The sequence below is a fragment of the Sorghum bicolor genome, chromosome 1 (assembly GCF_000003195.3).
Source record: "Sorghum bicolor cultivar BTx623 chromosome 1, Sorghum_bicolor_NCBIv3, whole genome shotgun sequence".
Taxonomy (NCBI): Eukaryota; Viridiplantae; Streptophyta; class Magnoliopsida; order Poales; family Poaceae; genus Sorghum; species Sorghum bicolor.
In genome coordinates this window covers 21299102-21368906 of record NC_012870.2, presented here as the reverse complement: position 1 = coordinate 21368906, position 69805 = coordinate 21299102, and the positions used below count along the sequence as shown (strand labels likewise).

At 48.0% G+C, this 69805-nt stretch overlaps 5 protein-coding genes and 1 long non-coding RNA gene across 7 annotated transcripts; 5 read left to right on the top strand and 1 right to left on the bottom strand.

Annotated features, from left to right (window-relative positions):
* On the top strand, nt 28539–34822 carry LOC8067439 (protein NRT1/ PTR FAMILY 5.2). 2 transcript variants are annotated; one of them, XM_021451589.1, is made up of 4 exons: nt 28539–28792; nt 31695–31763; nt 32742–32959; nt 33074–34822. In XM_021451589.1, the coding sequence occupies exons 1-4, from the start codon at nt 28660–28662 to the stop codon at nt 34562–34564; spliced, it is 1911 nt and encodes a 636-aa protein (XP_021307264.1). In that variant the 5' UTR covers nt 28539–28659; the 3' UTR covers nt 34565–34822. The 2 variants fall into 2 exon arrangements, with proteins under 2 accessions (XP_021307264.1, XP_002467101.1); XM_002467056.2 differs by lacking the exon at nt 31695–31763.
* LOC8067438 (putative cyclin-dependent kinase F-2) lies at nt 45275–46564 on the top strand. The gene is made up of 2 exons (XM_002467055.1): nt 45275–45382; nt 45503–46564. Exons 1-2 carry the CDS (start codon nt 45275–45277, stop codon nt 46562–46564), a joined length of 1170 nt encoding a protein of 389 aa, XP_002467100.1.
* Nucleotides 48236–50372, top strand: LOC110436984 (heterogeneous nuclear ribonucleoprotein 1-like). Its single transcript, XM_021464894.1, has 2 exons — nt 48236–48584; nt 48738–50372. Exons 1-2 carry the CDS (start codon nt 48363–48365, stop codon nt 49875–49877), a joined length of 1362 nt encoding a protein of 453 aa, XP_021320569.1. The 5' UTR covers nt 48236–48362; the 3' UTR covers nt 49878–50372.
* LOC8070499 lies at nt 57582–61277 on the top strand. The gene is made up of 5 exons (XM_002467054.2): nt 57582–58199; nt 58282–59151; nt 59234–59698; nt 59786–59972; nt 60070–61277. Exons 1-5 carry the CDS (start codon nt 57681–57683, stop codon nt 61014–61016), a joined length of 2988 nt encoding a protein of 995 aa, XP_002467099.1. The 5' UTR covers nt 57582–57680; the 3' UTR covers nt 61017–61277.
* On the bottom strand, nt 62500–68542 carry LOC8067437 (protein ECERIFERUM 1). The gene is made up of 9 exons (XM_002464456.2): nt 68295–68542; nt 67452–67908; nt 64904–65123; nt 64376–64751; nt 64143–64250; nt 63508–63708; nt 63319–63417; nt 63028–63204; nt 62500–62943 (listed from the first exon to the last, which is right to left on the bottom strand). Exons 1-9 carry the CDS (start codon nt 68352–68354, stop codon nt 62782–62784), a joined length of 1860 nt encoding a protein of 619 aa, XP_002464501.1. The 5' UTR covers nt 68355–68542; the 3' UTR covers nt 62500–62781.
* LOC110431653 lies at nt 65117–66802 on the top strand. Its single transcript, XR_002449081.1, has 2 exons — nt 65117–65336; nt 65878–66802. It is a non-coding gene; the product is annotated as an uncharacterized LOC110431653 (long non-coding RNA).

Below are 69805 nucleotides of genomic sequence, written 5' to 3'. Positions count from 1 at the left end.
ACTCCATTTGGGTCATAGTAGATCGTCTCACCAAAACAGCACATTTTCTGCCAGTAAAGCTATTGTATACTGCCTCCACCTATGCTAAGATTTATTTTGACCGTATCCTAAGTCTGCATGGAGTGCCCAAGACAATAGTGTCAGATAGAGGCACACAATTTGTCTCCCAATTCTGGAAATGTTTACATGAGTCCTTGGGCACTAAGCTTTTATACAGCACAGCCTACCACCCTCAAACTGGTGGGCAAACGGAAAGGGTAAATCAAACCCTAGAAGATCTATTAAGATCTTGTGCCCTGAATTTTCCAGATAAGTGGGATGACTGCTTGCCTCTAGCAGAATTTTCCTACAATAATAGCTATCAAGAGAGTATCAAAATGGCTCCCTTTGAGGCACTGTATGGTCGCCGATGTCGAACTCCGTTACACTGGTCGGAACCTGGAGAAAGATGGTTCTTCGGAGTTGACTTAGTGAAAGAGACTGAGAACAAAGTGAAACAAATCCAAAATAACTTGAAAGTTGCTCAGTCCCGACAGAAAAGTTACGCTGATAAAAGACGTCGACCATTAAAGTTCGCCAAAGGTGATCATGTGTATTTGAAAGTATCCCCAATGAAAGGAGTAAATCGTTTTGGTGTTAAAGGCAAGTTAGCGCCTCGTTACATTGGTCCATTTCCAATTATTGACCGATGTGGGCAAGTCGCTTACCGCCTTAAACTGCCCGAACGATTATCCGGGATACATAATGTGTTCCATGTGTCTCAACTGAAAAAGTGTCTTCGGTTACCAGACCGAGTTCAAGATATTGAAGATGTAAAGCTTGAACCAGATTTAACTTATTCGGAATATCCTATCCGAGTACTGGATCAAAAAGATAGAGTTACTCGGAGAACAACCACCAAATGGTATAAGGTACAATGGAGCCAGCACTCTGAAGAAGAAGCCACCTGGGAATCTGAAGATTACTTGCTAGAGAATTTTCCGGAATTTCATGCTTCTCTTCAGGAGAACATGTGATAAATAAAGAGTGTACTCTAGTAAAGGAAAAGAGTCGCCAGAGCCATGTACTTAATGTACATATATGCTTATAATGAAGTATTTTTCCCCAACACCTTGCCTTATGGAAAAGCTGAAGATGAAAGAGTTTTGACAAATTTCCTTTTCCATTACTTACCCTAAGGTTTTAAATCTCGGGGACGAGATTTCTTTAAGGGGGAAGGGCTGTAACATCCCTGATGTTACGGTTACTAAAAATGGATCATGTCATCATGAGCATTGCAAATCATATTGGTTAAAGCACCTTAGTATGCATCAACTTAAAATAAGTTTATTTTGAATGCTTGAGCTTAGGGAAGTAGAGTGTGCTTCTGTGATGTGTTGTTGCTTGTGTGATTGCTAAAACCCTAGGGTGGAAGTTTTCCGATAGGCTAAGGGGGGAAAACCCTGATTTTGAACCCTAGAACTGCCCCCTTTTGTGCAATTCAAAAACTAAGCAAAATTTGAGGTTGAGTTCAAAAGCAAAGTTGTAGATCTTGGCAAGATGTACAACTTTGGTGTTTTGAGTTTTTGAAGTTTCAATACAAAATTCAAAGTAATTTTGAAAATGCAGATTTCCAGAAAGTGTCCCCTTTTCCAACTTAAACCCCCAATTCAAAATCCATTTGGAATTTTGAAAAGTGGTCAACATGAAAGTTGTAGAGCACAAAAAGTTGAACAACTTTCATGTTGGGAGTTTTTCAAGTTGTTATACAAAATCAAAAGTAATTTTGGAATCTCTGATTTATCCCCAATTCAAAAATTTGAATTTCAGCAATTTGAGTTTGATTTTCAAACTGTCTGGCCAAATTGACCTCTTCCCACTTAGAATCAGCTTGGGTCACCTAAATAAGTTTTGTAGCTTATAAAATTTGGAACAACTTTTGTTTTGACACAAATTTGGTCCCAGTTCAAATTTCGGCTGAATTTTGCAAAAGACAGAGGAGAGGGGATAGAGGTCGCTACAGTGATCCGATATGGATCACCGGCGCCCTGTCCAGCGCACCCGCCGTGCGAGCAGCGCCGCGCGCATGCGTGCGTGCACGCAGCTGCTTGCTGTCAGGGTCGCCAGGCGACGTGGATGCCGCGGGCTCGCCTTCCTCTCCACTTGCGCACCGACGTGGACGACACCGTGCATCCCCTCCGTCCTGAGCCAAGGAAACCGACGACCTCTCTCTTCCAAATTCGTCACAACCACTCCTTCCCGAGCCAAATTGAGCCACCCAGTGTCTTCGTCACCTTCCTGCGAATCCAGTGCGCCCCCAAGCTCCCTCTCTAACCCCCTCAAACGCCAATGCTTCTTCTTCTTCCCTGAGTCCGGCCGGCATCGCCGCCGTGGAACCCTTCGCGTGGGTACGTTGCTCCACTCGGTACCACGCCTTACCAGTGATCGTTTCGCACTCCTCTTGTTTCCCTGATGCTCATGCGCTCACTTTTTCTCACGGGACACGAACAGGATTGCCGGAACAGCCTTGCCGGAGCCGGAGCACCCGCCCGATTCCTCGGCCAACGACGCCAGCGCTTCCTACTGCTTCTCCCGCCGTGGTGACGTGAGCACCGTACTCCCTAACCCTCCCTGAAGCTCCCGGTTCCGTCCTTTTGCACTCTACCGGTCTCTAGCGGCCGGCCGAGGGTCGGCCATGGCGGCCGCCCGCCTCTTGCGTGACCAAGGGGGTAGCGGGAGAGTAGAGCGTGTTCAGAGGGTGTCCGTGGGATCGCGAAGTTGACGCGGTGCCGGTGCGCACGCGCGCGGGGGCCGGGGAACTCCATAACAGTCGCCGGAGCGGCGGCAGCGCCGCCGTGAGTGAGCAAGGCGGAGCTGACAAGCGGGTCCCGCCTGTCAGCGTCTCGCAGCGCGTGAAGAGGGGGCGGCGCGCGCGGTCCGCGCGGGAGGACACCGCAGGCCAACTTGGGCCGGATCCGAGCGGGCCGCCGGTAGCACAGTGCCTTTTTCCTTTTTCCCTTTTGTTTAAACATGCTGAAAGTTTGAATTTGTGTAAAAATTTGTGTGTTGATCCAAAAATCAGGGCAAATTTTGGGTAGACTCCCTGAAATACTTAGAAACCAGGAAAAATATTAGGCTCTAGTTTCTGATACTTTGTAAGAATATAAAAATTGGCTCCTTTAATTACTAAATGAAACTTGTATGATTTTTAATAACTTAATGGTATGTCCAAAAATCACCAAAATTGGTGGAGAGCCTCTGAATATTATTCCCTGGCCCCCCACAAATTTTGATGATATTTGGATGATGTTTGATTAAAATATTAATAAACCCCTAGTTAGCACTTAAATAATAATTCCAAAATAATTAGAAGGTGATTAGTTAAATCATCATACTTAGGATTGAGTGATTTTGGAATTTAGTGATGACCTGAGGTCATTAACCCTAATGACCCCTGGCACTTAATTATTGTCTGATTTTAATACTTAATTAATGTCATTAGTAATTAATTAAGAATTAATTAAGATAAATAGAGTTAATAATTAATTAATTTAAGATAATTGAGAAGTAAGTAAAGTCTTAGTTTACTGTTGTAACCTCTTGAATAAAGATGCTAAGGTGTTAAACAACTTTATTTATAATTTATTCTGTATTGCACCGAGAAGGCAAACTGTGCTCGATCTAGTCCTTCTTGCATATGTGTCATACGCATATCATGAGCATTCATCATTTTGCGTATAGTGTCCGTGACCGAAGGAGCGCCCGTTGAACCGAACCCCGAGGACGGTGCTCCGTTCGAGGAAGTCGGATCCGAGACTTGGGAAGTCTCCGAGGGTCCCTCTCTGCCCTGCAACCAAGGCAAGCCCCGGATGCATTAACCCCTCCTTGGATGTTTTAAATCTTTTATCACTTATGAATTGAAAATGCTGCATTAGATAGTTGAGAATTGGGTTAACCTACTTGCTGCATTTACTACCTTGATGCCTGTTATCCTGTCCTTGACACCTGTTTTATTTTAAAACTGCGTAGCAATGCTTAGCCCTGCTACTAGATAGGTTTTCAAACAAGAAAGTTTGAAGGGTTGTTGTGGGATACACTTATGATCAATGATGTTGCAATTTGAAACCGGTCAGTGGACTTGCTTTAAGAATGGAGTCTTAAAGTAGTGTCTCCGACTGTGTTGATTAAGGACCGTTCCGTTGATGGCCTGCTGGGTTGAGAATTTGTAGTACTAGCCACTTGCCCTCGGTAAGCCCGGTCTTGTGATCCCTCGACGCGAACAGCTACTCGCGCACTGGGAGTGGAAAGATGGCGAGAGTAACGTGTGCCCACCTTACGGATCTGAGATGACCGGGAAACATCTAGATCGGCTGTAGGATGGTGGAGTACTGTGCTCTCGGGTGCCGCGAACCTGGTCAAATTTGGGGAGAGCTTGATTTGGGTTGATATATGCAAGATTTGGTTCTACATATGTCGGGTGGTTAGGAACTCCAGCTGGATTGCTAAGCGATTCGAATCGTCGTTGCTCCCCGATTGGGAGACTCAATTCCTTCGACCCTCATCGTAGTTAAATATGCAACTAAGTGATAAAATGAGAAAGGGGAAAATGTCTCATGAGGTTCGGATCCCAATTCCCGGACTCATAGCGACATGAAGCTATGACCATCGATAAATAATACTTAATGATAGGATTAGGAACTCACGGATTCATCTGTGGGAAACAACTAGTTAGACTATCCTCGAATTCGTCTGCCTCTGCGAGGGAGGAATTCAGGGTAAAACTTGAAAATAAGGATGCACTACTAGTAAGCTTTTCCGCAAAACACTTGGCTCCTTGCTCAGCCACCCCTTGCCTACCCTAAGCCTGCATCCCTAAATTCTCCTCTTTTCCCGTCGGATAAGTCTTGTTGAGTACTCCCGTACTCAGGGTTTCAATACCCCTGTTGCAGGTGATGCTCAGGAGCCGACTTGTTTCGGACCCTGTTGTGTGACCGTCGTCGAGGTTGACGACGAAGAAGAGTGAGCGTGGCCCATGGGCAGGGTCTGTAAATTTGTTTTGTCTGTACTAAAGTTTAAGTTGCTCCGCTGGACCAGGCTTGTAATAACACTCTATTATTTGGAAGAACTACTTTTGTAAATTATGTTATGTAATACTTCCGCTGTTTCACTCTGAAATACTATTTTGGTCTTGTGTCGTTGAGTTACTGCTTTATCTTCGCAACGAATGATCCTGGAGTTAAGGTGGCCACTTGCTATCCTGTAAGGGCGAGAAGAAACAGTTCTCGTTGTTTGACCATTGTGAGTGGTCAGGACGAGTCCGATCGATACGCCACAGGTAGCAGTGGAATGAGCACACAGTAAGGCTCATCGGACTTCTAAAGTGGGAGGACTCCCGGCATCACTGTCAGAGGTCCTTAGGACAATGGCAGGTGCCGGTGGGCCCAAACACTTAGGGGGTTCTGCCACAGCTAGTGTCGTATCTACACGTCAAAGTCAGTAGGGGGACGGTTACAAGCTGTCCTTGTCGCCCTTTCCCTAGTGTTACTGCCGGTGTCATTTCACTGACTTTTCGCTCACTAGGCCCTGTTTAGATTGGAGATGAAAATTTTTTGAATATCACATCGGATATGTCGGAAGGATGTTGGGAGAGGTTTTTAGAAACTAATAAAAAAACAAATTACATAGCTCGTCAAGAAACTGCAAGACAAATTTATTAAGTATAATTAATCTGTCATTAGCATATGTGGGTTACTGTAGCACTTAAGGCTAATCATGGAGTAACTAGGCTTAAAAGATTCGTCTCGCGATTTTCAACCAAACTGTGTAATTAGTTTATTTTTTTATGTACATTCAATGTTCCATACATGTGTCCAAAGATTCGATGGGATGGATGAAAAAATTTTGGGTGGAAAACTAAACAGGGCCTAATGACCTTCCGATAAAAAGCGAATATAAATACTAGGCCTTGTTTAGTTCCAAAAAAAATTGCAATTTTTTTCTAATTCTCCGTCACATCAAATCTTGTGGCACATACATAAAGCATTAAATATAGATAAAAAAATAACTAATTGCACAGCTATAATTTACGAGATGAATCTTTTGAGCTTAATTAGTCTATGATTGGATAATATTTGTTAAATACAAATAAAAATGTTTGTCGGTGTTTTCCCCCGGGGGGTCACACCAACGAGTAAATTTGTATGCGTGCTCCCTTTCCCGGATGGTGATGCAAGAAGACACAGAGATTTATCCTGGTTCGGGCAAGAGAAGGCCCTACGTCCAGCGGGGGGAGAGAGTTTGTATTATCTTGCACCTAAGTGCTTTTACAGGGGCGAATACAAGCGTGGTATGAAGTGTGGAGCTCTACTACGTATGAGCGTGGTCTTGTGTCGTGATCCCCCTGTTCTATTCCTGAGTCCCTCCTTTTATAGTTCCAAGGAAGGACCTAGGGTACATGTATAGGTGTAGGAATTGGAGTTGATAGCAGCATGGAGCGCTGACCTACTCGAGGTTTCCGTACCGGCATGACCTCGAGCCGTCCCGTCTTAATAGCCTGGTGATGATCACGCGTGCCCCTGCATTCTGCTCTGCGCGCCGTCTTGGATTGGTTCGGCGGATGCACGCTTATATGGCTCGGCGGCAAATCCGGCGGAGCGGTTACGGCGTGGTCAGTCGACGCCCGACTCGTCTCCAGGAAGGAGCCTGGTGAAGTCGAGGGTCGGACGCCGTACGAGGTGTCGATATCTGGAGCGCTGACCTTGGGTGTCTCGAGGGGGTCCCGATTAGACGTTCCATCCTTGTTTCCCGCGTCCTGACACGCCCTGGGTCGTTCGGTGGGAAGGCTGCAAAAAGAACGATGGGACAGAAGCTTGTTCCCTATCACGCCTCCCGTGACCCGTGTGTTAGGTGGGGAAGCGTCAGGTGCATTAAATGCCCTGGCTCTCGTGCGCGCGTCAGGCGGCGGACAGTGTCCTTGCGCTCGACGCCTCTCGGTTCGCTCGAGCCCGCTTCCGTATTCGACGGCAGTTGCCGCTCGAGCCCTGACCGATTCGCTCGACGCTATTTCCGTCTTCGAGGCTGCGGCCGTCGATGGCTGCGCGTGTGTACGGATGGTCTCGTTATACGCATTGGTGAGGGTACCCCTTGTTGATACCCACGACAGTAGCCCCCGAGTCTTCATTCGAGCGCTGGCGCTCGAGTGGAGACTTTCGTTTTTACGGTCGAGCTTCCACGGGGGCGCGCGAGCGACCCCGCGGGGGTAGCCCCCGAGCCCTCGAGGGAGTATTTAACTCCTTCGAGGGTTATTTTGCCAAATTTGCAGAAACGCTGTCAACACCCGTGGTGGAAGGTTCTGTTCGGCTTTGCCTTGCGTGGAGGTTTCGACGTACTCTCGATAGAGCGAGCGTCTTCCACCCCAGATTGAGTTCCTAGCGGGTAGTCCAAGTGAGAACCTGTGCCCCTTTCGAGGGGGTCAGCTGTAGCCCGGAGGCGTCCTCATAAAGCAGGGTCGACGTGGTCGGGGATACCGGTCTCATTCGATAGAGTCCAGCGGCTCGATGCCTCCCTTCGGGGGGATTCCTCTCGACTGTCTCGACCCTACCTTGGACATCGCCAGCGAGTCCTCGAGGCGGGCCTCGATTTTCGACCACTCGCTGGGGATCCCTGACTCTTGGAGCTCGAGATCGGCTGTCGAACCCTTTCGACGGGCCAGCCATCGACCTCTCGAGACTATCGTGGGCGCATACCTTGGCTTACGAAGTAAGGAAGCTGCCGTGCCGGTTCGTCTTTCTGCCCGTTGGGCGCACCTTTTGAGGTAAGTGACGTTGCGACACTGTATCGGCGGGGAATTCGGAGCGTCCGGCCTGTGAGGAGAGAAAGGACCGTTAGACGGCGCATTTATGGGGGGAGTTACCTCATTTATCGGATCTATCCGTCGGTTGGCCGCTATCTATAAATACGCCGTGGCGTTGCTCCATTCTTTCTTTCCCCTTCCGTCCTCTCGCCTTCGTCTTCTCGCTGCCTTTGCTCTCTTGCTTCTTCCACGCGCGCGTGCACCCCCTCGAGCGGTAGTGAATCCACCATCCTTCCAACCAAGATGCCTGTGAGGCTTGTTGCCGCCGACGACTGGCGTCCGTCGTTGATGACGGACCGCCGTCTGCTAGAGCTCGAGAACGAAGGGCTCTTGCGCCGCCGCACTTCGCAGTCTTCGCCGGAGTGGATCGCGCCGCCGGCGAGTCACAGGGAGCCCCAGCCACCCGAGGGCTATGTGGTGTCATTCGCCAAGTTCCACCGCCATGGCTTGGGTGCTCCCCCGAGTCGCTTTATGCGGGCCCTCTGCTTCCACTATGGAGTGGAGCTCCAGCATTTTTCCCCGAACGCCATCACCGTCGCGGCGGTCTTCGTCGCGGTGTGTGAGGGCTATTTGGGGATGATGCCCCATTGGGATCTATGGCTCCACCTCTACAGGGGCGAACTTTTCAACGCCCCCACCGGAACCACCGGCGTGAGGAAACCCGTGCGGGCCGGATGCCTCAACCTGGTGTTGAAGACGAAGAAGACGGAAAGGCCGCGCGAGTACATCCCGGTGGGGCTGTCGTCGAACCATGCTGGGTGGGACTCCCAGTGGTTCTATCTGAGAAACGACGACGGTCTCTTCCCCGCCTACACGGGCCATCTGATCTCGGAGCGCCCCGACAACTGGACGTATGGCGTCGTCCAAGAGCACCAGTCGCGGCTCGACCCCCTCCTCGACGCCATGAAGAAGCTGCGCCTGGAGGGCTTGTCCGCCGCTCTCGTCCTCTCTGCCGTCCATCGTCGGAGGGTCCTTCCCCTGATGTCTCGGCCGTTGAGGATGGACGAAATGGGGCCGGGCGTCTCGTCCCGGGATCTCGAAGCTTGCCGGATGTCCAACGTGGCTCTGGCGGACGATGAAGTCGCCGCCCGGGTCAGGGCGGCCATCGCCGGCGACTTCAAGTCGCAGCACGTCAACGGCTTCCCCATGAGGCCTGATGAAGGCTCGGTCGATCTGGTATGTTTTCTTCCTCGTGGGTAGCCTTGACTCTGGGTTCCTTTTCCTCCCCCTTTTTCTAAGTCTACTTTTTACGGTGGCAGGGGCGGATCGACGTTCGATCCTCGAGGCCCCCGGTGAGGGAGGACGAAGTCGACCGCGACGCGCGGCGCCGGCCCGCCGAGAAGTCGAAGTCCGTCAAGGACTCTAAGAAGAAGGGGGAGAAGAAGAAAAACCTCGACCGGCAAGCCTTAGAGGCGCGCCGGTCCAAGTCCAGGCAGAGGGGAGAGCCTGAGGAAGAGTCCCCCAGCGAGAAAGATGACGATGATGACGAGGACAGTGAGGACTCCGAGGGGATGGCGTCTCGTCTTGACCGGATCCTCAGGGGTCCATCTCAAGGCGACGTCGACACTCCTCGGGCGGAAGCTCCGACGGGGGACCCAGGCGGATCGTACCGTCCTCGCGCCGATACCCCTCCCGCGCCCAAGGTCAGCCAAGTCGTGCCACGCCCTCCCCCGGCGCTCAGGGAGAGCGGTCATGCCAGGCCCCAAGCGACGGGGCCACTGACCCGCGGTCGCGCAGCGGCCTCCGAGAAAGGAGAGGTCGGCCGCAGGAGCGCCAGTCCCGGCGCCCGTCAGGCGGGAACTGACGCACCTAGGCCAGCGCCTGCCCTCGAGGGGCCTGGAGCCCTGACGCGGGGTGGCTCGAGGCCCACCGGTCGGGGCGGAGGGAGGCGAGCTGTTCTCCCCGTGGGGTAAGCCTTCTCGATGCTGTGGCTTTTGTCTTCCTGTTCCTCTGCGTTTGCTCATATACCGATCTTTTCTCAGGCTAAAGCGGACCCTCGAGCAGGCCCAGCCATCCATGGCAAAGAGGCTCAAAACGGGCGCCGCCTCCAAGGAACCAGGTTCGTAGTTTATTTCTGGGCCTTGCGATGTTCTTGTGTCGGTTATTATAACGTCTGACCTTTTTACCCTTTGTTTTGTAGGCTCCTCCAGTTCCCAACCTCCAGCCGGCGTCGAGAGGGCTCCATCTCGTCCCGCGCCTACTCCGTCGCTGCCGACTTGTGATGAGGCGCCCCAGACGCAGGCGTCAGAGGGAGCCCCCGATCCCCCTAGATTGGGGGTCGAGGGGGAACCCATCACCATCAGCGACACGTCTGATGGTGACAGAGCGTCTGGGGGCGCCCGCCCCATGGAGGAGGAAACGTCGACCCCTCATGTCGAGGGATCAACTCCCTGGCCCGCCGGCCTCCGCACCCTCGAGGAGCAGAAAAAGATGAGGGAGGGGGATGAAAAGCGGGAGCGCGAGGCGGCGCGGCAGCCACAGGAGCATGAGGCACAGCAACAGCAGCAACAACAACAGCAGCAGCAGCAACAGCAACAGCAGCAGCTGCAACAGCAACAACCGCGGGAGCAACCGCAGCAGCAGCAGCCGCAACCACCGCAGCAGCAACTGCAGCAGCAGCAGGCGGGCCAAGAGGAGGGACCGCTCGAGCCTCCGCCCCAAGGTCCGGCCCAGCCAGTGCCACCGGAGCCGCAAGAGCTCGGCGAGGAGGAGGACCTGCCGGTGTACGGCCCCCCAACCCCGGCGTGGCTCCTCCCGGGGGCACCTGCCGCGATCCGGGCAGAGCCGGGGCGAGCGGATGGAGTGGTGGCGCTCGCCTGCCTGAAGCGCACGCCCCCCGACCCCGAGTCCGATATCAAGAGGACAATTTACGGCATGGACGGGATCGCCCCAGGGTTCCTCCGGGAACGTCGGGCGTGGGAGGACCGCTTTCCTTCCGAGGAGGATGAAATTCGGGCATCGGGGACCAAGGATGGAACCTGGAAGACGGTGGACGACGATGGACGGTTCCCATGCCTCGTCGACCTGTTCCTGCGCCATGGGGGCTCCCTCGAGACCGTCGAGGGCCTCATCCGCGGCGTTAAGGCGTGGGCTGACCGGGAGATGGAGCACTGGTGCCCCGACCGCATCCGTATCCGGGCCTCCCACGACCCGTCTGAGCCCGACATCTTCCTCGACGATCGGAAGGAGGCGGAGAAGTGGGAACACGTCGAGGAGCTCCGCCTTTGGATGAAGCATGTGGTGGGGCTCCTCTCGGACGTTATCAACAACGGGCTCGGCCCGACTTATTTCGTAAGTGTTTCTCGAACTCCAATCCTCATGGTGCTTTCTGGTTTCTGTATTCTAATCCATCCGACCCTTGATTCGCAGGATATGAAAGAGACCTCCCGCATCAAGTCCAGCTTCATACACGCCACGAGGGGCGGTTGGGAGCAGCTCCCCCTCCTCAAGGATCAACTCCTCGAGTCGCAGGAAAAGCTCCTTAAAGCTTACAAAGATCTCATAGCACTCGAGGAGGAGAAGAAGGCGAGGGAGGCTGCCTTGGCTGAGGCCCAAGAGGCCTCGAAGAAGGCGGAGGAGGAGACGATGCAGCTACGGGAGCGGGCTCTTACGGTCGAGGAGGCCGCGTCCAGAGCCCGGGAGGAGGCCCTGTCCTACAAGAGCGTTATCGCGGGTCTGGACAAGGAGAAGGGCCTCCTTAAATCCAACCTGGACTCTCTCCGAGAGTCCTTCCGAAAGATGAAGGTGGAGCATGTGAACGGCGAGGTCGCCAGGGGCGCCGCGGAGGAAGCCAAGAAGAAGGCCCTCGAAGATCTCGAGGCAGAGCGGGCTCGATCCCGCAGTCTCTCTAACGACGTCGAGCGTCTGAAGGGAGAATTGCTGGAGAAGAGTGGGGCCATTGCTCAGGCTGGCAAGGCGATCGAGGATCTCCGCGTTGCCAACACCGAGCTGGCACGCTCCAACAAAGAGATCGAGGAGGCCAACACCAGGCTGGTCGGCGAGAACACGGCCCTCGAGGAGACCGTACGCGGTATGTTTCCTCTATCAGATTTCTTTTTCCAAGGTGTGCTTAGTTTTTCCTAAGGTCTCTTTGTATTGGCTTTTACAGGGCTCAAGGACGAACTCCTGGCCGCCCAAGCCGAGGCTCGCAACGCCAAGGCTCAGCTCGAGGCGGAGGTTGCTTTGAACCGTCGAGTGCGGACGGCGATAAGTGATCTCTCGACCTCTTGGGAGGTCGAGCCTATGGATGAGTCGAGGGAGGACGCTCGAGGCGACGCCCTGGTCGACCAGTTGTGCTACATAGGCGCGACGCTGCGAGATCGGGTGCGGGACGCCCTCCACATCGGGGTGAAGCGGGCGATGGCGGTTGTCTGCTCGGGCTTCTCCTACGACATGGAGGTGGTGTCCCAATGCTTCGTCACCGACATCTCCAAGACCGACACGGAGAACGAGGAGAGGCTCCATGCCTTGATCGACGACGCGGAGGCTCCTGGGGAAAGGTTGGCCAAGCTTTTCGAGCCTGAGGTGCTCCCTCCTGAGGCTAGCTCGGGCGGAGGCGAGGGCGGTGAGGATCGTGCCGCGGACTGAGGCCTGCGAGCCTGCTCAGGGCGCCTGAGGCCCCTTGTACAATACTTTGTTAATTTTGTGGGTAATTGATGTTGTATCACTTTCGTAATTGTTAAATGCTTATTTTGTCTTTTCGTTTGATGCTTTCGTTTCTCTTTGCGCCTACGTTTGTATCCCTTGCTCGATTTTTCGTAAAAGACCACCTCGATCACTTCAATGGTGGGGAAGTGAGTAGAGTTTCCGTAGCCCGGGGGCGTAGGAGTTCTCCAGCTCGTTGTCCCTCGGCCTTTGAGGGGCTCGAGGCGCCTTAGCTACTTGAACCGTGCAAGGTTTACTACGTAAGAAAAGAAAACTTCTTGGTTTTTTCGATACTCGGGGGGGGGGGTCGTCCCCCTGGTAGCCCCCGAGGGGGTGCTGACTATGATGGGTCAAAGTCGGCGCCCCCTTTTAACGTCGAGATCGTGACTTATTAATCTTCTCGGCACAAAGAAAGAAGAATTGTTTCGAGGGAAGGACTTTATTTATTCATTCATTCGTTTACAAAGTCTTGGTACAAAACGTAAGCAGGAACATAAGTTTAGAACTTCTAGGGGTAGAATCGACGTAGCTGTTCGATGTTCCATGCGTTGGTGAGAATTGCCCCCTTTTCGTCCGCCAGCTTGTACGTTCCCGGCTTCAGGACCTCGGCCACCACGTACGGACCTTCCCAAGGCGGAGTCAGCTTGTGGCGTCCCTGATTGCTTTGCCGGCGTCGTAGGACTAGGTCGCCCACGTTGAGGTCCCTCTTGCGCACATGCTTGTCGTGGTAGCGTCGAAGCCTTTGGTGATATCTGGCAGAGTTGAGGAGGGCCATGTCTCTAGCCTCCTCAAGTTGGTCGACCGCGTTTTCTTGAGTCTCTTTGTTCGATTGCTCGTTGTAGGCCTTGAGTCGAGGTGACCCGTACTCGAGGTCTGTGGGGTGGATAGCCTCAGAGCCGTAGATCATGAAGAACGGGGTGTATTTTGTGGCCCTGCTTGGTGTTGTCCTAAGGCTCCATAGGACTGAGGAAAGCTCCTCGACCCATTTTTTGCCGAATTTCTTCAATCGATTGTAGATCCTTGGCTTGAGTCCTTGCAAAATCATGCCGTTGGCACGCTCGACTTGGCCGTTAGTTCGAGGATGGGCTACTGCAGACCAGTTCACACAGATGTGATGCCGATCGCAGAAGTCCAAGAACTTTTTGCCGGTGAACTGGGTGCCGTTGTCGGTGATGATGACATTGGGGATCCCAAACCGATGGATGATGTCGGTGAAGAAAAGGACGGCCTGCTCGGAGCGGATGTTGGTGATGGGTCGAGCCTCGATCCATTTGGAGAACTTGTCAATGGCCACCAGCAAATGGGTGAATCCTCCTTTCGCCTTTTGTAGAGGTCCTACTAAATCGAGCCCCCACACCGCAAACGGCCAGGTAATGGGGATCATCTGAAGAGCGTGGGCAGGCAGATGCGTCTGCTTGGCGTAGAACTGACACCCGTGACATGATCGTACGAGCTCGATGGCGTCCGCCACGGCCGTTGGCCAGTAGAAGCCTTGTCGAAAAGCGTTCCCTACAAGGGTCCGTGGAGCGGCGTGGTGACCGCAAGCCCCCGAGTGCAGGTCATCGAGGAGTTTTCGGCCTTCTTCCACAATGATGCAACATTGTAAGACCCCCGTCGGGCTCCGTCGATATAGCTCGTTGTCTTCACCATAGATCACATATGATTTGGCCCGTCGAGCGATACGACGAGCTTCTGACCTGTCTTCTGGCAACTCGCCGCGGATAAGGCAGTCGAGGAACGGTGTGCGCCAATCGAATGGTCGACCTGGTCGTCGTTCTATCTCCATCATCTCTTCCACCATCAAGAGCGTATCGACAGCATTGGTTGGTTGGGCGGTGGTGGCGTCGACGCCAGCCCCCGTGCCTAGGTCGACGGATGGCTCGTGAAGATCTTTTGAGAATGCATCAGGCGGCACCGTGCCTCTGGTCGATGCGATCTTGGCGAGTTCGTTGGCTGCCTCGTTGTAGCGTCGAGCGATATAGACAAGCTCAAGACCGTGGAACCTATCCTCGAGTCGACGGACCTCCTTGCAGTACGCTTCCATTTTTGGGTCGTGGCAGCTCGAGGTTTTCATTACTTGGTCGATGACGAGTTGGGAGTCACCTCGGACGTCGAGGCGTCGGACTCCTAACTCGATAGCGATCTTGAGACCGTTGACGAGGGCCTCATATTCTGCGACATTGTTAGATGCGGCAAAATGAATCCTGATTACGTACCTCATGTGGACGCCCAAGGGTGAGATGAACAGCAGGCCGGCTCCGGCTCCAGTTTTCATGAGTGACCCATCGAAATACATCGTCCATAGTTCCGCCTGGACCTGGGTCGGGGGGAGCTGGGTGTCCGTCCATTCTGCGATGAAGTCTACCAGGGCCTGCGATTTGATGGCCTTGCGAGGCGCATAAGTGAGAGTCTCACTCATGAGCTCGACCGACCATTTTGCTATTCTTCCCGTGGCTTCTTTGCTCTGGATTATTTCGCCTAAAGGAAAAGACGAGACCACCGTGATGGGGTGGCCAAGGAAGTAATGCTGCAGCTTGCGACGGGCAAGGATTACGGCATAAATCAGCTTCTGGATTTGGGGATAACGTGCTTTGGTCTCCGAAAGCACCTCGCTGACGAAATATACTGGCCTCTGAATCGGTAACACATGTCCCTCCTCCTGCCTCTCGACCACCACCGCCGCGCTGACGACCTGGGTCGTCGACGCGACGTAGAGGAGCAGCGGCTCTGCAGGTTGAGGTGGAACCAAGACTGGTGACGAGGTCAGCGTCTTCTTCAGCCTTTCGAGTGCTTCCTCGGCCTCGGGGGTCCAAGAAAAGCGCTCGACCTTCTTTAGGAGTCGATATAATGGTAATGCCTTTTCTCCTAGTCTCGAGATGAAACGGCTCAGAGCCGCCAGGCACCCCGTGACTCTCTGTACGCCCTTGATGTCTCGGATCGGCCCCATTTTCGTGATGGCCGAGACTTTCTCGGGGTTGGCCTCGATGCCGCGCTGCGAAACGATGTATCCTAGGAGCATGCCTCGAGGCACACCGAAAACGCACTTCTCGGGATTGAGCTTGATCCGGCTGGTGCGTAGGCAGCTAAAGGCAATCTCGAGGTCCTGGATCAGGTCTCCTCGTCGCTTTGACTTGACGACAATGTCGTCGACGTAGGCCTCGACCGTTGACCCTATATGTTCGCCAAATACGTGGAGCATGCAACGTTGATACGTGGCTCCCGCGTTTCGAAGCCCAAATGGCATGGTCACGTAGCAATACATCCCAAAAGGCGTGATGAAAGAGGTCGCGAACTGGTCGGACTCCTTCATTTTTATTTGGTGGTAACCAGAATATGCATCAAGGAAAGAAAGGGTTTCACATCCCGCGGTAGAATCGACAATCTGATCAATGCGTGGCAATGGAAAGGGAACTTTTGGACATGCTTTATTCAGACTAGTATAATCGACACACATCCTCATTTTCCCATTCTTTTTCTTAACTAATACAGGGTTTGCTAACCAGTCAGGATGATGAACCTCCTTGATGAATCCGGCCGTCAAAAGCTTGTGGACTTCCTCGCCAATGATCTTGCGCTTCTCCTCATCGAATCGGCGCAACCGCTACTTCACTGGCTTGGAACCGGCTCGAATCTCCAAGGAGTGCTCGGCGACTTCCCTCGGTATGCCTGGCATGTCCGAGGGACTCCATGCAAACATATCAGCATTTGCACGGAGAAAGTCGACGAGCACGGCTTCCTATTTGGGGTCGAGGTCGGCGCTGATCGTCAGCACTTTGCCGTCGGAGTTGTTGGGGTCGAGCGGGATCTTCTTGGTTCCTTCCGCCGCCTCGAAGCTGCCCGCATGACGCGTAGGCTCTGGAGCCTCAGCGGCCATGGCCTCGAGCTTTGCAACGAGCTCGGTGGAGCTCTCGACCGCCTCCCCGTACTCGACGCACTCGACGTCGCACTCGTACGCGTGCTCGAAGGAGGAACTGACAGTGATGACGCCTTTGGGACCAGGCATCTTCAGCTTCAAGTAGGTGTAGTTGGGTATAGCCATGAACTTGGCGTAGCCCGGGCGCCCGATGATGGCGTGGTACGTGCCTCGGAACCCAACCACCTCAAAGGTGAGGGTCTCCTTCCTGAAGTTGGCCGCTGTGCCAAAGCAGACTGGTAGGTCAATTCGACCTACTGGCAGTGCCTTTTTCCCTAGCACGACGCCATGGAAACCGTCGGCGCTTGGCTGGAGGCGTCCTCTATCGATGCCGAGGAGGTCGAGGGTCTCGAGGTAGATGATGTTGAGGCTGCTGCCACCATCCATCAGCACTTTCGAGAGTCGGGTGTTGACGATGATGGGGTCGACGACGAGCGGGTAGACGCCTGGGGCGACTACCTTGTCGGGGTGGTCCTCTCGGTCGAAAGTGATAGGAGTGCTTGACCAGCTAAGGTACTGGGGCACCGCCATTCTTGCCGCAAAGACTTCGCGACGCTCCCTTTTGCGTTGCCTCATGGTTAATTGAGTCGAGGGCCCGCCATAGATCATGTAGCAGTCGTGGACGGCGGGGAAGCCGTCGTCATCTTTGTTGTTCTCCTTGCTGCCAGCCTTCTCTTTCTTGGAGTCATCACGCGTATCTTTTTTGAACCCTAGACCGTCGAAATGCTTTCTCAGCATACGACAGTCCTTGAGCTTGTGGTTGGCGCCTCCCTTATGGTAAGGGCACGGCTCCTCCAACATCTTGTCAAAGATGCCTCCATCCGGAGGGCCTCGAGGCTTCTTTCGATCCATGGCGGCGACAAGGTTGTCATCGGAATCTTCCCGGTGGAACTGCCGCACTTTCTGCTTCTTTTTATTCTTCTTGAGGCCTCGACTGGGGGTCCCATCTTCGTCGACGGGCTGCTTGCCTTTTCTTCCTTCTGAGCTGAAGAAGGCGCCGACTGCCTCCTCCCCTGCCGCGTAGTTGGCTACTACGTCCATCAGCTCGTCGACGGTCTGAGGTCGATTGCGACCTAATTCCCGCACCAAGTCTCGACTGGTGGTGCCCGAGACAAATGCCAAGATGACGTCGTGGTCAGGGATGTGCGGCAGCTCAGTGCGCTGCTTCGAGAAGCGTCGAGCATACTCCCGAAGAGTTTCTCCTGACTTCTGCTTGCACTTGCTGAGGTCCCATGAGTTCCCTGGCCGTATGTAGGTCCCTTTGAAGTTACCCTCGAAGACTCTGACCAGATCAACCCAGTTCTGGATCTGATTGGCAGGGAGTTCCTCGAGCCATCGACGGGCGGTGTCGGAGAGGAAAAGGGGTAGCTGTGTGATGATGGCTCGATCATCACCTCGAGCGCCACCTAGCTGACAGGCCAGCCTGAAGTCGGCCAGCCACAACTCTGGTTTGGTCTCTCCATTGTACTTCGCGATGCTGGTCGGGGGTCGAAATGGATTGGGCAGGGGCGTGCTGCGGATCGCCCTGCTGAACACCCGTGGGCCTGGTGGCTCGGGGGCCACCCGGTCCTCGTCGCTGTCGTATCTCCCACCGCGATGCGCGCTATAACCGCGCTCTTCCGCGTCTCCGTGCCGGCGGCGTCGATTTTCTTTGATGTCGTGCCGCGCGTCGTGTCGACGTTGATTGTCAACAGGGAGGATGAGAGCAGTCTTTCTACCTCGAGGGGGAGGTTGTTGATGGACTGACACTTCCTCTTCGTTTAGAGGCTGTTCGTCGCGCTTCTCTGTGGCAGCTCCTCGTCGTCGAGACGCCGAACTTTCGGCTTGTTGAACCGCCACCACCTGGAGCAATGTCTGTACCTCATCTCGAATGCGTCGGGCCCGGGAATTCGACGGCTCTGGCATGTTACGTAGCAGCATCGTCGCTGCCACTACATTCTGGCCTACTCGAGGGAAACGGCTGACAGGTTGCTCTGGCTCTGCGTCGCCGACGATCTGTCGATGTACCTCTCGAGCGCGTCTGCGGACACTTCCGCCCGGCGGGTAGGGCAGGTCTTGCTCGAGGATTTGCTCGAGCAAGACGAGGCGCTCGCGGTCTTCGTCGAGCTTCATCTTGAGCTCCCGCAGCTGCGCGAGCTGCGCGGTTCTGTCTTCCTGAGGAGGGGGGTCGACCTGTCCGTCGTTCCCAGGCGTCATGGGGTCTTCTCGCGCCGCGGGGGCTCGACCACCCGCAGCAGCATCCCGTGTCTCGTCAGTAGTTTCTACCGCCCCGTCGATGTGATAGCATTCCCTCGTAGGGTCATAGCTATCTGTCTCGGAGTCGGAGTCCGATTCGGCGGCGTAGAAACACCCACGTCCTTCCTCCAGCAATCGTTGCCTGAGGGAGGTGATCGAGTATCGTCCGGGGCCTAGACGACGGAGGCCTTGTACTCGGGATAGGTCCGGCAGCTCGGACGCCGGCCGCCGCGCTTCAGAGCTACGTGGGAGGACCATTGGTCTTTCTACGTACGTCTGGGCGTTTGGGCATACCGCCCTGGCGAGCGACGCCGCGGCGTTGTCCAATCCGAACGGCATTGCCGCTCTTGGAGTGAACAACCCGTGTGGAAGTAGCCTAGCAGCGGTGGGGGAGAGCGCGCGAGACGCGTCCCCTCCCGTCGTCGCGCGGTGCTGAGTCGTCGCGCTTGTTGCTCCGTCACACGGTGCTGCCGACTTGTGGCCTACGTCCTGCCTCGCACGAGTTGTTGGTCGTGGTGAAGCAGAGGGGCCGCGGTGGTGCTGTCCGCGCCTCTTCTTAGGCGGGGAGGCGTGGTGGTGAGGGCGTCTTAGGGCCTTCAACCGTGCTGGCGTAACGCGGGCTCCTCCTGGTCCTTTGACTGAGAGCAAGATCATGTCGTAGCCGGAGCCCGTAGACATGAACTCGAGACTCCCAAACCAAATCACCGTGGAGCGCGGAAATGGCGAGGCAAGAGTAGCCATCCAGAAAGGAGTGGGAAATCGATGAAAAACACGCAGGACCCCTACCTGGCGCGCCAACTGTCGGTGTTTTCCCCCGGGGGGTCACACCAACGAGTAAATTTGTATGCGTGCTCCCTTTCCCGGATGGTGATGCAAGAAGACACAGAGATTTATCCTGGTTCGGGCAAGAGAAGGCCCTACGTCCAGCGGGGGGAGAGAGTTTGTATTATCTTGCACCTAAGTGCTTGTACAGGGGCGAATACAAGCGTGGTATGAAGTGTGGAGCTCTACTACGTATGAGCGTGGTCTTGTGTCGTGATCCCCCTGTTCTCTTCCTGAGTCCCTCCTTTTATAGTTCCAAGGAAGGACCTAGGGTACATGTATAGGTGTAGGAATTGGAGTCGATAGCAGCATGGAGCGCTGACCTACTCGAGGTTTCCGTACCGGCATGACCTCGAGCCGTCCCGTCTTAATAGCCTGGTGATGATCACGCGTGCCCCTGCATTCTGCTCTGCGCGCCGTCTTGGATTGGTTCGGCGGATGCACGCTTATATGGCTCGGCGGCAAATCCGGCGGAGCGGTTACGGCGTGGTCAGTCGACGCCCGACTCGTCTCCAGGAAGGAGCCTGGTGAAGTCGAGGGTCGGACGCCGTACGAGGTGTCGATATCTGGAGCGCTGACCTTGGGTGTCTCGAGGGGGTCCCGATTAGACGTTCCATCCTTGTTTCCCGCGTCCTGACACGCCCTGGGTCGTTCGGTGGGAAGGCTGCAAAAAGAACGATGGGACAGAAGCCTGTTCCCTATCACGCCTCCCGTGACCCGTGTGTTAGGTGGGGAAGCGTCAGGTGCATTAAATGCCCTGGCTCTCGTGCGCGCGTCAGGCGGCGGACAGTGTCCTTGCGCTCGACGCCTCTCGGTTCGCTCGAGCCCGCTTCCGTATTCGACGGCAGTTGCCGCTCGAGCCCTGACCGATTCGCTCGACGCTATTTCCGTCTTCGAGGCTGCGGCCGTCGATGGCCGCGCGTGTGTACGGATGGTCTCGTTATACGCATTGGTGAGGGTACCCCTTGTTGATACCCTCGACAATGTTATAGTGTCCATTTTGCAAAATGTTTTGAAACTAATTAAACAAGGTGTTGGTGCAAAAGCTGATCTGCAAACACAAAGGGCTAATATCCGATTCAAACGTTAAGGCGTGCCAGCCGATTTTTGACCTTACAATCAACAAAGGTGGTAAATCGAACACTTTGGTCACGACAACAGCGATGCGCCCGGATGTCACGGCCAAGAGGTGCTCACGCGGAACTTGAGAACACGCCGAGTTTAACTCGACGAATTCCTAAGAACTCGTAGTAAAAAGGAAAAAAAATATGACGAAGTCGTCGAAAAGTAGATGCTGGAATATGAGTAAAAACTTGTGTTTGATTGATTGATAGATTGATTCCCATTACATGGCCCTAGGGTCTACATTTATACCCTGCTCAAAGAGCTACAATCAGACACGACTAGGATTCGAATTCCAAATTACCCGGAACCTGTATACAAAACGAACTCTAACGACTAAGGAAAACATTAAACTATCCTTCCGTAACCGATTGGGATACTGCCACAAGTCAATCGGTAACCTCCACGCTTTTCTTCAGACTCATCGGCAGACTACCTGTCGCAGCCATCGGTAAACACCGGCACTGGTCATCGGCATGAACACATCACCATCCCTGGACTTAGTCATATTCAGTTGTTTCTCCATCGGTACCATCTTCCATCGGCAACTCCCCTGCAGACTGGTTACCACTGCTCTATCTGCCGATCTATATCCCATTAACTCCAAATGCGTACTAAAAGATACGTGTCCAAAAACGGTGTCAACACAAGGTCTAGTAATAACTTACTTTGTACAGAGCTAAATTTCAACGCTAGCTGCCTTTAGTTTCAACCTCATACACAAGGTACTAGACATGCGTGCGCGCGTCTACATGTTCATTTCATTTTTGAAAAGAAAAACAAAAAAAAGAAAGGTTTATTTTTACAACGGACATATGCAAGCAACAATTACGCTTGTACAAGATAGCTGATACCCCCGGAATCGTTCAAATGCATCTATCTAAAAACAACCCCACCAACCATTTGAAAACGGGCCGGTACTTGCTGCTGACAGGTTGTCGATATGCGAACACATATATAGCTTATTGATGTTACGCTTGCTTATAAAACTCTCCGTGTTATTTGAGCGATCCATCTTCTTCTTATACTTAGGCCTTGTTTAATTTCTAAAAAATTTTACAAAATTTTTCAGATTCTCCGTCACATCAAATCTTTAAACGTATGCATGAAGTATTAAATATAGACGAAAGTAAAAACTAATTACACAGTTTGGTCGGAATTGACAAGACGAATCTTTTGAGCCTAGTTAGTTCATGATTAGATAATATTTGTCAAATGCAAACAAAATTGGTACTATTCATATTTTGTAAAATATTTTGCAAGCAAACAAGGCCTTACATTATTGTTCGGTACTCCTACATGTATATATTCACTTGATATATAGCTCAACTGGTTAATAAGCTTCTCGTGGTAAGACATGTCCACTTTGAATTCTAAGTCTTTAACTCAATAGCTAGATAGATGAGGCGATATTTATAGCTATTTTATTCTTTTATTATTGGATAGACACAAGTATATAGCGAGATACATATGGTGATTTTATTATTGTGCTGGACAATTTGGATAACAAGAAACAAAATGATTTTGACAATTGCAGGTCGAAAACTTTTTTGCAGGTACTATTTAGGGGAACCCATTGGCTCCGGCAATGGGCAGGACTGCAGCGGCGTGACGTTCTAAAGGACCAGCTAATATTTGTTGGACAGTTTTTGAAAACATCAGCTCTGCATTTCTTTAGATCCAATGAATGGTTATCAACTAGGTTTATTGGTACTTCATAGTCAAAACTTTTCTTCGTGTTTTTCCTTACTGGTTTGGGTCCTTTGCCGGTCGATTGACCGACTTATGTAATAAATGGTCTGATTCTACCTTATGGTAGATGAAGCCGGATATAAACTATCCTTTATCTAAAAAAACATATGGTGATTTTATCTACTCCCTCAGTCCTAGAATGCAAGTCCTTTTGCAAGTCCTAAGGAACTGGAAAATTATATGCATTATCCCTATAAGGATGTCCTCAGTGGTTAACTATTTGGCTAGCTATTATAATGTGGACAGGTAAAAAGTAGGAGAAATAGTAGTCATTAGCGATGAGCTAATAACTTATCTATTTCATGTAGTTCAAAAATCTGAGAAAGTGACATGTGGGTCCATAAACATATATAAAATAGACTTTGCTCTTATTTCTCACCTTCACATAAGCTAGCTACGTAGTGAGCATCATTGCAGACGCTCTAAGCACATGAAAGGAATTGCATTAATTGTTATTGTAAAATGCCCACTACACACAAATGAACGACACAATGGAGGAGGCAAATATATGATAGGCCTGACTCTTTGCTGGAACTAGACTAGTTTACCTTAAAAACTAAAAACTTTTCAAGATTTCCTTCCCATCGAATCTTATAGCATATAATGAAGCACTAAATATAAACGAAAATAAAAACTAATTGTACAGTTTATCTGTAAATCACGAGATGAATTTTTTGAATCTAGTTAGTCCATGATTGGACATTGTCAAATAAAAAGGCAAGTACTACAATACCGAAAACCAAAAAGTTTTCATAACTAATAGCTGGTGTACCTATCAGAACTTTACAACAACTTTCATTTTGGGACAGATTTTGAACCTCACAACGACGTGCTTTCTAGGAGAGAAGGAGTATGTCAGAATATATGTAGATATAGGTAGATTATTAGAATGTATATGTGTCTACGGCTGGGGATAAGTGTATAAATACATGTATATAACCATCTGTGTTCGTGTTTTGAAAAAGAAAAGGAAAAGGAATTCATGCCAAAGGTTACTGTCATGTATCTAGTCAGAAGATCACTTCTTTTGACTAGGCCGCTTACTTATATACTCCATCCAGTTCCGCGTTCTCACTGCTGCTAGTGTACGGTACCTGTTGCTGTTCCCTACCGTCATACAAGCAGGACTATAAGCATGTAGCTTTCATCATCCTAGGCCTTGTTTAGTTCACCCAAAAATAAAAAAAATTAAGATTTCTCGTCACATCAAATATTACAGTATATGCATGAAGCATTAAATATAAATAAAAATAAAAACTAATTATATAGTTTGTCTGTAAATTGTAAAACGAATCTTTTAAGCCTAGTTACTTCATGATTGAATAATGTTTGTCGAATAAAAACGAAAGTATTATAGTATCAAAATCCAAAAAAAAATAGATCTAAACAAGGGCCTTAGCTCAATCAATTAAGTAACAGCTGAACCCGGTTTTATCTATGACGTGGATGAGATCGAGGATTGGAGCGAGCGAGAGTGGTCAATGCATGAAACCAGCCGCGACGGCGACCGTTGAAGAATCACAAGTGTTTTTTAGTGGCCGATTTGGACTTTGGTAGCACGTTTGGCAGGGGCATGCAAGCATCCACTTGGTTAATTATACTGAAATCACGCTCTGATTCCGGTAGTGGTACCGGTAGAGCAACCACACGTAGGAGTGTCCACTTGGTCACTGAATACTGATGACCAAGCCAGATTTTACTCTGCTAACCGATGAGTCCGGACCTACGAGATGTAGACGACGGAGGAGGAGGAGGATTATTTGGCGAGGGCGCGAGTTGGTCAATGCATCAAACCAGCTGCAACGCATCATCAGTAGTATAAGGCCTTGTTTAGTTGCATATATAGGCTACTCCCAGTTCCGTTGAAAAACAAGTGTTTTTAGCAGCCGCTCGCTGTGGGCTGCTCAGATTAGTCAGCTTGACCAGTCAGCCGTCGTGGGTAAGTACTCCTTGGTCGTTATAGTATTGCCTCTCGATTGCATGGATACCGTATCCTCGTATATCCAACTCCAAGCAGAGTAAATTATGCCCAACTGAACATGCCGAGACGCCTGCCCGTCAACGTGATAGCAGCACAAAAGCACCGCGAAGCTGAATACCCTATTGAATGGTGGGTGTGTGGGTGTGTTATTTTTCCCGTTTACTAGGTGGGTGGGTCAGTCAGATATTCTTGGTATGGAACTCAAAGACGGAGAATCTTGCGGCATGGCCAAAAAGCTCGTGCGCTGGGAAGTCTTCGTAATCCGGAGTGATGCAATGCAACCTGCAAGCCTGGGCAACTGAGCGAGCCTTACTTGTTTGGACTTGTTTGTTTACTCGTGCGTGCGGGTGCGGGTGCGGGTGCGGCTCCCGTCGCCCGGCGTGGAAAGAAACGGGATCGATCCAGCTGAGCCTGAGCTGCATGCCGGTGTGACGCGACGCGATCGAAAAAGGCGCGGACGGATTCGGCGACGCTCGAGCGCGACTTCCCCGACCCGGCGGTGTGTGTGCACGCGTGTGACGCCGCCTTTGCCGCGGTCGATCGCAATTCGCGAACCGATTCTACTTCTTCGGCAACGTTTGCACGACAGCGACAGTCACTGTTGTTGCCTTTAATTTGACACTACTAGCCTATATTTTAGTGGTTTTTTCTGAGAAAGTATGTATCCGTGTATCCGATATGTATTGTATCGGATATCCGTACCTATACTCGTGTAACGTAGCTACTAGCTACGCTATACTTACAGCTTCTCTGCTCATGTAAAACCGCTTCAATTCCTCTCCGATCTCCATATATATATATATGGGGGGTGTCAGTGTGTCACTGGATTGGATCGACCGAAGGAATCCACGTGTCGCTGAAGCTTGCCAGAGTTTAGTATAGGTGCCCGTAGATTCCTCCACAGAACCGATTTTAGCAAGGCTTGTGTGACGGACGCTGAGACAAGCAAAGATGTCCATTCTTGTTCGTTATTACCAAGTTTCATCACTTTGGCCACCTAAATAATAGTATAATTGTCCCTAGTATATATGCACAAAATAACATGAATAGTCTCCACATATTTACAATATAAATTGAGTTTAGCACCATGAAGGAAGGTTGTGAGTTGACAAGTCTTGCGCCTGGATGGAGGAGCAGGTAACACGGTTGAACCTACTACGACGTCGTGGACTTGTTGTATACTTGACTCCACCCAACTGTGCAAGCGCATGAGTACAGGAGTACTGTACTGGTAATTTTGCTTCACGGTGAAACATAGATATACCACCAACACACGAACAGAGTCGGGACCGGGGTGTATTCCAATTCGCATCCCCAGAGTGGACGTGCCGCGAAACGGGCGCTGATTTCTTCTCTAGCTGCTAGCTTGCTGGAATCTAAATCCTGGCGACTCATCTTTTTGTCCCATGTGCGTGGACGAACCTAGGGCAAAACGCACTTACGTGTCTACGGCACGGGCCGCATGCAGCAATCGACACGAGATACGGCTCGCAGTCCCGCAGCTGGCCTGGTTTCCCACGGGAGCACGCCGGCGAGAGGCTTTGGACGACGACGGAGTGCGTGGGCACGCACGCGTGCGCGCGCGCGGCCGCCGTCGCGCAAGCAACTGTCCGTGATGCCGAGAGAAACTAAAGGGACGACCGTGACGGTGAGGATGGCTGGAGACGACGCATGGCTGGCGGCGCGCGATTCCATCCGGAGGCTCATGCAGCTTTGTTGCACGCCCGCAACACTTGCGGCAAAGTCGCTTTGATATGTATACCTTTTCGTCGATTTTAATTTTTTTTTTAGACTTGTTATTTGACAGTTTATTTTATTTAAAATTTATGTATAAATATTATTTATTTTATTAATAAAAATATTTTAGCAATGATTTATTTATTTTTAATATTTATGTAAAAAATTAAATAAAATTAACAGTTAAATAAGAAATTTATAAAAGTTAAAAATGACATTTTAAATGGGATGAAAAAAGTAGAAAAAAAAAGAAAAAGAAAGAGGAAGACTTGTGGCAGGCAGGCATCTAAATTCGAGACGAAGATGTGTGGCATGAGCGAGCCTTTTGGGGTGGGAGCGCCCCACATTTGTATCTTTTTGCTCGCATCGTACTTTTGCCACCGAGCTCTTTTTAAGCACCAACGGTACCTAAACTAGCCGAGTAGTAGCCGTAGATCGCTGAGGTTCCGATCCCTCACTCACTTTAATTGCCTTCGTATACTAAAATGACGGTCGTTTTGGCCAAGTAGACGACGTTGATTTTTAAAGATAACATGTACGTAGACGACGTTGATGGGATTGGGATCGGTCATCCTTGTTGAGTGAACGGCTGCGCTGTTTGAGATCGGCGTGCGTGCCCGGCCATTTGTCCATTTGGGGGCCTAAACGGGGACCCGACTGGCTGACTTAGACGTGCACGTTGCTGTAATAGACTCCACGTGGGAGCGTGCGCGCCTTTTTGGCAGCTGTGTCCCAATCCTGAGGAACCGGCCACTCGTGGTCATAGATCAGCCTGGGTTCGGTTCCTGGGTTGTGTTCTTCGGTTTTTGACGGTTCTAGGAATCGATCGGTTCTTCACAAATTTTGGAACCGAGCAAAATCGGTTTCGGTTAGTTCGGTTCGGTTCCGGTTCCGACCGAACTAACTGAAAATTTACACAAGCATAAAAAAAGAATAGAAAAATAGGGAAAAAACATTTTTTAAAAAGCAAGATGTCGTTATTTTAAAAAATGTGAGGATGTGAGGCTATGAGAAAGTGTCATTCACCTTTTATATTTAGGGTTAAGGTGGTATTAGGCCTATATGTTGTAAGGTTTATTAGGCTTGTTTTATGAATTTCGGTTTTTTCGGTTAATTCGGTTCATGAGAACTGAGAACCGAACAGCTAACCGAAATTTTCGGTTTCGGTTATTTCGGTTTCGGTTTCCGTTATTTCGGTTTCGGTTTCGGTTCTCGGTTATTTTTGCCTAGGCTTAGTCATAGATAGCCATGCACCTTAGGGCGTCTTTTAACAACCAATACTCGCTATTTAGTTCACTATTATGATATAAACATAAAAAAATAGAATGAAAAATAGTATGAACAAACAGCTAATCTATTTTCGTAGTTTAAGAATCTTAGAGAGAAACATGCGAGACCAATAACACATATAAAAAAATAAAAATATATAAGATATAGTCTTTGCTTTTATTTCTCAGCTCTACGTAAACTAGCTATATGACTAACATAATTGCAAATGCCCTAATATAAACGCTTTGTTGTTGGTGGTAGTCCCCAGGATTAATTTGTCGTAAGTTATTAAAAAAGATTATTTTGTCGACATCGTTTCTTCATAGTAGTATTAACTATCTATGTCTGAAAACGATATGCTGCTCAAGCGATGACGCCGCCACGTCCCAAACTACGCTCGCTAGGTGCCTTCGTCTGCTGGTCGGCCGGAGTAGAAAACAGGCCTTTGTTTGAAACGCGGTACTGGAGAACCCAATGAGGATTGATTTTTCACATTTAGTACTCTTTTTTTAAAAGAAAATCCGGATTGGTTGTATTAATAAGAAGACAAGAGTTTTACGCAACTCATTCCTACTGTAGTAGATAATTTGAGATTACAGAGGGTGGGGGGGGGGGGGGGGATTTATGCACTACTAGATAGCAACAAGAGCACCGATACTGTCTTCTTCTTCTTCTTCTTCGGCCTTGTTTAGTTTACCCCGAAATTCAAAAAGTTTTTCAAGATTTTCCGTCACATCGAATCTTGTGGCACATGCATGAACCATTAAATATAGACGAAAACAAAAACTAATTACACAGTTTGTCTGTAAATCGCGAGACGAATCTTTTGATTCTAGTTAGTTCATGGTTGGACAATATTTGTCAAATAAAAACGAAAATGCTACAGTAGCGAAATCCGAAAATTTTTCGGAACTAAACAAGGCCTTCTTCTTTTTTTGCTCCAGCAGACTTCCACATGGGGTCTTCATCGTGTATTTGAGACATGTATTCTGCCGACTTCATCATGTACATTTTACATGTTGCGTTGATTCATTGAATTGATCTTTCAGCTTCAAACTCACATCACATCCCATCTTAGAACAGAGGAAACATGTCTAATGAACCCATTATAAATAAATGATGAAGTCAACAAAAAACATGAATGAAAACTCAAAAGTCTACAGTTCCAGTCCACTCGGGCCTCTCTACTTGTTGACCGGGTGGAGGACCGGGCTTATAAATGGGCGCTTACAGAGCTAGAGCGGCCTGGAGGCTGGAGCTGGAACCGTAGTGTACCTGTCATACCCATCCATCTGAGTCGTCTGAGGTCTCGGCTCGGAGAGGAGAGGCCACGACCACCACCCACCCACCCATATGGCGGAGAGGCTAGAGGCGGCGGCGCCGGCCGCTGCCGACGAGTACACGCAGGACGGCACGGTGGACCTCCATGGCAACCCGGTGCTCCGCTCCAAGCGAGGAGGGTGGAAAGCCTGCGGCTTCGTCGTAGGTACGCAAGCAGCTAGCGACCCCTACATATCACGAATTCATCCTTATACTCCTGCCATGGTTTGTGTTTTCTCGAGCTCCTCAAAGCTAAGCTAGCTAATTATTAGCGGTAGAGAGCTAGCTCGGCCTTCAACTCAACACACCCCTGCCTGTCAAGCTAGCTAACACACGTATCTATTTCATGTTTGAAAAGAACATTATATTATCGGGTTATTCTACGGTAAAAGTAGCTTCGCAACAAGAAAGAAATAAACCAAAAGGCTCTGTTTTTCCTCACCCACTAATTTAAACCAGGCTTGGTCTGGGTAAACAAACACTGAACAGGCTAATGTTAAAGTACTAGCACAGGGCTTGTAGTTTAGCTCTGGCGGCCACATGCACATCATGACAGAAAATTAGGGCCCTGACGGTTGGTGGGAATAGGACCGATGGTAGGCATCAGTCTGGTGGCACCGCGCTGAAGCCAAAACTTTGGTTTTTAGATTTGGTTATCCACCATCCAAACACACCCTTGGTTGGCTTTGGATCTTCACTGATTGGGCACTTGGGCGATTCCAATCCTAGCTGCTGCCTTCCGACCAGTACTTCTTGCAGCTCATCCGTAGTATGTTCCCTTGGCTGATGAGCCATGGTTGAAAGTAGATTTCGCAGATAAAATCTTAAGCGAGCATGAGAGTTTCTCCAATTCACCTCCGTCCACCGCTGCCTGCAACAGTCTCTTCATTTCAAGCGGCAGCGCCCATGGTGGTCGGCGGAGCACGCCATGTGAGCATGAGAGTTTCTCCATATGGATGCCGAGCCAGACTACATCACAGATGTAGCGCTGGCACACTGGGAGTGTCTGTCTCCAAGCAAGCTGAGCTGAGGCAGCGTATATACTACCATAGCATACTAGTAGGAAATGAAATGTCACATATAGATAGTTCAGGCCCACTGAACTTGTTAGGCCTTGTTTAGTTTCAAATTTTTTGGGAAATCGACATTGTAGCACTTTCGTTTGTATTTGACAAATATTGTCTAATCATGGACTAACTAGGCTTAAAAGATTTGTCTCGTCAATTTCGACTAAACTGTATAATTAGTTTTTATTTTCGTCTATATTTAATACTCCATGCATACGTCTAAAGATTCGATATGACAGAGAATCTGAAAAATTTTGGGAACTAAACAAGGCCTTACTACAAAACAATGCAATTATAGATGCATTCTTGATTAAAGTATCTAAAGTTTAACCAAATATATATATGTAAAACTAGTAATATTTATGACAACAAATAAGTATATAACATGAAAATATATCTCATGATAAATCTAATATACTTATCTCATATTATATATATATATATATATATATATATATATATATATATATATATATATATATATATATATATATATATATAATTAGTCAAGCTTAAGATACTTTAAACATATGTGAATAAGAAAGGCCATTGTTTAGTACTTCTTGCTTATCATTGAACTAAAAGATTCTCCGAGTGTATTAGCAGCTTGCAGCGAATAATCGCCATATAATTTCTTTAGTTCTTTCTTATCGTTGAACTAAAAGATTCTCAAGAGTGTATTAGCAGCTTGCCCCCGAATAATCTGTGTACGTCGACACATGGGCAAAGAAAATGATGCCCCTTCTTTTTTGGAACTGTGGCAACAAACAACAGTGTCCTACCCCCATGCAGGCTTGATTCTTCTCAAGCTTGCTGAGGAAAAGCACAGGTAACTGCTGGGGAATTGAGGGATGCTTGTCCTGTCACCAAGCGTTTGGAACTATTAGCCTTGTACCAATCGAGGGAGGCTTTGCCGTGCTTCCATCAGATTTCGACTTTTGGGCCTTGTTTAGTTCACCCCAAAAAGCAAAAAGTTTTCAAGATTCCCCGTCACATCGAATCTTGTGGCACATGCATGAACCATTAAACATAGACGAAAGCAAAAACTAATTACACAGTTTAGCTGGAAATCGCGAGACGAATCTTTTGATCCTAGTTAGTCCATAATTGAATAATATTTGTCACAAACAAACGAAAGTGCTACAGTACCGAAATCCGAAATCTTTTCGGAACTAAACAAGGCCCAAGGCTATGACAACGAAGGCACGTTGTGTTCTGTTTGTCCATTTCCAATTATTTTCAGACATGTGGATGTCGTGTGCGTCTGTCATAGGCTAGGTTGCTATTTGGATACAGTATATATATGCGGGGAAAGAAAGGGTTAGAGACCAACACGAAATCTCTTTTAACAATTGTGAGGCTGAGTCATACGGCCGTTCAGTGATTTTGTCGTCAAATTTAACTAGTACCCCCTCCGTCTAAAAGAAATCTTCCAGAAGTTAACTAATCTTAACTTTAACTATATTTATAAAAAATGATATTAATATTTGTATCTTTAAATAAATTTACTATAAACATGTATAACGTGATTGATCTAATGATGTTTATTTTTACCATAAATATTAATTTTTTTGTTATATATTTTGTTAAAGTTAATATTATTTGACACCTAGAAATACGAGATAGGGAGAAGAAAGTACAGTAGGAGTATCTTTTTGGGGAATATATCTAGTGCAAACCACAACCTCCGCGAAAACCTGTGCAAACCATGGCAAAAAAGTCATCTAAATTCACCAAAAAAATCACACATGTAGATGATATGATGATACACAACCTTGTATAATATCTTATCCAAACTCAAATTTGTTTGTGAGATATAAAAATAACAAATTTCTAGCAAATCCTGTGGACACCTTTCTAGCTTGAAATTTGTTATTTTTATATCTCACAAACAAAGTTGATTTTGGACAAGATATTTTACAATGTTGTGTATCATCAAATCATCTACATGTGTGATTTTTTTGATGAATTTAGACAACTTTTTTGCTATGGTTTGCATAGGTTTTCACAGAGGTTGTGGTTTGCACGGAAGATGTCGGCTAAGGCAGGGTCCAGCTACGGGAAGAAAAAGTAGTATGCAATCTCTTTTGCATGCCATCGCTTTCGTATGTGTCGTCGAGTTTTGCTGGGCCTTGTTTAGGCCTTGTTAAGTTCGTAAAAATTTTCAAGATTTCTCGTCACATCGAATCTTTGGTTGCATACATGGAGTATTAAATATAAATAAAAATAAAAACTAATTGCACAGTTTACCTGTAATTTGTGAGATGAATCTTTTGAGCCTAGTTACTCTATGATTGGACAATGTTTGTCAAATAAAAATGAAAGTGCTACAGTAGCCAAAAACAAAAATTTTTGCAAACTAAACAAGGCCTTTCGAAAAGTGAAAAGTTTTCGGTACTGTAGCATTTTCGTTTGTTTGTGACAAATATTATCTAATCATGGACTAACTAGGATTAAAAGATTCGTCTCGTGATTTACAGTTAAACTGTGTAATTAGTTTTTGTTTTCGTCTATATTTAATGTTTCATGCATGTGCTACAAGATTCGATGTGACGAGAAATCTTGAAAACTTTTTGGTTTTCAGGGTGGCCCTAGTTTGCCGATCCCTTCTTGTTGTGTGCAGAGTAATCAAATGCAAACAGTAGAGAGAGACAGAGAGATAAATAAATAAATAAATAAATAAATAAATAAATAAATAAATAAATAAATAAATAAAATAAAGCAAGAGGTCTGTCTAACCAGAAACTCTGCTTCAAAGTTATATTATAAACATATCGCACTTAACATGTACTCCTATTTGAAATTATATGTGCATGTGGTTGCATTTGAAGTACTAGTATGTAGTTATATGTGCATGCTGCATTTGAATATCGCACTCGACATGTACTAGTATGTAGTATATGTGTGTGTGCATGGTGCATTTGAATATCGCACTTGACATGTACTAGCATGTAGTTATATGTGCATGGTGCATTTGAAACAGAGCCTCCACATACTATACTTGTATATCTGATTTCTTGTCTTGGAATTGCGCACGTACATACGCAGTGTACGAGGTCTTCGAGCGGATGGCGTACTACGGCATCTCGTCCAACCTGGTGCTGTACCTGACGAAGAAGCTGCACCAGGGCGTCGTGCCGTCCGCGAACAACGTCACCAACTGGGTCGGCACCATCTGGATGACGCCCATCATCGGCGCCTACATCGCCGACGCGCACCTCGGCCGCTACCGGACCTTCATGATCGCCTCCGTCATCTACCTCTGCGTGAGTCGCCGCCTCGTCGGTCGGCGTTTTGCTTGTCTCCATATATCTCCAGGAAGTTTGTTTGTGCTGAACTTCTGACTCTGTTTCCGTACGGTACGTGTGACCATTTCGCAGGGCATGATCCTGCTGACGCTGGCGGTGTCGCTGCCGGCGCTGCGTCCGCCCAAATGCGGCCCCAACACGGCGGACCCCAACTGCGTGCAGCAGGCGACGAGCGCGCAGCTGGGCGTCTTCTTCCTGGCCCTGTACACCCTCGCCGTGGGCACGGGCGGCACCAAGCCCAACATCTCCACCATCGGCGCGGACCAGTTCGACGACACCCACCCGAGGGAGCGCAGCCACAAGCTCTCCTTCTTCAACTGGTGGATGTTCAGCATCTTCTTCGGCACGCTCTTCGCCAACACCGTGCTCGTCTACATCCAGGACAACGTCGGCTGGACCGTCGGCTACGCGCTGCCCACGTTCGGCCTCGCCGTCTCCATCGCCATCTTCACCGCCGGCACGCCATTCTACCGCCACAAGCCCACCTCCGAGAGCCCCTTCGCCAAGATGGCCAGGGTCATCGTCGCGTCCGCCAGGAAGCTGGCCGTGTCCGTGCCCGTCGACCCGCGCGACCTGCACGAGCTCGACGACGAGTACTACGCCAAGAAGAAAGCGGTGCCGCTCCCGCACACGCACAACCTGACCGTCCTGAGCAAGGCGGCGGTGAAGACGACGACCGGCGGTGAGAAAGAAGGCCGGTGGTCGCTCAGCACGGTGACGCAGGTGGAGGAGACGAAGCAGATGCTCAAGATGCTCCCCGTGCTGGCCATCACGTTCGTTCCCAGCGCGATGATGGCGCAGATCAACACGCTGTTCGTGAAGCAGGGCACGACGCTGGAGCGTCACATCGGCCGCCGCTTCGAGATCCCGCCGGCGAGCCTCCAGGGGTTCGTGACCATCTCCATGCTGGTCGCCGTCGTGCTGTACGACCGCGTCTTCATGCCGTTCGCGCGCCGGATCACGGGGAACCCGCGCGGCATCTCGCTGCTGCAGCGCATGGGCGTGGGGCTCGTCATCCACATCGTCATCATGGGCATCGCGTCGGCGACGGAGCGGCACCGCCTGGCGGTGGCGCACGAGCACGGGCTCTACGACAGCAAGAACACCACCACCCCGCTCACCATCTTCGTGCTGCTCCCGCAGTTCGTGCTCATGGGCGTCGCCGACGCGTTCCTGGAGGTGGCCAAGATCGAGTTCTTCTACGACCAGGCGCCCGAGGGCATGAAGAGCCTCGGCACGTCGTACGCCATGACCAGCCTCGGCATCGGCAACTTCCTCAGCAGCGCGCTGCTGTCGGCAGTGTCGCACATCACGGAGCGCCACGGCAGGACCGGGTGGATCATCAACAACCTCAACGCCTCGCGGCTCGACAAGTACTACGCCTTCTTCGCCATTCTCAACTGCGCCAACCTCGCCGCCTTCTTCTTCGTCTGCCGGTTCTACGTGTACAACGCCGAGGTATCCCGCGTCGTCGACGTCGACTCCGGGAGCACCAAGCAGAAGCAGCGGGAAGTGGCAATGCAGGCGCCGGCGTCCGTGGGCGCAGTGGAGGTGGCCCTATAGGTGTAGTAGTGTTCCATTACAAATGTAGCTGTCATACACACTCATACAGCATACTCACGTGATAACATGAAGCTCTGCGTGTACATTGCGGTAATCTCTCTGCATGAACATGCATTGGATGTGATGAACAAGAACTTGACGTTACGTTGCTTGGAGTTGTAATCCTACCTCCTAGCATCTTGGGCCATTCCAGCAATGGAAGCTTGAATGGCAGAAATGCGGAATCGTAGCACAAACCTCTTGAATCTTGACGGGAAAGCTAGATATTCAGTCGATAACTCGATATGTTCTGTCATTCTTTGCACTCGCGATATAGAGTAGTGATGAGAAGCTAAGCTAAGAGCATCTCCACCAATTTGATGTATAAGTGATTTTCTTTTCCAATAACCAGCGATAAAATAAATTGAAGGAGAAGAAAAAAACAAGCTCTACTAACAGATCCCCTTTCCAATCTTTTTATCCTGAACCTTCCATCAATCCCTCGAAGAAAGGGGAGGGCAAATAAATCGCCTCTCCCTTTCCCTTCCCCTTTCCCTCTTCATGCCTAGCACACGCATAGAGAGAGCAGGTCTCATTGCCGTGGCGACCCACCGCCCTTGTGCCAAGGCGATGTGCCGGCCAGGCAACCATGCCACTATTGCGCGAGCGAGCGCACATGCGACTACTGGGTGAGCGGGCTGCAATCGCCACACCAATGCAGAGTGGGCGGGGGCCGAGGGCCAATGGCCACGCTGCGCTAGCCATGTTGCCGCTGGAACTACGTCGGGCGAGCATGCTGCCACAGCAGAGCCAAGTCTTCGTCCCCACGCTGGGCTACTGCACCGCTCTTGGCCGCGCTATGCCTTGTGTGCTCAATGCATAGCACGAGGACAATGATAAGAAATAATGAAGAGAGATCAATTTTTATCTTGAGTGTCTAACAGGTGGGTCCCTCACACTATAGGGTTTTCTCTTTCTTTTACAATGCACCTCTCCTAAAACCTAAAAACTTGTTTTTTCATCCTCTGTACAAGATTTCAAAGGGAAAAGGAAAATGTGATCTAGTAGAATTGCTCTAAGGATACAACATAGTTGTTGTGTTACGGAAAATTTGCCACCTTCTCGTGTTACTAACGCGGTCAACAAAGTTTTTTGTATAATTTCAAGACTACTCCAAATGGCATTTGGGCCCGAATAGGGATAGAGTAGTCGAATCAAACATCATTGTGTGTCGTTCCACTATCACCCTTGTTTTGTTCCTTGAGAGGCTTGGGCCAGACGTGTCGCATAGTGGCTTGCTCTTGGCGCTTGGCAATTAATCTTGAGATGGGAGGGATTGAAGGGGGTAAAGGAGGATTTTGATTTGTAAAGGGCTTCAATCCATTTCAGCGTCCTTGGGTTTATGATCAAATGAACAAGCTCTAAGGGTAAATATAAAGATCGTGGCCTCTACGAAGAGGTACCCGTTATGATGTTCTAGTGATATAGTTTGTCATGATACCTTGCCTTTTAACCTACATAGTCACACGTGAGTTTAGTTGAGGGCAGACACAAGGGCATAAGCCCTTGAGTCTAGTTACTCGTCCATACGGTTCCAATGAGCACTCCAAAGATCATGGTCACATGTTCAAAGTGGGAATGCTTGGTCCATTTTGCTTTGCCCTTGGTCAAGTGGCGAGGGACTCATTCTGACCTGTATGATGTAGGGCCCCTTCTTCCCTGGAGTAGTGCATGGCCTTTTCTGCTCTAGAATGGTCCCTAATTTGTTAATAGTAATATTAGCTATAAACTTTCTTTTCCCAATTAGCTTTGGACTTTTGTTCTCCTTTTGTGCAATCTTAGAATTCTAGCTATCTCCATAGCAAGCTTTGCTTTTGTATTAAAAAAACAAGATTTGTTGGCAAGTTGGATTACTCTTGGCATGCTTGTATATAAAAATCTGGCTAAACTTTAAACTTGAAGCTTAAGACATTAAATAGTTCTTAAAATATTTAGTTTAGAGATGAAGACACTAATACGATAGATGTGTGTTTAATGGGAGTTGCTATATTTTAGGTGTCTATTTTTTAGAAAGTTTCAGACAAGAATCTTACAATCAATTAGTACAATTATAACAATGCAACTTACAAGAGACGATTTTTCTGTAGCCAAAAAATCAGTCACATATAGGAGAAGTGAAGTCATAAACATCATATATTTTTATTGATAGATAATACTTATCAAGAAAAGTGTCGAATATCAATATTAGGGATACATGGAAGCAAGGAACTAATGGCCACGAGCATTGATTCACTCGGGCTGTCAAGGACATAATTATGGGCTTGCCCAACCCCAAGGGGGAGGGCTTCGCCTCACCTAACCTCAAGGGGATGAACATTGTCTCGTCCGATTCCATGGGACGTCCAACCCTGAGGGTATGGGCTCAGCCTCGGGAGGAGCACATGTCTTGTAGGGGCCCATATTTCCTCTAGCCACTACAAACGTGGAAGCGTGGACCTAGGATCGTGCTTCTGAACACTAGGAAGGGAGCGGGTATGCCTCGACGTGATCCATGGCCACAATGGGCCATACCTAGGAGCATACGTACCAATAGCATCGAACGGGCCAGTGCTATGCTGCCTAATCCCTATTATAGATTTTCATATGGCCCGAGGCCCGTTAGCACGGCCCACGGCCCGAGTCAGCAGGCCGTGCTTGGGACGCCACCCTTGCCCGTGGCACGGACCGAGCACGACACGAAAAAATCAGCAGCACGACAGCGGCCCGTAGCCCCAACGGCTCTTTCAGCCCGGCCCACGTCCGCCACCCCCGCCCGCCTCGGTGTAAACCCTAAATCTAATCCCCATTCGGCCATTCCCCCACCTCACCGCGCCCCAGCCTGGTAGCTCTCTCCTCTGTCCTCTCTCGATTCCAATCTCGATCCACCAGCCGCCGCTCGCCACGATTCGATCCGCCGGCCGCCGCTCGCCTCGATTTGACGGCCGCCGCTCCACCTTCCCGGCTGAGTTCCCTTACCTAACCCTCTCCTCCCTCCCTTCCCCTCCACTCCTCTCTCTCCTTCTCTGGTGAAGCATGTGAGTTTGTGTTTATCTTCCTCCCTCCGTTGCCACTCGCCGTCATCTCTAATGGATGTCTGTCTGTCTGTCTCAACTTGACTCGTCGGCCGCTTCTTCTCCAGCACCGGGGCTCCGGTAGCGCAGGTACTTTCCATAACCCTAACCCTAGATCTCTTCCATCTTTGATTCTTTCTCGCAATCTCTGACTCTTTTCTCTATTTTCATCTTTGACTTTGCAGGTTCGTGCCTAACGCCGCCTCCTCCTCCTCTAGAGTGGTGGACATAGCCAGGCTGCCAAAGCGCCCGTCGAGGGGCGGTGCTGGAGGGCTGGTGGGTCCAGGTCACGCTCAGGCGTCGAAGTCCAGTGCTGGTGCAGCGCTCGCAACATGAGGGGCGGATCTGCATCCCCCCTCGGCGACGACGAGGACCTAGTGTCGCACTGGACGAGGTCGAGGATATGGAAGCCAAACTCGAGAACGATGACGACTTGCGTCAAGACGCTCGTGCGTTCTTCGGTATCGATCTCGGTGACCAGCAGCAGCGCATCAACCTCGACGGGGATGGGGACGACGACGGTGGCGTGTCTTGCTTCGACTGAGACTCGTGGTACCTCAACCACGGGCACTGGTAAGCGCAAGTCTATTGTGTGGACTTACTTTGATGAAATCAAGGATGAGAATGGGTTACGGTCTGGTGCCGTATGTAGACATTGTCGTTCTCGGTATACTGCTAGATCCACGGGGGGCACTGGGCATTTGAGGCGACACATGAGAACCTACATGAAAAAACAAAAACATGCAACTATGGTTCAATCTAAACTTGCGCTTAACACTGATGGCTTGAAAAACTGGATTTATGATCCTGTTGTTGCTCGCATTGAGTTATGTAGGCTGATAGCTAAGTTAGACCTTCCCTTAGGCATTGGTGATACTCAGGCGTGCGAAGATTATATCAAGCGTGCTCATAACCCTTTGTTCGAGCGGGTCTCTAGGCATTCCACAACTAGAGATCTTGGCAAGTTGTTTTTTGAAGAACGTTCTTTGCTTATGAATTCTTTGTTGCCTGCTTGTTCATCTATGTCTATCACATCAGACATTTGGTCTGGTAATGCTAAAGAAGATTACATATCTATTGTTGCTCATTATGTTTCTGCTGATTGGGAGTTGCAGAAGAAGGTTATTGGGTTTAGGCTTATTGAAGTGAAACATACTGGTGAAAACATAGCTGATAGAATATGTTCTGTGCTTGAAGAGTTTAAATTGATGGATAAGACCTTTGCTATAACTCTTGATAATGCCTCTGCTAATACTTGTGCTTTTGAGATTTTGCAACCTAGCTTGTTTGGTTACATGGGTTCCTATCCTGCACCTACACGTGAAGAACCTCACAAAGTTAACTATTTGTTTGTGCATTAGCGTTGTACTTGTCATATCATTAATCTGATTGTTAAGACTGGTTTGAAGAGGATTAATCCTTATCTTGAATCATTTAGAACTGCAATAAACTTTTTGAATTCCTCTAATTAGAGGATTGAAAGGTCCTGGTTTGGTTTTGGTAATTGAGTGACAACTTAGTTGGACTAATAGTGTTTATGTGAGATACACAGGAGATTAGTCCACAGGTGATGATGTGATGATGAAGGAGCTCATTGCATATGAGACATGACATGGAGTCATGTGACCAAGGTGGAGAAGATCAAGATGAGGCTTGGCTTGATGGACCAGTTGCAAGAGTGAAGGGCAAGTCGGAGGCTTTGAAGCGAGGGACCGCATGTGACGGTGAAGCTTGAGCAAGACTTGGCGCCGATGGACCGAGGCAACGGTGAAGAGCAAGTAAGGTCAAGATCGATGAACCAATACGGTCACGTGATGATATGAAGTGGATCATATCATTTGGTGATTGGTTGGTGCATGTGTTGCATCAACATTGGAGGAGATGAAATGGAAAGCGCAAGGCAAAGGTATAACCTAGGGCATTTCCATTTCACCGGTCATAGGTGTGTAGAGAAGTTTATGACCGGATTTAGGATAGATGGCCGTACTATCAAGAGGGGCAAACTTGTTTGCATATCGGTCATCTAGTGCCACTTTAGCGATCTAACTTTGCATACGTGTTAGGATCGAGTGGCGTGGCAAGTTGAGAGGCTAACTCCCTTGGAAAAATGTTTGTGAAAATGCTAACACACGTGCACAAGTGTGGAGACACTTTGGTGTTGGCACATGGAAGCAAGGGTAGAAGTTGAGAAACTTTTCGCGCAGGCTTTCAGGCCGGACGCGTCCGGTATGAGGTCGGACGCGTCCGAGTTGAGGCACCGGACACGGAAACAGTTTTCGAGTAGAGTCCGGTGTGCCTCGTCCGGTGAGTTCGTTTCTCGGTGAAACTCTCTGAGTTTGCGTCCGGTGTGAACTAGGACGCGTCCGAGTTAGCGTCCGGTGCAAACTCCTCTTGCAGAGCTCTCTGGGTGTGAGTCCGGTGCACACCGGACCGTCCGGTGTGGCGACCGGTGTTGGCTCAAGTTTGCGACGCTCTCTGAGTTTGGGTCCGGTGCACACCGGACGCGTCCGGTGTGAACTAGGACGCGTCCGGTATTTCAAAAGCGAGAGTCCGGTGCCCTGTCAGTGTCAGAGGCAACGGCTAGTTTTCTAACGGTCAAGAGCACCGGACGCTAGTCTGGTCAATACCGGACGCGTCCGGTGTGAACTAGGACGCGTCCGGTGTGGTCGACTTTTGCGCAGTGAAAGGTAACGGCTAGTTTAGCCCTTGGGGCTATAAATAGAAGTGGTGGCTGGCCTTGGCTGGTGTTGAGCACCCTTGGGACTTAGTGTCCATGCTTAGGGAGTGCTAGTAAAGCCTCTAACTCACATATGCTTGATAGTGATCATCCGATTGTGTGAGTGAGCGATTCTAGTGCGTTGCATTGAGAGATTGCATTGAGTGGCACTAGGTGTTCGTGTTGCAAGCCGGTGGTGCTTGTTACTCTTAGAGGTTGCCACCTCCTAGACGGCTTGGTGGCTTGTGACTCCGTCGAAGCACGCAAGGAGATTGTGCGGTGCTCCGGAGAAGAGATTGTGAGGGGTACGGTGCTCACCCCGCGGGGATCGCGAAGAGCAACTCTAGTGGATTGCTTGTGGCTTGGAGGATCCCCATATTGAGAGTGGATGTGCGGCACCCGCTGAGGGTTTGGCTTTGGAATGCCAATTAGCTCGTGATCCATCAAGTGGGTGTATCGCCACAACGAGGACGTAGCTTGGTGGCAACCAAGTGAACCTCGGTAAAAATCACTGTGTCAACATTGTCTACTCTTCTCGGTGGTTTGCATTCGCTATACATGAGCTTGTATTTACATTCTTTCTATACTTATGCTTGTGTAGTTGCTTTTGTAATTAGTTAAGCTTGTGTAGCTTGCTAGTTACCTTCTTGCTTGTGTAGCTAGAAGTAGTTCCCCTTGCGTGGCTAATTCGGTTTGTGTAACCTTGTTAGTCACTTTGCTTAGTTTGTGTAGCTAAGTAAGTTGCGCTCTCTAATTTGGCATTTGTTGCCTTGTTATTGAGCTTGCTAGTGAGCTTAGGCTTTGTGCGCTTTGCCTCACTAGTTTGTGTAGGAGCTCCCCCGGTTTGCAAAGTACTAGTTGCATAGGTTTGTGTGACCTTGTCTCTAGAATTGGTTAGGTGAGCTCTTGCTAAGGTAGCACCTTGTTTTCTTATTTAGGATCTTTTACAAGGTGCTAGAGAACTTAGATAGAGGGGTGTAGTCTTGGCTAGGCCGATAGTTTTAATTCCGCATTTGTTTCGGTTAGCTGGTGCGATAGTTTTTAGAAAGGACTATTCACCCCCCCTCTAGTCCGCCATCTCAACCCTTCAAGGATTGCACTGTTCAAAATCTATTGCATTTCTAAAGGCTTAAGACCTAGAAAGTTTAGCTTGGATATGGATGTTAGGTGGAATTCCACCTATCTAATGCTTAAGCATTTGGTGCCTTACAAGGAAGTCTTTTCTGTGTGGATCACCAACTTGTTGACTAGAGATCATTGGATTGTTGCTGAACACATGTTGAAATTCCTAGAAGTGTTTTATGATGCCACTCTTGTTCTGTCTGGTGTTTATTATCCAACTGCTCCACTTGTTTTGCATCATCTTCTTCACATTGCTGAGCACTTGCATGAGGCTCAGAATGATGCAAATTTTAGAAATATTGCTTCTCCTATGAAGCTTAAATTTCTAAAATATTGGGAGAAAATTCCATTGATCTATTCATATGCATTCATCCTTGATCATAGAGGTAAATGGAAGGGCTTTGTTAATGTGCTTGGCTTGCTTGCTGAGAGTACTTGTGTCTCTTACACTCTGTACTGTGGTGATGTTAAAGATGAGATATCCAGGCTGTTTGGCAAGTATGAGGAGAAATTTGGTGGTGCAAGTAGGTCTCAAAGGGTTGCAATGCCCTCGGCCTATTCTGATAAGAATAAGCAGGTGTGGGGAAGGATCTATGGAGATCCTGGTGCATCTCCTAGTCTTTCCCCCTCATGTTCATCTAGTTCATCTGCTGCTAGTGAGCTTCAAGCTTACTTGGACAGTGACCCAGTCACTGATTGGGATGAGTCATTTGACATACTGCTATGGTGGCGTGACCACAAGCTAACATATCCAATTCTATCTATTATGGCTCGTGATGTTATCTCTGTTCCTGTCTCTACTGTCTCTTCGGAGTCTTGTTTCAGCTGTACCTCCAGGATTCTAGAAGACCGACGGCGGAGATTGTTGCCTGAGCATGTGGAGATACTCACCTGCATCAAGGATTGGGAGCAAGGAGCAGCAAGAGAACAACATAAAGCTCAAGACTTTGACTTGGAGGACAAGTTCAAGAACCTTTACCTGGATGAAGTAGGCGAAGGCAGCGGCAGCGGCAGTGGCGGTACTACTGCTGATACTTGATAGGAGAAAGAAGGAAATTGCCCAGGTAATGAACTTGTCTTAAAACTCAAATCTCAATTCTGTGTAACATTGCTTGACAATGGATTCACACTTGAGTACAATTTTGCAGACACATTTTGGTGTCTTGGTGCAAGAAGTCTTTTGGTGCAAGTGCAAGATGTCTGGTGCAAGAACTCTGTAATAGGATAGAACTTTCATATTTGTCTTGACACTGTTGCATTGCCACTGATGCTGCCTACTGTAAATTTGTAATAGGATAGTTGAACTAAGACCTTGAACATTTGAGTTGGCTACACTCTTTTTTCGTTTCTAGGATTTTCTCATAAGGGTGAGTTTTATCTAGAAAGGTTTTTAATGAGGCAGCATTGCACAAAACAGCTCCTTTTGATAAATATATTATTGTTCATATTACTATCTTGTGCTGCCTGAATTGTTTTCATATTACTGTCTTGTGCTGCCTGAATTGGCTATAAGTTCTAAAGTTTTGTATCACTTGTGCTCTGCTTTTTCTATTGAACGGGCTACGGGCCAGCCCGGCACGACAAAACTGGCAGTGCCCAACGGACGGCACGGCCAAATGGCCCACGGACCGTGCCTTGGGCCGTAGGCCAGGCACGAGCACGAAAGAGGCACGACCCGTGAGGCACGATGGGCCGCAGAGGCACGACACCGGCACGGGCTAGCACGGCACGCCGTGCTGAAGGGCTGGGCCGGCACGGCCCGATGGCCATCTATAATCCCTATGCACTTCATCACCAGACACTGCCTTGTTTGCTTGAGCTTATTAGCCGAATCTGCTAGCTATTCAATAGTATTTTTCTTTCATAATAAATCAACAAATAGTACTTTCTGTCAAGGCTTTTTTGTCCACTAGGACAAAATGGAGCACCATGACCGGCTAACGGTGCCGACGCATGACACCAATGGCAACAGGCCCGCGGTGTGGTGCCATCCGCATCATCGCCTACAGGACTGATGGTACCCACATAAAGAGGATAAAGAATACCATAATCCAAAGTCCCTTTCTCCCTCTCTCTAATGTAACATGTACCTTTCCCTTGTCCTATAAAAGGGAAGGCAGGACGCCCCATGAAGGGCAGTGCAACCAAGGCAATAGAAGCTAACTCTACTTTCATTTGACTCCTCACAGGTTTGGGACCTTTTCTCATTATCGTCCGTTTATAACCCTGTATTATAAATTTATAATAAAGTTTAAACAAGTGTCGGTAACACACCGGACATAGAGACGTTATGCCTGAATCAGTATAAACCATTATATCTTTGGAGCACACCATCTGAGCTTGACGCGTAAATATAAATTTACTAGCTAGCTAATCAAAACACCGACAAAAAGGTTCACGTATATTATCTTGAAAAGTGCAAGCTTGTATAGCATTAACTCAGTAACTCATATACCAGGCCGCGCAGCGCCTGACCTTTCCCTTATCGGTAATGCTATGGACTGGACGTCCGACCCATCGGACGCCTCGCCCCGTACCTCCCCACCGCTTCCCTTTCTTTTTCTCCGCTCGTCTCCCACCGCTCCCCTGTTTCTTCTCTCGTGGCTTCCCTGCACACTCTCCACGCCATTACCGGAGACAAGGCCTTTCGCACCCGTGAGCTCACATCACCCCCCTCCCCCTCCCCTGCCCTGCCCGTTCTCCCTTCCTCCCTCCATCCCTTGCCCACCGCGACCTGCATGCGCCCACTATCTCTGTGACTCTACTCCCACATTCCACCGAAGATGAGGACGACGGCAGGGGGCTCCGACAAGGTAGGTCGTGGAGGGGTCTCGATCTGAGGCATGTTCCTCCTTCTCTGGATCTGGATCTGGATCCGAGGCTTCCTCCTCCTCCACCACCACCAACACCTCCTTCTCCTCTCTCTCTCTCTTTCTCTCTCTCTCGATCTAAGAGATATGGTGGTGGTTAGGGTTTCGACGAGGTCTTGGAGTTCAGCTCTCGTGCGTGTTGCAAATGTGTTCTCGTGTTGTTGTAGTATATTTTCATGTGATGTTGCAACAGGTTAGGATTTCGGCAAGCTCTCGGCTTCATATTTCGATGTTTGTTGTAATGGTTCTTTTTAGATGTTGCAGTAGGTTTGATTCGTTGTTACAATACTGCTTTTGATATGTTGTTTCAATTACTTTAATCTGCATGTTGCAGTAGTTGTTGCGTATATATTGCAACATTTGTTTGGGTGTTGTTGTAGTAGTATGTTCATTGTGTTTCAGCAAATGCAGCAAAATGTTCCAGCTGTTTTTTCTTTGTTTGTTGTAATAATATATTCAAGATGTTTTAACTTCATCATTCCAATGTTGGAGCTGTCGTCCTTTTTTTTTGTATTTCTATATGTTTATGATGTTTCTCAACTACTGCAATCTATTGTTGCAGTAGTTTATCGGGCGTTATTGCAATATCATGTTTATGGTGTTTCAGTTGCTTCACCCCATTGTTGTAGCGGCAAGGGGGAGGGGAGGTTGCGAGTTGGAGGATGAACTGGCAACGGGCGGAGGTGGTAGGGGGCGAAGAGGTTTTGGGCTGGGCTCCTTGCGTTCTTCGTGCGGGGCGAGTGGGGGCGGGTTCACATCTCTACTTTTCTTCTTTTGTCTTTTTCGTGCGAAGGGCGGGATGGAGTGAGTACGGAAACCTGGCGTCCGGATGTTAGCGCCCGGATCGGACGTCCGCGCTAGCAGTTCCGATCCCTTATTGTCTTTGCAGAATCGGCCATGGCACCAAATCGTGATGGCCAAGAAAGTGAATCAGGGGCAGGCGGACGCGGCGAGAGAAATCCCAAGTCCAAGCTCCCTTCTTCCCCCCAAAAGATCAATACGCACTCCAAAACCATCGCAGGTCTGTTTTTGTCCGGGCTGGATTCAGGAAGATGTGATGGCGGCGCCGTTGCATTGATTTGATCGAATGATCCGACTCCGACTTGGATACCAATTGGCTATGCTGCATACTCCTATATAGTTTTGGAGAGCCTCGACGCCGCACGCCTTCGGTTGCAAGAGCCCTTTCTTCTTCTCGCTTCTCGAGCGCGTGCCCAGGCTAGAGCTTGGAGCCGATCTCATGGCGGCGGTGACCCACAAGTGCCCGGCGCCCATGGGAGACTGCTGTCCCGCGGTGTCCGGCAAGATGAAGCGGGCACGCAACGACCACAACCTGGGGAGCATCTACAACTACAAGAGTCTCGAGACGCTCGGCGAGGGCACCTACGGCACCGTGGTGAAGGCGCAGGACCAGCGCACGGGCGAGACGGTGGCCGTCAAGTGGATCCGCCCAGACGACGAGGGCGTGACCGACCTCGGCGCCGTCTTCCACGAGGCCGCCTGCCTGGAGGCGTGCCGAGGTGACCCCTCCATCGTGCAGCTAAAGGAAGTCGCCGCCGACGAGGTCGGCCACATATTCATCGTGACAGAGTTCGTGGGACCGAGCCTCGAGAGCCACCTCTGGCGTCGCTTCTCCGGCGCCGAGATCCGCGCAGCCATGCACCAGCTCCTGCGCGGCGCCGAGACGATACATGGCGCAGGGATGATCCACCGTGACATCAAACCGAACAACGTCCTCGTCGGCCCCGGCGGCGCGCTGAAGATCTGTGACCTCGGGATGGCGGTGCAGACGAGGCCCGCCGGTGGTGAACCGTACCCGGAGGAGACCGTTGCCGCGCTGTGGTACCGCGCGCCAGAGCTGATGAGGGGGTCCCGGTCACGGCGGACCTATGGCACCGCCGTGGACATGTGGGCGTTGGGGTGCGTGATGATCGATCTACTCTTCGGCGAGCCGCTGTTCAAGGACGCGGAGACGGAGGACGACGTTCTCCACCGGGCGCGTGACCTGCAGTATCAGATGGAGTCTATGACGGACCTGCTTCTGCCTGAGCTGTCCGAGGCCGGGCACGAGGTCCTGCGAGGCCTGCTCAGTTTGGTGCCGGAGAAGAGACTCACTGCGGCGGATGCGCTCAGCCACCGATGGTTCGAGGAGGAGGACGCGCCCCTATCCCCCTGTTCTATGTTTTCAGAAGGATCAGCGTGATTTACATCAGCTTCTTGTAGATCCATCAGTTTCTTGTTGAGTGCAGATAAAAAAGCAGCAGCAGCATCTGACCCCTGTAGTCTTTAGCTGTTTATATCTTTGTGTTTTTTTTGACTAGTTTGTGCCCATGCGTTGTAGTGGTCAGTGGAAGCCCAATTTTTTCACCCCACCATATGTTCGTACCCATGTAGCTGAATAGGCCTTCATAAGTTACCCCGAGATCTTATTTTTCTTGTTTATTTGGCTGATAAGTCATGACAAAAAATAATATTTGCTAATTTGTTGTAAAAGAAAAACACTGCTGAATAATTGATAAATTCGGATAATAAGCTCAAGCGTTCAGGCTTGTCTCGCAAAAAAGATCTCATTTTATTATAGCTATCAATTCTTTTCACAACTCTATTACTTTCTATAGTAACAACCGAGATACAAATGCTCATAAGGATGCTACGAGCATCCGTCTTTCTTAAATTTACTCTCTAAATTCTTATTAAAAGAGTTTATTTAAATAAAAGTTGCTTTGTTTATATCTTTTCACCTTTCAACAGTTCATCTATCTCTTATATGCACATTTTGAAGTGTCATCTCCGCTCTCTATCTTTGACTAGCTAAAAACCAAAAAATAAAAGATTACATTACGATACTATTTGGAATACTCTCTCCGTTAAAAAAATATAGTTCTAACACAATATGAAGTCAAAGTATTATAAAATTGACTATAATAAATATATATATAAAACAACAACATTTATGATATCAAATAAATATCAGTGAATTAAATTTATCATGAGATCTAATATCATAAAATATACTTATTTTGCCTTAAATATTAACATTTGATATATATATATATATATATATATATATATATATATATTCTATCAAACTTTAGGCATTTTTTAACCAATAAATAGTACACTTTTGTGTTGAATTTTTTTTCATGGACACGTAATTTTTTAAGGCCTTGTTTAGTTCCTAGAAAATTTTGCAAAATTTTTCAGATTCCCAGTCACATCGAATCTTTAGACGCATGTATGGAGTATTAAATATAGAGGAAAATAAAAACTAATTGCACAGTTTGGTCGAAATTGACGAGACGAATCTTAGTTTATGATTGGACAATATTTGTCAAATACAAACGAAAGTGTCACTATTCATATTTTGCAAAAAATTTTGGAAGTAAACAAGGCCTAAACCAATATTTTTTTTCATGGACACATAGTACAATTTTGTAACAGCAACCAAAGACAGTAATCTCACGAGATCTTCTGACAATAATAGTTCTATCGCCATCATGACCAAGGCCTTGTTCAGTTCGCAAAAACTTGTGAAAAACGGCACTGTAGCACTTTCGTTTTTATTTGATAAACATTGTCCAATTATAGAGTAACTAGACTCAAAAGATTCATCTCGCGGTTTACAGATGAACTGTGCAAATAGTTTTTGTTTTCATGTATATTTAATGCTCCATGCATGTGCCGCAAGATTCGATGTGACGGGGAATCTTGAAAAATTTTGCGAACTAAACAAGGCGCAAAGTTGTAGGAAGTTCCGACTCTGGTCGTGTAAAAACTTCTCCAAAGTCCAACCGGAAAAGCCCCACGAAAACCCTCCGGCTCGCGGCTCCCTGCGGTCCCCACCACGCGCCCGACCTAAAATATCCCCGCAAACCACCCTACCGCCTCCAAACCCAAATCCGCACCCCGGAAATCCCCAATTCCGCTCTCTCCCTCTCTCCCTCTTCCCCCACCGCAGCAGCAGGCGAGCGCGAGGCGGAGGCGGAGGCGGAAGAGGAGAGATGGAGTCGGACCAGGGCAAGCTCTTCATCGGCGGCATCTCCTGGGAAACGACGGAGGAGAAGCTGAGCGAGCACTTCTCCGCCTACGGCGAGGTTACGCAGGCGGCCGTCATGCGCGACAAGATCACCGGCCGCCCCCGCGGCTTCGGGTTCGTCGTCTTCGCCGACCCCGCCGTCGTCGACCGAGCGCTGCAGGACCCCCACACCCTCGACGGCCGCACGGTATGGCAACCCCCACCTCTTCGCCGACGAGAAACCCTAGATCGAATATGCAAACCAGCGCGGAATATTCGCTTCGGTCGTCTTCTGATCTGCCTCACCGTCCGAGCTTGACCAGGATTTCTCATGGTTTTGCTGGTACTTTTGTTGCCTCAGGTCGATGTGAAGCGGGCACTCTCGCGGGAGGAGCAGCAGGCCTCCAAGGCCGCGAACCCTAGCGGTGGGAGGAACACTGGCGGTGCTGGAGGAGGAGGAGGAGGCGGTGCCGGCGATGCAAGTGGTGCTCGGACCAAGAAGATCTTTGTGGGCGGGCTGCCCTCTACTCTGACTGAGGATGGGTTTCGGCAGTACTTCCAGACCTTCGGCAGCGTCACTGACGTTGTTGTCATGTATGACCAGAACACGCAGCGCCCGCGTGGCTTCGGATTCATCACCTTTGACTCGGAGGACGCAGTTGACCGTGTGCTGCACAAGACCTTCCATGATCTTGGTGGGAAGCTGGTTGAGGTGAAGCGTGCATTGCCCCGTGAGGCGAACCCTGGTGGCTCTAGTGGTGGGCGTTCTGGGGGAAGTGGGGGTTATCAGAGCAACAATGGCCATAACACCAGCTCTGGTAGCTATGATGGTAGAAGTGATGGTGGCAGGTATGGGCAGGCCCAGCAGGGCAGTGGTGGCTATCCTGGCTACGGTGCAGGAGGCTATGGTGCTGGGGCAGCTGGATATGGATATGGTGCTAACCCTGCAGTTGGATATGGAAATTATGGAGCTGGAGGATATGGAGGTGTTCCTGCTGCTTATGGTGGACATTATGGAAACCCAGGTGCTGCTGGTTCTGGTTACCAAGGTGGACCTCCAGGCTCAAATAGAGGACCTTGGGGCAGTCAAGCTCCATCTGCATATGGAACTGGAGGGTACGGTAGCAGTGCTGGCTATAGTGCTTGGAACAACTCTTCTGGTGGTGGCAATGCTCCCAGTAGTCAAGCTCCTGGTGGACCTGCAGGCTATGGAAGCCAGGGCTATGGGTATGGTGGATATGGAGGGGATCCATCGTACGCTAGTCATGGAGGATATGGGGCTTATGGAGGACGTAGTGATGGTGCTGGCAATCCTGCTACTGGTGGAGCATCTGGATACAGTGCAGGCTATGGAAGTGGGGGCGCCAACTCTGGCTATTCAAGTGCTTGGAGTGATCCTTCACAAGGTGGTGGATTTGGCGGTTCAGTTAATGGAGGTGCTGAAGGGCAATCAAATTATGGCACTGGCTATGGCAGTGTGCAGCCCAGGGTTGCTCAGTAAAGATAGGCATTTTGAGTGTCTGTGAAATGAACCAGTGCATCTGGGCAGTCTATGTATTGATCTGTCATTCCAGTCTCTCTGATTGCTCTCTGCATTCTGAAGATTGCCCATTTGCTGGTTAAATCAGTATTTCTCCGGGTTGGAATGCTTGATCCTTTAGTGGCTTACTACTAGAACTTCCTAGTCAATAAGTAGCTATAATGTGGAGTAGCAGTATCTTGCGGAATGCTTTTATTAATTTTTACATTTAGCTTTATCCATCTGTGTGCTTTGCCATGAGTGGAGTTTCAGGTTGCTCCATCTCTAGTTATAAGCTAGAGTAGCTTGACTGCTTATGGACAAAATTATCTAGTTGTACCTCTATTCTAAAGATCATATATTTGTGTTTGACGGTAGTATTTATGCTGGATCTTGCTCTACCTATATTCTGGGATGTTCTATATTTTTGGTGGTTGTATTGACATGTGGTATTATCAACATTGATGGTTTGAAACAGATGCAAACCCTGAATTTATGCAGTCATAGTTGCTTGATGCTGTAGCTGCTTCTAACAGTATGTTCAACTGTAGTGCAAGTGTTTTTATGTAGCTGGAATGGTACATTCTCCAAGTATATCATCAAGCTATGAATTCCATCCATTTGGCCCTAGATTTCGATATTTTCCAAGCAGCAGTAAGCTTATTAGCAGCAAGATTGTAGCGCCAAGTTTCTGAGGTAGTATAGATAACCGGGTTATCTGTGAAGCTACTTGATTGTTTAGGTGTAGATTGTATTGTAGAACAGTGAAGGCTCGGCAAGTAAAGTAATTGTCCTTCCTCCTACCTTCCTTCATGTACAGGTTGAATGGGATGACATTCCTTTTTAGAGATGCCCAAGCAAGGTCTATGAAATCAGGCATCTGAAAAAGGCATGAGACACAGTGATTACATGATGAGCTGGCGAAACGTTTCAATATCGGGGTGCTGACAGAATGCAAGACACCAGCTTATGCTTCATTTTCTGAAGGGTCTTGTGCTGTGCTACAAGATAGTGGGTATGTGGAATCAAAGATTCTATATTCACGTTTTGTCTGGCAAAATCTTTTTGACTCTGGTACTTGTCAAAGTGAAACTCTAGGCGATTCTTGGTTTTGTTCATTCAGATTTACTGTGTACCATATCCATCGATGACCGGAAAATTCACCGCGCCAGTTTTAACTTTTGAGCAAATAATATTGCGCTAGACATTTAGATTGATCACCCAAACAATGCTCAATGTATTTATCATGAAAAGTATGATATTTGTTTTCCTTATTATTACAATTTTGGTGAAATTATTTATTTTTTAAAGTAAAGAAACTTGGCGGATGAAGCAGTGTGAAAGGAGGGTTAGCTTTGCTTGTTTATTTCTTAAGGCTGTGTTTGGTTTGCCTTCTAGAAAGTGCTTCAGCTCCCCCCCCCCCCCCACACACACACACCAAAAAAAAACACCCTGCTTTTCTGTAAGCAGCTTAGGCATACACAGATGGGCTCAACATCATAATTGTTTTCCCTTGCTCTGTTTACTATGTTGATGACCAGTTGACCTCTGATTTAAGTTTCAAGTTTTTATGAAGTGTATATTTTTTTCTTTTGGTAATAATGATGCCTTTTATCACTTACCTTGTGCCCAGTGGTATATTATAATAAAAAAAATATGGCTATATCCTTTGACATGGAATCTTATTCACATATATAGTTGCTGATGTTCTCCCCTTGAATGTCAGATGAGCATTGTAGTTGTTGAAACGACTTATTCTATGTACTAGGCTTGGGTTAATTACTTAATTTGCATGAGCACTTGTCTCAAACACCTAGATCTAGTGCGATGTTAGATCATGTTGTAGAGACGATTGATCTAGTACCCATAATCAAAACTTTGAGATGCTCAATAAACAGTTGAGATGATGATGAATTGCTACAATCTGAATCAATTGTTTTTATCCCACTGTGCTTTTTATGTTTCTGATACCAAAATGCATCATGTAACTCTTTTCCATAATACTATGTCCGTCCCAAAAAATGTGACATTCTAGAATTTCCAGACGGATTAGTGTAGAGGGGAAATGATCTTGCATCCCTATTTATTGGATGTGTGTTTGCCCTAAAACTTGGCATTCAAGGATACATTGGTTGGATTCTTTCAGCATGTCTAGCACAGGTTCGTGAATTTGAGTCTTCTCTTGGAAATAGGTGTATATGAAGGTTCTTGTCATCATTAATAAGTTGAAGATTAGTTATCCTATTGTTCTTTTCCACCAAGTTTTGCGAAGTTAAACTAGGATCTTGAAACAAATGTGTTATAGCTTTATGTGCAATATGGTACCTTTCTTGGTATGATCTACTTCAGAATTGTGGTTAGATGTTAAACTTAAATTTGAGTTTTAGGTGCAAGCTTACACTCCCTTCCCAAAGTGCATGTTTTAATGGCAAAACTTCTGTCAGCAGACGAAAGTGCTGGAGTCACTATGGCTTGGTGGGGGGGAGCATGGGCAAGGTCTCGGCTGTGTGGCGCAAGGGGTGGCTTGTCTGCATACTGGTGATCATTGATGCTTGTGATATAGCAATGCCCCAATGTATAGGTAACTTATAGTACTAGCGGCTTCCTTTTGTTGCCATGATGTCTATGCCCTATAAGTAGTTGCATAACACATAGTATACTCAATATACTCAATATAGTTCTACGCTTTGGTACGGAAGCCATTGGTGCTTTTCTTTTTGTTTAGCATTAATGCCATATAATTATACATTGAGTTGACTATTCAGTTATTGCTAAACCACACTCCAGTGAATTCTGTAAATGGAATGAAATGAAATGAAATGCACATAATAATCACTCACTATGTCGTGAATGGAGAGTTCTGGTATCTCTGATTTGATTCAATTTCATGTAAAATAAACACTGGATGGTTGTTTGACTTGTTTCTTATAGTGAGCGGCTTTGCTGCTCGCCGTCTCCCTTCTCTGGTGACCTCCAGCTTCTCCGTTGCCTATGGCATTGGAGCGAAGGGGAACCAGGATCTGGTGGCTGGTCCTAGCATCCTACATCTAGGTTGGTTTGATTAGTTTCTAGCATCCTACATCTAGTTTAGGCCTTGTTTAGTTTCCAAAAAAAATTTGCAATTTTTTTCAGGCCGTCACATCGAATTTTGCGGCACATGCATGGAACATTAAATATAAATTAAAAAAATAACTAATTGCACAGTTTACCTGTAATTTGCGAGACGAAATTTTTAAGTCTAGTTAGTTAATTATTGGACAATATTTGTCAAATACAAACAGAAGTGTTACAGGTACATTTTGTAAAAAAATTTGCAACTAAACAAGGCTTAGTACTGTATGCATATGTTTAAACATTTAATGTGACGGACTATAAACTTTAACTCGTGAACTGTTCTTTCCTTTTCCTGACCGTTTTCTCGTCGCCCCCGCATCTACCTATCGTTGACTTGCGGAGGTTTCTGGTTCTACAGGCGGGTGCAGATATGACTTTTTTTATTTCGGAAATCAGGTGGTGCACTTTGTTGAACAAGCATCTGCCATTGGCCTACCAAATCCTTCGAAGACAACTCGGGCCCGTTTGGATGGTATAGCCTGGTAGGATTCCCAAAAGAGAAGTACACCTCCATTTTATATACTGTTCATTTGTTGGAAGATTTAAGTATATCCTTTCCTCTGGAAAGTTTCCTCATCCATGCATTTTGAAGGATGAGAATTGCATTGTTTTGTAAATGGTTGTATTACTATTTTTCTATTGTTTCAGCTGGGTATGCTGCCCATATCTCAAAATGTCAGACTCCTCTTGATGGGTTTGAGGCTCTGGTTGTGTCTGTTTGGAAGGAATGAATCGAAAAGAACGAGAGAAAATAAAGGAATACGAAAGAAATGTGGTAAAATATAGGAAATATAGGAATGAGAAAATAAAGAAATAGGAAAGAAATACATAGTGGTAAAATAGAGGAATGAGGAAACACAAGATTTTTTTATAAGATTAGCTTGGAATGGAGGATTGAGATAGTACAAGAATCTTATTTTGTTTAGGGGTGTTTAGTTTGTTGGCTAATTTTAATCTCATTTAGTCACTTTTTACCTAAACACTATGATTAAATGGGACTAAATGGGCATCACGAAGGGATTGCTAATTGGGACTAAAGCTCAGGCTACCTCACCTTTTAGTCACTTTTAAACTGAACGCTCTAATTGAAATGGACTGAAAGGCCTCTTTAGTTCACCAAACTAAACAAGGGTGGTTAAAGTTTAGCAATTTGTTTATCTGGTTAAAATTTAGCAGCTTCAATTTAAATAGGGCCGTGCATGTTTTGCTAAACTTGGTAGCTTGAGATTAGCCTGGGTAGATCATTAATTCAACAATGGAACAGTGAAGCGTAGATCATAGATCGAAGTTCTGAGGCTGTCTCCAACAGGAGACTCATTTGAGAACCACTTATAGCAGCCTCCAATAGAGTACCCATACAGAAGATCCATTTTAGGTATCAGGAGAGGCATAACTCAAATTTGGATATCCTCTCTCCTCGAGACCTATTTGCAGAGAGTGTTGTCTTTTCAGTCTTGTTGTTGGAGAAGACTAAAAATAAGTATCGAACCTTTTACCTGTAGCGCTACCCAAAGAACAAATGGGTCTTGGGTGATGATTGTTGGAGATAGTCTGAGGATGGTGCATGGCAAGAACACAAGTGATGTGAATAAAAAAAATGTGTTTCCTACTCTTGCCTCCTTTGTCACCGATGGTATCCACAAAGGAAAATATGTGCATGGCAAAAAAAATGTACAGGGATCCACAAAGGAAACCCTCCTCCACGCCCTCGTTGACGGCACCCGAGTAGAACACCGCTTTTGATGTCACATCGGATGTGTTGAAAGAATCTCAGGAGGGATTTTTAAAAATTAATAAAAAAACAAATTACATAGCTCGTCTGGAAACTCAGGACAAATCTATTAAGTATAATTAATCTGTCATTAGTACATATGGGTTACTGTAGCACTTAAGGCTAATCAAAGACTAACTAGGCTTAAAAGATTCGTCTCGCGATTTTCAACCAAACTGTGTAATTAGTTTATTTTTTTTATCTATATTTAACGTTCCATGTATATGTTCAAAGATTCGATGGGATGAATGAAAAAATTTTAGGTAGAAAACTAAATAGGGCCTGAGATGACCTTAATCCTAATGTCACCACCGCCGCCGTCTCCGACCGGCAAGAGACCAGTGGTCTCCACCACCTCGTAGAAGCCTGAAGGCCATCGGAGGCACAAGGAAGACTGCCGGCTCCTGCAGCGGAGACTGGAATGCTCGCTTTTCCCTCTACTGTAGCACGACGAGAGAGTTCGAGAGGGAGCGGTGCCACGCTTTCCATTTTTTTTTTCTAAAATAAGAATAGTAGCAATTTCGTTTGTATTTCATAAATATTGTTTAATTATAGACTAACTAGATTCAAAAGATTCGTCTCGACAATTTCGACCAAATTGTGTAATTAGTTTTTATTTTCGTCTATATTTAATACTTCATGCATGAGTCTAAAGATTCGATGTGATGGAAAATCTGAAAAATTTTGCAAAATTTTTTGGAACTAAACAAGACCCACATATAACTGCAAGACAATAGTTGGTACCTCAAACAACAACGCGTCATGTCATAGAGCGTCATGTCATAGAATAGATGTTTCCTTCAAAGGCCTTGGCCTTGTTTAGTTCATCTCGAAAACTAAAATTTTTTCAAGATTCTCCGTCACATTAAATCTTAGAGCATATGTAGAAGCATTAGATATAGACAAAAATAAAAAAACTAATTTTATAGTTTATCTGTAAATCATAAGATGAATATTTTGAGCCTAGTTAGTCCATGATTAGATAATATTTGTCGAATAAAAATGAAAATACTACAGTGCCGAAATTCGAAATTTTTTCGGAACTAAACAAGGCCCTTGTTTAGTTGGCAAAAAATTTGGATTTTGGGTATTGTAGCATTTTCGTTTGTTTGTTGCAAATATTGTCTAATCATAGACTAATTAGTGTCAAAAGATTCATCTTGCGATTTACAGGCAAACTGTGTAATTAGTTTTTGTTTCATCTTAATTTAATACTCTATGCATGTGTCGCAAGATTCGATGTGACGGAGAATTTTGAATTTTTTTTGGAACTAAACAATGCATGGATGAGGAAACTTTAGAGAGGAAAGGATATACTTAAATCTTCCCAACAAATGAACAGTATATAGAATGGAGGTGTACTCCTTTAGGAATGCTACCAGGCTATACCATCCAAACGGGCCCGAGTTATGTCTTCGAAGGATTTGGTAGGCCAATGACAGATGCTTGTTCAATAAAGTGCACCACCTGATTTCCGAAATAAAAAAAAAGTCCTATCTGCACCCGGCCGTAGAGCCAGAAATCTCCGCAAGTCAACCATAGGTAGATGCGGCGGTGACCAGAAAACGGTCAGGAAAAAGAAAGAATAGTTCACGAGTTAAAGTTTACAGTCCGTCACATCAAATATTTAAACACATACATATAGTACTAAGCCTCGTTTAGTTTTAAATTTTTTAGTAAAATGAGCACTGTAGCATTTTGTTTGTATTTGACAAATATTGTCCAATCATGGACTAACTAGGTTTAAAAGATTCATCTCTCAAATTACAGTTAAACTATGTAATTAGTTATTATTTTTATCTATATTTAATGCTCCACACATGTGTCGCAAGATTCGATGTGACGGAGACAATTTTTTTAGAAACTAAACAAGGCCTAGATATACTCCCTCCGTTCTAAAAAAAAGCAATTCTAGCAATAAATCTGGATATGTCCAGATTCATTGCTAGAATTGCGTTTATTTGTGGGGCAGAGGGAGTAGACTATTTACGAAACTAAAAACATAGCTTTATCTCTATTTCAGGTGTGTGATGACTGACATGGCTAATAATTTTCTCCTAAAAACTAATTTTTTTTAAGATTTCCTATCACATCGAATTTTACGGCACATGTTTGGAGCATTAAATATAGATGAATCTTTTAAAATTAGTTTTTGTTTTTATCTATATTTAATGTTTCATGTATATGTTTAAAAATTTGATGTGATGGGTGAAAAGTTTTGGGTGGGAAACTTTGTTTAGTTCACCCCAAAAACCAAAACTTTTTAAAATTCCCTGTCACATCGAATGTTGCAGCATATACATGAAACACTAAATATAAACGAAAACAAAAACTAATTACACAGTTTACCTGTAAATCGCGAGATGAATTTTTTGAATCTAGTTAGTCTATAATTAAACAATATTTATTTAATAAAAAACGAAAATGCTACCGTACCGAAAACCAAAAAATTTTCGGAACTAAACAAAGCCTAAACATGGGCTTAATCCAGGTGTTCTTACTTCTGGAAACACTGCTGTTGAAATCCAGATGTTGATACACATACCTGGCACTTCGGTACAATATATGCAGCTTGTATATTTCCGAGCAGTGGTAAAAGTAGCAGCTATCGCAGATTTTTATCGCAACTTTTTCTCCCTCTTCATTTTTCCTGGTGCAAAGCATGTATCAGGATGAAATTCTGTGAGAGTCCAACCCACCCCTTGGTTACCCTGCAAACGCGGCGCGGAAATAGTTGGCTCGATTTGGGCGCGGCATGCACCGGCCGTCTCTGCCCTTGCAATTCTTGATCACTTCTCCCCCGAGTCCTCGCGCGTCACCTCCCAAACTCCCGATCGCGCGCGAGCCCCGGCTGTCTCTCTGGGTGGCTGGGCCGTGCCGGGACCCGGGGCCGGGACGAGATGGGGGGCCACCAGCGCTCGCGCTCCGCCTCCGCGAGCTCCACGGCGACGCGGTCCGACATCACCGAGCTCGACTTCGCTGCGGTCGGCCTCGACTGCCCCTTCGGCCGCGTCGACGCGCTCGGCCCCGTCGAGCTCCGCGAGACCGCGTACGAGATCTTCTTCATGTCCTGCCGCTCGTCCGGCCCGGCGGCACCTGCTAGCAGGGGCGGCGTGGCGGAAGGGGAGGTGTCGTCGCCCGTCGCCGGCGCTGGCGCTGGCGCGAGGAATGGCACCGGGGGCAGCGTCATGGGCAGCCGAGTCAAGAAGGCGCTCGGACTCAGGCCGAGGCGGCTCTCGTCGGGGGCGCAGCCGATGATGGGCTTGGCCCGCACGCTGAGCCAGACGTCGGGGCCGGCGTCCCCTGGCCGCGTGCGGCGGCCGATGACGTCGGCGGAGATCATGCGGCAGCAGATGCGGGTCACCGACCAGAGTGACGCGCGCCTGCGCCGCACCCTCATGCGCACCGTCGTCGGTCAGGTCGGCGCCCATGGCGGCATCGATCGTTTTCTGTTTCTTCTGCATCTTTTCATTGACATGTCTGATTTGATTTGCACTACAGGTGGGCAGGAGGGCGGAGACGATCGTTCTCCCGCTGGAACTCCTCCGGCAGCTCAAGCCCGCAGAGTTCGCGGACGCCGAGGAGTACCACCAGTGGCAGTTCCGGCAGATCAAGCTCCTGGAGGCAGGACTCATCCTGCACCCGTCCCTCCCCCTCGACCGCCTCCACGCCGCCGTGCTCCGGTTCCGCGAGGTGATGCGCGCAACCGAGATCCGCGCCATCGACACCGGCAAGAACTCTGACGTCATGCGCGCCCTCAGCAACGCCGTGCACGCGCTCTCGTGGCGCTCCGGCACCCCCGGCGCCGCCGTAGAAGCGTGCCACTGGGCCGACGGGTACCCGCTCAACGTGCTCCTCTACTGCTCCCTCCTCCAGACCATCTTTGACCTGAGGGAGTGCACCGTCGTGCTCGACGAGGTCGACGAGCTCCTAGAGCTCATCAAGAAGACGTGGCCGACGCTCGGCATCAACAGGATCCTGCACAACGTGTGCCTGGCGTGGGTCTTCTTCCAGCAGTACGTGATCACAGGCCAGGTCGAGCCGGACCTCGTCGCTGCGGCGCTCACCGTGCTCGTTGACGTGGCGGCCGACACCAAGCAGGGGAGCCGTGACCCGCTGTACGTCAAGGTGCTCCTGAGCGCGCTCGGTGGGATGCAGGAGTGGTCGGAGAAGCGACTCCTGGACTACCACGACAGCTACGATAAGGGCATCGGTGGTGGTTCTGCTACGGAAGGCATGGAGATCCTGCTGTCCATGGCGCTTGCCGCGGGAAAGATCATCGCTGACCGGGAAGGTGCCGGCGATGGCAACTTTGCTGGAGACCGCGTAGATTATTACGTCAGGTGTTCGATGAAGAGCGCCTTCACCAACGTAATGCTAAAGTTGATGTTACTATATGATCTTGGCAACTGGCACAGAGTATTGATCCGCTGACGACGACCGCCGGTTGCAGATACTTGAGAACGGACTCGGCGAGTCCGACAGCGTGATCATCGACCGCGACAGCGACCCTGGGTCCGTCCTGATGCAGCTCGCCAGGGACACGGAGCAGCTGGCCATGTTCGAGCGCAGGAACTTCAGCCCGGTGCTGAGGCGGTGGCACCCCGCGCCGGTGGCGGTGGCCGCGGTCACCCTGCACGGCTGCTTCGGCGTCGTGCTGAGGCAGTACCTCGCCAAGGTGACCATCCTCACCGACGAGCTCGTCCGCGTGCTCCACTCGGCGAGCAGGCTGGAGAAGGCCCTGGCGCAGATGACGGCCGAGGACGCGGCGGACTGCGACGACGGCCGGGCCAAGACCGTCGTGGGCGACATGGAGCCCTTCGAGGTGGAGTCCGTCGTGATGGGACTGCTCAAGGCCTGGATGGACGACAAGCTTGGGCTTGCCAGGGACTGCCTCCTCAGAGCAAGAGACACTGAGGTACTCATACACTTGGACGGTAGATCGAGCTCGAATTTTGGACAAATCACTTACTGATCCCTGCTCTGCTGCGTGTTTTCGATCTAGAGCTGGATACCCAAGTCCAAGGAAGAACCGTTTGCCGGGTCCGCGATGGAGCTGATGAAGCTGGCTAGGTTGACCATCGATGAATTCTCCGAGATCCCAGCGAGCGCGAAAGACGAGGTGGTTCACGATCTCGTCGACGGCCTGGAGTCCATCTTCCAGGACTACATCTCCTTTGTGGCGTCCTGCGGTAAGCTTCACGTTGTTCTGTCTGTGCATCGAGTGTGTGCCAGACAAGTTTTGTTTCTTGTTGGAACGTGGTTGACGATGCAATGGTACGACGACAGGTTCGAAACAGAACTACCTCCCTCCGCTGCCGCCGCTGACGAGGTGCAACCAAGACTCGGGCTTCTTCCGTCTCTGGAAGAAGGCGGCGCTGCCGACGTGCCAGGCGCCGGAGGTCAGCCCGCGCGGCGGCGGTTCGCACCACATCCCGCGGCCGTCCATCAGCCGGGGCACGCAGCGGCTCTACGTCCGCCTCAACACGCTCCACTACGTGCTCACCCACGTCGAGGCGCTCGACACCTCGCTGTCGTGCTCGTCGCCGTCCCACTTGTCCCGCGCGCGCGCCGCGGCGCAGTCGTCCATCTCCACCGTCGCCGAGGTCGCCGCGCACCGGCTCATCTTCCTGGACTCCCGGCACTCCTTCTACCAGGGCCTCTACGCCCGCAGCGTGGCGGACGCCCGCATCCGCCCGGCGCTCCGCCTGCTGAAGCAGAACCTGTCGTTCCTGGTGTCCGTGCTGGCGGACCGCGCGCAGCCCGTGGCGGTGCGGGAGGTGATGCGGGCCTCCTTCGAGGCCTTCCTCATGGTGCTCCTGGCGGGGGGCAACGAGCGGAGCTTCGCGCGCGCCGACCAGGCCATGGTGGAGGAGGACTTCCGGAGCCTGAAGCGCGCCTTCTCCACGTGCGGGGAAGGGCTGGTCCCCGAGGACGTGGTGGCAAGGGAGGCGGAGACGGCAGAGGCCGTCGTGGACCTCATGGCGCGCTCCACGGACTACCTCATCGACGCGTTCAGCGTCGCGACGTGCGACTCCATCGGTGGGGCCGGCGGCGCCGAGGACGACGCCGGCGGCGGCGGAGGAGGAGGAGGCGGGTGCACGCCGCTGCCGCCCACGACGCGGAGGTGGGACTCCGGCGACCCGAACACGATCCTCCGGGTGCTCTGCCACCGCGACGACGAGGCCGCCAACCAGTTCTTGAAGCGCACGTTCCAGCTCGCCAGGCGGCGGTGATGCGCGGCCGGTTGGTGTGAAGTGATGATGGAGAGCACTAGAGGGTGTCCGTGACGGTGTGTGTTGTGTGGTGTTGTCGCATTTGCTTGCTGAAAACCGCATAAAAAACAGTGTTGCTCGCGTTCGAGGGGAAGGGAAGGTAGTAGGCTGCGTCGCATGTTACACTTGTTTCTGTACGGTGTGACAGCACAGGAGTTTTGCAGTTCAATCGCCGGAACAGGATCAATCATCCTCCGAGATGAACTACAGTGACTTTGCTTCCATGCGAACTGTCCGAAACTCCAAAATCCAAAAATGCAAAAAGAAAATGAACAATGAAGGCCCTAAATGGGCCGTAAATACTGGACTAGTTGGGTGGCCCGGAAACCCAGAGGCCCATCATCCCATTCGCTTCTAAATCCACGACGGGTCTCGCGGATAAGAACGAATAGTACGTAGTACCAGTCTCCATAATCTGAGCCGTCCAATGATGATCCAACGTCTCACGTGTACACAATAGCGCACACATCCGGGCCCGCCCTCCCGACCGCAAGCCGCCAGGGCCCGGCCCGGCGGCCGCTGGCGGCGGCCAGCCGGCCACCGTGGAGGAGCCGAGGGGAGCGATGCCGTGCATCGGTGGTTGCCTCCCGACCCGCGAACCCTCTCCCTCGTCAGCTACCGTTTCCGGCATCTAGCCCTGATCGGACGCTGGCGCCGCTCGTGGAATCATTCGAGCCGTCCGCGCGGCCTTGCCTGCTCCGCCCGTCGCTGCTGTAAACAGTGAGATGTTTTTTGCTCTCGGCATTCTATGTTTTTTTGTTCTCCCTGCTAAGCGAGTCTGTTTAGTCTCCGTCGCTTCACTTCCTCCTTATGAGAAAACCCGAGAAATACAGCAAGTTCCGATTCAGAAATTTGCTGTGGCAAGGAGAAAATGTGGAATTTGACAAGGATGAAACGGTAGGAATTTGGAGTCACTATCAATGACCACCTTCACAGTACAGTTATTATGTGTTGCAAACCAAAATTAGATGGATGTACTGGCAAGCAGTTGATAAACGGCTAGGATTACAACACTGTGATAGGGTTTTCAAAGTTCCCCATATCAACGATCTTGTTTGTATGATAAGATACCATGAATCCTTTGTTTCAATGATTATTATGTGGTGCTATAGTATCTTATAGGTTCTAGAAGAGCTTATGCGATGCTACTCCATTTCTATGTCAGCAGAGCATATGTTGGTCATGGTTTTGCATTTTGTCTTGGGCAATATGGGGTCACTACTCACTATTAGTGAATATATTATGTGAAAAATGTTATATGCCATCTCTACTTTCTCTGGATCATGAACAAAATGAAGCATGGAACCAGATCTTTCATCAACATCTCTACATGGAGAGTGAACAACATTTCCCATACCTGTTTCTTGTTGAAATATGCATTGATGCATTGAGAAATACTGATGCAGAATTAATTCATCATTGGTCTTTGAGTGTACGGTGTGAATAAAGTAGTAAACAGCTAGCAGTAGATCAGAACACTTATATGCTACATCCCATCCCTGCTTATCATTATAGACATGTAATTTTTTTATCCTGCTTCCACAGAATGCTTTTACACGAAAGGAGTTCATCTTAAATTTTAGATAGCGAAGGTCTTAAAGTGATAAGAGGCAGAGCATGGAGAATAGAACATCAACATACTACTATGTCTGTAGCATAATTCTCATGAGCATATGACATAACTTTCAATAACTTATTGCGCTGCCTTGCAATTGCAACCGGAGAATCAAACTTGAGCCACAGGGCGGAATCCATGCAGAAGAGCACCAGACCACACTTTCTCCATGTCTAGCACGATGTCCCCACACTCATGCTCGTTCCATCCCTCCAACGCATGAACCATTCCAGCAATGCGCCATGCACTCATGACCCTCCTTGGCAGCCAGTTCTGCAAAGTTTTCAAATTGGTAGACTCAATGAGATCATGCATTAAAGTGCCTGCAGAGTTACATTTCATTGGGACCTCATTTACCTCACAGGAGTGCACATTCTGTAGTGTTTTAGGCACAGCCATTGCAGGCGTTATAGAGTAGGTGCAGGTGTCCTTGCGTGCCATTCTTGGTGGAAACTGTGAATATGGGATAAACTGGGTCCCTTTATGTGCCTTAAACTGCTCAGAAGCATCTAGACCTTCCCCAATTAACCACACCTACAAAATTTTGGGCCAACAGGTGAGAATTTGACAATTGGATTTGATGGCCTTTTATATGACATCTCCTATCCACTTCTTAAGAAAATGGATGGCGGTTAGAAATCTCTTAACCTTTGCAGTAGCTGTCTTTGAAAATAAAAGGTTCTCAGCTGCATCTTCTGCCATGCTGGGCTTAAGGAAATGATAATCCTGCTTGTTGGTCATTACTACCTGAGCAATATGCATTGGGATTACATATTAGTGCAAAGTTTATTTATTTAGGTGATTAGCATGAATCAAATGTGCATTTTTATTTCTTACCTTGATATTCTTCCTACATAATGCTGTAGCAACAGCACGAGCAACTTTTGAAATATTTCCTGCAAGAACAACTTGATCTGTGCCTTGAGGAATACTATTCATAACCACAGCAGCAGCTAAGCTGGTGCCATCTACGAGTCTTACTCCCAACTTTGGATACTTCTGAAGATAAAGTTCTCCATTTCCATTGAGGTTATGTGCCTGTTGATAAATATATTATTGTTAATTATTTCTATTATAACTCATTACTTGCCTTGCATGTGGATGGTAATTACACTGAATGAGCACTATCATGATCAAGTGGACAAATGATAAAGAGATTTCATGAGTTTGTGACTTGGATGAATGTTCGTTTAGACTTGAGGTAACTATGAGACCATGCTATGCTATTTCTATATAATCCATCAACATGCAAGCACCATTGGAACAAGTGCCTATTGCCACCTTTTTGATAATTTTCTTATTGTTAGGTTTTTACCAATTTCACCACATACAACTAAACCATTTTTTTCCAGTACACTAATAATTTTCTTTCCATACTTCCAGATTAATAGTGCACATTCTTGCGACTTCCATTTAAATGCGAGATCATCTTTTTGAGCTGTTTATTTCTAATAACTGAATAAATGGCATACCTGGTTAAGGAGTCCGAGGCTAACAACTTTAGCTCCATTCTTGTCAGCTTCACATATCGCCTTCTCAATCAGGCTATTGATCGCTTCCTTCTCCCAAGTCAATCCATACTGCAGAACAGAGAAAGTTGGTGATTCTGTTAGATTCTTTTCTGAAACAAGATACTGGAGCTCCTACTCACTGTTATGGAAAATATCAAGCAGATATCGTATATTCAGTTAACCATGATTCTTACATGGAAACTGTATCTTGGGATGGCCCATGATTGCATTTTGAGTTTCTTCATGACGTTCCTCTCAACAGTAAACGAAGAACCATATGTCCATGTCAGAACCATGGAAATCCATGACATGGGCCACATCATCCGCACATACCACTTGGAAGCGTAAGGTCTAGAAGCGTATTCTGCAAACCCGGGCCTCATATGATAGATGGAGTGCAGGCTGGTAAGATGGGTAAGATGAACCACATCTACTGTTTCTTCTTTGCCCTTGAGTGACTTTTCATACAACGTGTCTGATGACTTGTCCATGGTGTTATATATGTAGTCATAGAATGGCATGAACAGGGAGTAGTTTGTCCTGAACTGAGTGTGGTGAAGAGAATGAAACCTAAGTTGCAAAAATTTATTTATAACTCAGAACAACATATGGAATCATGGAAATAACTTAATCTACAAAATATAAATTAGAGTCAAACCTGCTTGCATTGGTTAAACAAATTATATCTATTGTGGAGAGCAGCAGTTATGTGAGATACTTACGAGGGTGTGTACATGAGATACTTGAGAGGAGGGAACCATTTGAAGAGCCAATTGGGTACCAATTCAAAGTTGCAGTGACCCATGTTGTTCATGAAGTCGATGTAGCTCACGTAGATCACAAATGCAAGAATGGAAGCAGTTCCATTGAAGATGCACACAAACAATGGGATCGAGAACAGTAGTTCATATGCCACGAGCTCAGCAAATGGATGGATGACGGCTGCACAAAAAGAACAAGATTTGATCTTAATATGCGCTAGTTGCTCCAAAGGGAAGGGAATAAAAAAAGCACCATTAGATGTGCATAAGATGGCTGCCTGATAATTCTTATAAGGAAATGATCTGTGATATATGATAACATTTCAAGGTTTATGTTATCTTAATTGTTGCAGTCTTTCTGCTTTCTAAGGTCTGGAGAAGGATCAAGAACCAGGTATATTCCCTCAGAAATCTATCAATCTAAGTCTGACAATGTTTTTATTTGCCATGTGGACTGCTCTTGTCTCCTGGTTGTATGCTTGAAGACTTATCTCTCTGTTTTTACATTTCTTTGAGGTGTATTGCATGCTGTAAGTATGACCTTGTTTGAATTACAGCTTTTCTGTATCAGTTTATCTTACTGCTTATGGAAACCAATGGAGATGGGAAGTAGAAAAACAAGCTAATATTCATTGTTATCTATTAAACTGTGAATTCTTGTCACATCATTTCCATGGCTAAGGCATGTCTAGTGCAAGTACTTTTCTCTGTTTTTGCACCTTTGAATTAGTGCCATAAAAATAGTTTGCAAAAATACTCTGCCATTAATCCTGGTTTATCTACTTTCTCTTCCTCTCGTAACCTCCCTGGGTTACATGTGAATTAGTTAACTGTTTCCCTTCAAAGTTTCATCTCTGATAGTTTGAACTACTCAGAAGTAAGGTACTTCTTTCTAAAGAATCGTCTTTATATGGTTAAATTCACTATGCTTACAGCTGTTGAAGCCTAGCTGCATGCAGAGTTCTGCCACTATACCCAAGGTACACACAACACTCCCAGCTCAACCATATGTAGGCTCTATATTTCTAAAACTTTACGTACATGAGAACTAAGAAGCTTCTCTTATATTTCATTTTTTTAAAAAAGAAATGAACTTCTATTTTACGAGTGAAGATATTGTTTTACTATCTTTTTTATTGGAATCAAGACTTTGACAATTACATCAGAAAACGATGGTGTCCCTAGAACAGCTTTTAAGAATATTGGTTTCCTTGCTGACAACCTAGAATACTGTGGGGGTTCTATCCGTCCGATGGAGATAGTGATTCGGTGGTAATAAGTACGTGTACGTGGTGTCCGGCAATGAACGCGATCATGTTTCGATTCTGTTCGGTTGTGAAAGCTGTAGGCATGCAGCAACTGTGCAGCATGGCTTTCGCATGGTCCCGGATTTGCATGTCCTTAATCGGCCAGTGGTCGCTCTCCAGGGCTCAAATTCGGCATCAAGATTCAAGACGACAGGAGACGCGTTGTCGATTGACAGTGCCGTCTCTGGTCAGTAGAAGCCCTTTGAAAGGGAAGGCGCATGTTTTACTGTCCTTTGGAAAGGTCTTTGTTCCAAGCAACCTCATGCATGCAACTCTGGATGTCGATGTCCGGGACCATGCCAAAGCCATGTTAAGCTCCTAGACCTAGACTCTTTAAAAGATTGTCTACAGCACAGTGTTTTTTCATAAAATGTTCTGTACGACAGGGGGAAAAAACTCTTTGCTGTAGTAAAAAGAATACAATTTTACGTAGTACCGAGTTAAATCATTATGAGCCTAAGTTTATATTTATGAAAAAGGTACCATACAAAATAAGTGTCATTAGATTTGTCATGTAATAATATATATTTTAATAGTATATTTATTTATTTGATGTTGTAAGGCTCCATTTGACAAAGCTTCTATGTTTGGCAAAGCTTCTCCGTTTGGAGTTGTTTTATGTCAGGGTAAAATGAAACATAGAAGCTCCTTAAAACACGCTCTCACAAGGGTAAATAGGAGATGGAGCTAAAAATTGTAGCTTGTTTTAGCTCCCACTTGCTGTGGTAGGCCTTATGTGGGATTCTGAGAGCATGTTTTAAAAAGTTCCACATGTAGAGTTGTTTTTGCTTTACCGGTGGAGATGCTTGTGGAGTTGAAGAAAAGAAAAATGACTTCACCAGTGATGTGGAGATGTATGATATGGGGCCTAAATTTTGGTGCTATTTTTATATAAAACAATTTATATAAAACAAATGGTCAAAATTTTGATGTTTGACTAAGGATGAGGGCGGAGGTGGTATAAAGTTTGTAAGTCAAAATAGACTAGTTTTAACCTTCTTTCAGAATGTAAATAAGATAATTCACTCCAACACTCATCTTGGAGCAAGTTGGAGCTGGAGCTAGCTCTACCAAGCAAATTTGCCAACTTGCATATGCATGATTACGTACGTACTGGCATCAAATTTGCCGGCGTATTGAAATTTGAAAGTGAGAGGGGCCGGCGGGGCGACTTGGCTTGTATAGTAAGTAGAGTAGCTTACAGGTGATTGGCTCGGTGACGATGGATGCGTGGTGGTGGGAGTGGTAGCGCGTGTAGAGGAAGTGGTGGTGCAGCGCGCGGTGGAACCAGTAGTAGATGAGCTCGACGGGGCCGGCGTGCAGCAGCGCGATGAGCACGGCGCCGTCCGTGCGCCACAGCGGCAGGTGCTGCCCGCCGGGGATGTACATGAAGCCCAGGTACATGAGGATGCCGCTGAGGAGGATCTGGTCGTCCCAGTTGCGCTCCCGGTCCACCTGCTCGAACTCGATGCCCCTGTCCACGATCTGCCGCCGGCCGCGCGCGTTCTGGAGCCGCGACACGGTGATCCACACCTGGTTCTGCAGCATCCGGAGGAGCAGCGACGGGAAGATGGCCATGTACCCCAGGTCGGCCGCCTTCCACCCCTTGGTCGCCACGAGGTAGACGCCGTGCGCCACCCACGGCGCCACCAACAGGTACTGCATGCCATTCACCCGTATTTCATTAAGTCATTGAGAGAGAAAAAATTACAAACATGATAACCACGAAGGCGAGGAGCCGTCGCTGCTACCCAAAACAGCAAAAGAGACCTATCTACTGGAAGCCACAGTGGCATAAAACTGATCTCACAGGTGCATGCATAGAAAGTCCACGCATGCATGTTCCGACACAGTGCATGAACATGGCCATGCATGGCATGGCACGCCGGTGAACAGAGAACTGAACTAGTGATTGCTGATTTTACTTGAGCTGCCGCTCTCCTTTGCCATGCACGCATCAGCCAAGGACGTTTGCTTGATGAGCTGGCTACGGGAGTACGTGAACCGTACGTAGGCCGCAGGATATGGAGATGGGAGAGCTCTACCTTGAAGTTGCCGAGCTTCTTCCATGGCCACTCGGTGAAGAGGCCGGGGTTCGTCGCCATTGCAAGGTACCACTACCACTGCTTCCCTGTGATTTGTGATCTAGTCCCAGCCACCAGTGAACTGAACTGTCGTCCTTGGACAAGCTCAATTTATAGAGCTGCTCGCGCTTGTGTGTACGGGGAGAGAACAGTGACCCCGCTGGAAAGTACAATAACTACTACCACACCATCATAACCTTCGGCTCATCAATTCTCTCTTACATGCGCTTCAGAAAGAATTCAGTAAAAAAAACTAACACACACACACACACACACATACAGAGTTCAATATTATCATATCAGTACAATCATTCGACTTCATTAGGTTGGCAACGACTGTGTGGTGGTGTGGTGTGTGTGCTACGTGTCCTCTACTTTTGTGACGCGTCGGCCAGAAAATAACGCCGAAGACTTGCATGCACACAGCACACTACGGCAATGTCATTGACGTCCGACTTTTTGAGATTTTGGTGTGGTAGGACCATGGGGACAGGGAGAGAGCCATGCGATGAGCAGCATCCATGTGAGTGGGGAGAGAGAGCTCTGAGATGTATAGCACGTATAGAGGACGTATCCATGTAGTGAATGGATGTGTAGCGCGCACGTACGTATATATAGAGCCAATAGAGGACATACTAGTCGGCAAAAAAGGGTTTCCGTGGTAAAAGTTCTAATCGCAAAACGAAGGTAGGAGTTGTTCTTTTTTTAGATCTGTCGGTGTGCATTTCTTTTTCATATCTCTCACTTTTTTAATTAAAAAAAATAACAGACCCCTGACTCTGGGAGCAGTAGCAGTGATTCAGAGACGTCGTAGTAACTCCAGCGAGATCGTGTAGTTGCGACGCAGTGCTGCACTGGCAGGTCTTTATCTCAGCCCCAGCACAGGACTATGGGATGGGAGAGAGACGGGAGAGTCCATGCCTCTTTGCGCTGCGTCCGTCGAACGTAAATGCACTGGTTCCGTGGACAACATAATAAACAAGAGGAATAGTACTGTCCGATGAAAAATAAAGTACTCCCTCCATCCATAGAAAAAAAAATACAATTCTTATTTTCTAAGAAGTCAAATTTATTTAGAGACATAAATAGTAATAGTACTTACTATAACTTGATCAAATTTAACAAAATCAGAGAAAAACTTGCATTGATCAAATTTTAAACAAATTTGACCAACACACATCCTATAATTACTCCCTCCGTCCATGAATTGAATCAAAAGTTAAACTTTTTAAACTTTGAACAAATTTTTAGAAAAAAATGCTAAGATTTATGATACCAAATTAGTATCATTAAATTTATCATAAAATATATTTTCATAATACGCATTTTATGTCATAGAAATTGTTACTCTTTTATATAAAGTTAGTCAAACTTTAAAAAAATTGACTGACACAGATTCTAGAAATTCTTTTGTGAACGGAGGGAGTATATATTTTTTTTGATAGAGGTAGTACATCTCGTCGTCTAATTAA

What these genes read in the sequence shown, in the direction of transcription:
- LOC110436984 (XM_021464894.1), top strand. Translation starts at nt 48,363, where the DNA reads ATGGAGTCGGACCAGGGCAAGCTCTTCATCGGCGGCATCTCCTGGGAA. An exon ending in ACACCCTCGACGGCCGCACG is followed by an intron (nt 48,585 to 48,737) that starts GTATGGCAACCC and finishes TTGTTGCCTCAG; the next exon opens with GTCGATGTGAAGCGGGCACT.
- LOC8067437 (XM_002464456.2), bottom strand. Translation starts at nt 68,354, where the DNA reads ATGGCGACGAACCCCGGCCTCTTCACCGAGTGGCCATGGAAGAAGCTC. An exon ending in TATGTAGGAAGAATATCAAG is followed by an intron (nt 63,418 to 63,507) that starts GTAAGAAATAAA and finishes CATATTGCTCAG; the next exon opens with GTAGTAATGACCAACAAGCA. An exon ending in CAAAGACAGCTACTGCAAAG is followed by an intron (nt 63,205 to 63,318) that starts GTTAAGAGATTT and finishes AAAATTTTGTAG; the next exon opens with GTGTGGTTAATTGGGGAAGG.
- LOC8067439 (XM_021451589.1), top strand. Translation starts at nt 28,660, where the DNA reads ATGGCGGAGAGGCTAGAGGCGGCGGCGCCGGCCGCTGCCGACGAGTAC. An exon ending in AGCCTGCGGCTTCGTCGTAG is followed by an intron (nt 28,793 to 31,694) that starts GTACGCAAGCAG and finishes TGGTTTGCATAG; the next exon opens with GTTTTCACAGAGGTTGTGGT. An exon ending in CCTCCGTCATCTACCTCTGC is followed by an intron (nt 32,960 to 33,073) that starts GTGAGTCGCCGC and finishes ACCATTTCGCAG; the next exon opens with GGCATGATCCTGCTGACGCT.
- LOC8070499 (XM_002467054.2), top strand. Translation starts at nt 57,681, where the DNA reads ATGGGGGGCCACCAGCGCTCGCGCTCCGCCTCCGCGAGCTCCACGGCG. An exon ending in TGAAGAGCGCCTTCACCAAC is followed by an intron (nt 59,152 to 59,233) that starts GTAATGCTAAAG and finishes CGCCGGTTGCAG; the next exon opens with ATACTTGAGAACGGACTCGG. An exon ending in CTCCTTTGTGGCGTCCTGCG is followed by an intron (nt 59,973 to 60,069) that starts GTAAGCTTCACG and finishes GTACGACGACAG; the next exon opens with GTTCGAAACAGAACTACCTC.
- LOC8067438 (XM_002467055.1), top strand. Translation starts at nt 45,275, where the DNA reads ATGGCCAAGAAAGTGAATCAGGGGCAGGCGGACGCGGCGAGAGAAATC. An exon ending in GCACTCCAAAACCATCGCAG is followed by an intron (nt 45,383 to 45,502) that starts GTCTGTTTTTGT and finishes ACTCCTATATAG; the next exon opens with TTTTGGAGAGCCTCGACGCC.